This window comes from Muntiacus reevesi, chromosome 18 (genome assembly GCF_963930625.1).
Source record: "Muntiacus reevesi chromosome 18, mMunRee1.1, whole genome shotgun sequence".
Taxonomy (NCBI): Eukaryota; Metazoa; Chordata; class Mammalia; order Artiodactyla; family Cervidae; genus Muntiacus; species Muntiacus reevesi.
Window position 1 is genome coordinate 7,832,154 of NC_089266.1, and position 68,070 is coordinate 7,900,223.

The window sequence follows — 68,070 nt, forward strand, 5'->3', positions numbered from 1 at the left end:
AGCCCAGCTTCCAGTCTGCAACTCTGTGATCCCCACCGAACCACCAGGGGGACCCGCACCACCGTCCTGAGCCCCAGTCAGAGGGGCCGGCGACCAGCCAAGGCTGAGACGCAGGTAAGGGGGACCTTGGTGGGGAGGTCACCTTCCAAGAAAAATGCCCCAGTCTTGAACTCAGGCTGGGGAGACAGAGGCGAGGGGCAGATGGCAGGAAAAGACCAAATGAGCGTGCACAGAGACAGGAAGAACAAGTCTGTTTAATGACACGGCTGGATCTGGTTACAAACGTCAGAAACTACAAAAGGAGGACAGGCAGTTACACGAACGGCTGCACGAAGACGGGACGGGAGGAGGCAGGCACAGTAACCACAGTAGCAAGACATCCTTGAGGACGACACACGCGACCCAGGGGTACACATGGGTGGGGGGAATCCCCAGCAACGCTGACCTAGATGGATGGACAGGACTGACCGCCAGCCAGCAGCAGGGGAGGGAAGGCGAGACAGAGGCATCTGGTCCCATCACCACTGCCCTGCCTGGCGGACAAGCAGCCTGGATTCCCTCCCGCTGTCTTAGCGGCAAAGGCAGATGGAGCCTGGCATTCCAGGTTTCTTGACCACGGCTCCTCCCCTGCTGGCCGCAGTCACCCGATTCAGAACTTCCGGCCCTCTCTGCCTGCCCTGGCCCATCTGGGGGCAAGTCAGGAAGCCACCTCCTTTTGTAGGGGGCAGAGGTAGGGCGCACCAAAACCTTTCTGCCTCGAGTGGAGAGCGGGATGTGGGGAGCCGGTCAGAGAGAAGGGTCTGGGCTTTGCTGGCGAGCTGCGTCGCCCCCGCCCTGCCACATGATCTTCTCTGTGCCTCTGTGGGACCCCCATCGTCTCCTCCAGAACACTCTGATCTCTGCCCAGAAGCTGCCAGGACCCCTCGGTGGGCAGAACCGAAGCCTCATACGTGCCTCTGGGCTCCACTGTACACATTATAAGATATGTATGTATATATATATATATATTTATATAGAGATTGTATATAGAATATATTTGTATATGCGATAGACGTGTGCGTGGTACTCTAGATAAGTGATGCGGAGACCAGACCCGCGTGTGGCCAGGCAGATAGAAATAGGCCTCTTCGTTCCTCGAGTGACTCACAGACCTGTCCCTGATCCCCGCTGGTCTCTAACAGTGAGTAGAAAAGCTAAGAAGGGTGTGCCCGGCTCTTCAAGGAGGGAGGGTCCCCCATCCCCACAGGCCACCCGCTTTGGCGCCCTTGGAGTCGGCATCCGGGTAGCCAGCGTCACCTCCTGGTGGCTCCAGGGGGGACTTGTGGCCCAGGCGGAGGCAGCCTCTTTCCAGGAAGATGACTCAGGGATTCTTCCAGCTTCCTTGGCACCCGGAGATGGAAGGTCAAGGAGGGTCTTCAGAGCTCGGCCTTCTGCTCAAGGTGCTGCCAGGGATGGGGGAGAAGAAGGGGGTCCTATGGCCCCGAAGAGGGCAGCGTGGCCGGCGGGCTGTGGATGAGACAGAAGGAGGTGACAGGTTACTAGGGCCTCGGCGTGGGGTCAGGGGACCTTCGTGGAGGGGCCAGGGGTCAGGGACTGGTGAGACAGACAATACCCTCTCGGAATCTCACGCGGACCCCTGAAAGGAGCCCACTACACCCAGCTTCTAAGGCCCTCTTCTGCCAGGAACCTGCGGTACGACCTCCGCCAGCGCCCTGAACCTCACATCTTTTCCTCTAAATCCTGAGTCCTGCCTGCAGTGCCCACCTCTGTGAGAACGGAGTGCTAGAACTGCCTGAACGTGTTTCACAAACTGCAAAGAACCGTACAAACATGAGCGCCTGTCCTCAGTTCTGAGCCGTGCACACCCCCGGGTTGCCCTGTGGCACCCTCTCGGGCCACCCACGGGTGTCCCCTCTGCACTCACCACCCCCACCCCCACTGCCACCTCCTGACTACCCCCCATCAAACACACACACACCCACACACGCTCACACACCCACACACACCCTGAAGCAGAGACAGTTCAATAAACAGTGGCGTCTGGCCCACTATGGAGTCTCTGATAAGAGAGGCTGGATGGAGGCCTTCTAGAACTCTGCCCTGGAACTCCATCCCGCCCTCTGAACCCGTTTGGACCTAGCAGGAGCTGGGTCTGCAGGCCCTGGGCCCAGGGAGACACACCCTCTTGGGGGCTGCATCTGTGCCCCGCGGAGACCACAGGCGGCACTCGAGTGTGGAAGGGGATGAGGGGATTCCCTCAGAAACGTGGGGTGCTGGGGCCCAGGGGGGCGCAGGGCCCTGACCAGTCCTCATAGTGGCCCTTCTCCATGGAGCCCACGGGAGCCGAAAGGGGGGAGGCGGGAGATTTCGGCGGTTTCTTAATGTTTAGGGTTTGGCAAGATTTCGGTCCCAGGGGTCCGGCTGAGGCAAGAGAGGGGAGGCGACGGGGCTTCGTGTCGGGAAATGTTGTCCATGTGGTTCTGATTCACTCGCACCGGCCAGCTCTCTCTCCCTGGCCCTCCAGGCCCCTATAAAAAAGCCCTTTTCTCTAGAAGCAGGAAGTCTCCTCTCTTGGCTGTAAACAAGCTCATCTTTGGCGGCAGAGCCTGCCTGGGGAGAGGCGTGGGAGGGCAAGCCCCCTTCCCCCTTCTGACCCTTTCCCGGCCCCTCCGGCTGCTTCCGGAAGCTTTGCAGGCCCTGCCAGCACCTCCTGGGCAGGTAAAAAACCGCCTGCCGGCTTCCTGTCCACCCGCTCCGAGGTCTGGGGCCGGCCAGGGCCCAGCTGCAAACATCTGGAGCGGCCCCCTGCGGTTGCCAGCAATCCCTGAGGGCTCCGCTCCCTTGAGTGGTCCTGAGGCAGGGAAGAAGAGGGGGGGCCAGGGTGGTCAGTGGCAGGAAAGCCGGGAGGCAGGGCCTCGCCAGGCTGCCCTCAGAGGACCTGAGCTGCGCGGGGACGTCTGCGGGTAGAGGTCCGGCCGGCCCCGTGGCCAGCTCCCAGCCTGGAGCCCCGGGGGTGGGGGTGGGGACACCACCTCTTCCCTGGGAAACTGCTGGGACTGTTTCTCTCCAACGCGTGTCCTGAGCCTCTGGCTGACCCCTGCTTCCCATTCCCTTCCCGCCCCCGCGCCTCTCCCCACCTCCTGCCTCCAGCCCAGCCTGGCCTCCGCCCCTCCATTGAGCTCCCAGAGCCCCAGCCCCATGGGGGCCCAGGGAGGCTGGAGTGTTCCCAGCCGCCACGTCTGGGGGCCAGCCCTTCCCGCGTGCTCCAAGTCAGTTGGAGTCACTGGGAGGCCGCTGGCCACCCTCTTGGAGCCCGTCCCCGGGGCCGTCACCCCAGAACTGGGAACGTGGATTCTGGAGTCAGCCAGGAAGCAACCCCCCCTACACCCGCCCTGCTGGTGTGCGTGGAAGGGACACCCACACTGGCCCGGGTGGGCTCGGCACGTGCGTGCATCCCCGTGATTCTCCTGGCTCCGGCCTGCTTGGAGGCCAAGGCGGGAGGGAGCGCTGGTCAGCACGAGATGAAAAACAGCCCCATGTGATGGGTACCCAGGGAGGAAGTGGCCAGAGCTGGCCTGGACCGCCTCTGGGTCTGATGAGCCAGCCTCGCCAGGAACCTTTCGAGCCTCTCTGCTGGGGCAGCCTAGGTCTTGGGGTGCTCTGCATGCCCCCCAGTTCTAGGGGAGGGGGAGGCTCTGCCCGAGGAGAATCTGTCTGGGGCCCTTGGCATGAGTGGGCCTTTTCCTATTGTGCCTGTTCTTCTCTGTGTCCACCCCAGAGCCACCCGCCCTGGGAGGGTCCCTGCCCTGGGGGGCGGTCAGCCCCTGGGCACCAGGAGAGGTGGGAGGCCGGGGGACAGGGGAGGACACGGCAGGGAGCGCTGCCTCCTCACGTGGTGGCGTTGGGGACCTGCTGTACCCAGCCCACTTCCTTGTAGGCAGCGGTCACGTGGCTGTAGATGAGGCCGCGAAGTTTGGCCCAGGCTCTCTGCGTCTCGGGGGGGAAGTCATTGGCAAATTCCTCGGCGATCACCTCCAGGATGACTCCAGAGAGGATCTGAAAATGAAGAGAAGGAAGGGGGGAGTGAACCCCGGGGTCCCCCCCGTGCCCCCTGCAGCCCCCAGAATCCTGTGGTTGGCTGAGGGCATCATTCAGTACACAAGTGCCTGGCAGCTTTGGGAACCAGACACCCTCAGGACCCAGCCCCATCCTGCTGCCCCTCCCAGGGACAGCCACGCCGGGGGACGAGGCTGGGTGGCCCCCCTGGCTGTCGCTGGCTGTGGGGCTTGGGAGCTAAATGGGGTTCGGTGTTGGGTGGCAGCACCCACCCAGGGACCCACCTTGAAGTACACGGGCTCCACCTTGTGCTTGAGGGCATGGGCTTTGCCCACCAGGGCAAGCACAGAGGACACCTTCTCAGGGTCATGCAGATTCTCCACCACCGTGTTGAGGGCCCCCATGACCCGGCAGGCGTGCTTCCGCAGCTGCGGGCTCCGCTCCATTTCCAGGGGCTCCTCCATGTGCTTGAACTGGCTGAAGTACTGCTTGGCCGATGGGAAGTTCACAAAAAACCTGCAGGAGGTAGCAGGTGGGCGCTGAGCAGGGGGGCGGCCTTGGGCCCCCCCCCCCGAAGTGCCCGGATGATGGGGAGGGGAGCCTGGTCCACAGGTGGAAGAGGGTGATGGGGGAGAGGCAGGACCCACTCCCACGCCACCGCGTGCAGCCGTCCCTCAAACACCAGTGCTTCGGTTGACATGAAGCCCCTCCCTGGGTCCCGGCCTTTTGCCTCAGTCAGATCTGCACGTCCTCTCCCGGGTCTCTGCCTTCCTTGCTCCCTGCCTGTTGCCTTCTTCCAAAATGCCACACGCTCTTAAGGCCTGCTCCAGTCGCAGCCGAGAAGGTAAGAGCCTGCCTTCTGGGAATCACGGGCTGGTGTTGATCTGGGGGCAGTTAACTTTTCTGAGCCTCAGTTTCCTCATCAATGAAATGGGCATCACTGCTCCTTTCTTGAGAGTCCTTGTGGGATGTTGGGAGGAGGCAATGAGAGAGCTCGCCGGCGCAGTGTGGATGTAGGGTGCTCGGTAAAGGCCTTTGTTATGATAAGGTCAGAGCTCTCTTCCTAAACAAGGAAAGGCCCCAACTATGACTTAACTCCAGTCACGGAAGGGAAGGGAAGAAATGAGACTCAGTCCTCCTCCCAGTGCTGTCCTTTCCCTCTTCACCACCCCGCCACCCTCCTCAGCCTGCAGTAAACAGTCATCGGTTGATTTAATTAAAGATATGGCTTGATGTCACCTGCCTGGTGTGGTTCTGTAAGTCCTTCCTGTCTGTCTGTACATTTGTCCTCTCCAGCCAGCCTGGGCATGCCCTGGGGCAGACCCTAGGGTGATCTACCCCTTCCCTCTCGGGTTTATCTGCAATTGTCTAATTCCCCCCAAATATCACATTCACTATGCAAGAGACCTGGGTTCGATCCTTGAGTGGGGAAGATCCCCTGGAGGAGGGCAGTCCTCCACTCCAGAATACCGCACTCCAGTATTCTTGCCTGGAGAATCCCTAGGGACAGAGGAACCTGGCGGGCTACAGTCCAGGGGGTACAAAGAGTTGGACATGGCTAAGCACACAGCTCGTCACGTTCACTGGGTCGCTCTCCAGCTCAGAAACATTCCATTACTCACCATTGTTCTACCGGACACAGTCAAAATTCCTTAAGATTCCAGGCCTCTTAGAAACTGTCCCACACCTGCTTCTCCAACATGGGGTCCGCATTCTGCCCCATGCTCCAGCCCAACAGCATCACTTAGCATCAGTAAAAGATTCCTCGGGTGAGCTGGCCTGTCCTTCCACACAGAGGACCGCCTCCCTCCCTCCTTCCCCATGTCAGTCGGGCTCTTCCGGAGCATACGGCCCGGCCCAGGGTGACTGTTTTCCTTCCAAGGCCACCAGTGGGTTCCCTGCCACCTTTCACGGCTTTTCCCCTTTCTACCCGTCTGGGTCCCACAGCCCCAGAGCAGAGCCCGGGTCTCACGCACCCTCTGACCCTTCACCCTGGCACAGGGCCCTGCAGTTTGCAGGATGGTGGTGATGACATTTGCGCTCCATCTCCCAGTCGGGACAGGGAGGTACGTGGCCAGACTCGATCAGAACTTACGTAACTTAACTGAAGCCTCAGAAAAAGGATGGACTGTCTTGGACCTGTTTTTTTTTTTTTTTTCATGTTGTTTTCACACCTTTGGAGTGTCCCCCTTTGTGATCAGAGAGAATTGGTAATTTGCTAAAATGACCCTTGGGGCAGGTCTCAGATCTGAGAGCTGGAGTAGATGCAGGGAGAGCATCTGGCCCCTGCCACCCTTTCAGGCGACGAGACGGAGGCTGGCGGGGGAGTGACCGGGACACAGTCCACATGGAGAGCTGGGAGGGCCCCTCTCAGAGGCCCAGTGTGACCTTGGGCAAATCGCTTCACAACCTTCTGTCTGCACAAGTGTCAGAGCCGTCCCCGCACCCCTGCTCGCTACTTCACAGATACACTGGTGAGGACAAATGAGGTGACGGGTCTGAAAACACATTGGAAAAAAGCATCACAGTGAAGGACAGCTATGAAAAACGCAATCTGGCTTTAAATGGGGAATCTCTGACTTTGGAGGTCTTACACGGCAATAAGAATACTAATTTCGACTTGGCGGGTGAATAACAACATGCAGAGCATGTCCACTTGTTATTTCCTTTAATGCCACAACCAAGTGGGCATTATGTCCATTTTACTGATGAGGAGGTAGCAGGGACTATTTATTGGGCACTTACTATAAGATCTCATTAATCCTTGGGATACTGTCCTGAGGTTGGCACTGTTTTTATCCCCATATCCTTAATGAGGAACTGCTGCCCAAGGTTGCCCAGTGGAGTGGGTAGCAGGACCAGGAACAGCCGGAGCAGCCCCCACATTGAAGACTTCCCCAGTCCACCTCAGAGGCTGCTCTGCCGGGGATGGTGGCCTGAGACCCAGTGGGTCTGTTGCTCAACACACCCAGTGCCATGTTATGGCCCTGAGGAAGGACAGTCCTGCCGGGTCCCTCTTCTGAGCCATGACAGTCTAAGGGCCTGAGCTCTGCTCCTTTATCCTGGGGTCTCTCCCAGGCCCCCTGTGTTTACTCCTGACCCTCTCAGTCCCGGCCTGCGCTGCTGCTGGGAGAAGCCTCAGCGGCCAGCCTTGGGGAGTTTCTCAGCTTCTAGAGGCATCTGGGCTTCCAAGAGAGCCTGAAATAGGCCTGTTTGCACGTGAGGGGGAAGGCGGCAGTTACAACTGGGAGGGGAGCCTTCCTTGAGCATGGGTGCTCCCTCTTGGTCTCCTCCGGCAGGGAGAGGGGGTGTGGGGTCTGGGTGGCCCCTCTGCTACCTTCCTTACATCTGCTGCCTCCTCAGGGGATGAGACTGGCCCCAAGGCTACTGTCTTGGGCTCCACCTGGCCTGTGGATGGCCCGTGAAGACAGGGCAAAACTGGGGGAATGCAGGATCTGGGGAGGGGCCTTATCTGAGAAGCGTATCAGTCTTGCCCCCTAACACCGCCCATCCTGGGGCAGACAGCAGGTGCAGGAGTGAAAGAAAAGGGAGGCTGGTGGGATGTGGGCTGAGGGAGGGTCTGCTCCGCCAGCTTCTCTCCCAGGCTGGGCTGGGTTCCTGGCAACAGAGGTGGGGTCAGATGAAGTGTAGCCGGGGTTATCAGCAAGCCAGATCTAACTGCTATCTCGGTCTTCGGCCGCTCTTCGCTCTTCGTCTCGGGTTAACTGTGAGCCTGGGCACTTGGTAAACACCTCCCCAGCCCAACCCAGTCCCCTCTGAGGAACTAGCTCCCCCCAGGGAACACAGAGGGGCACACAGAGAGAAAGAAAACCTTGCCAAGAGCTCAGACTCTCCAGAAACACCTCGGGGTTCAGGTCCTTCCTCGGCAATCCTCCTGGGGAAGTTAGGTGGGCTTCCAGGAGCGGAATTGTGGACACATCTCCTGTGCTGTGCTTAATCGCTCAGTTGTGTCTGACTCTTTGCGACCCCATGGACTGCAGCCCGCCAGGCTCCTGTCTATGGGATTCTCCAGGCAAGAACACTGGAGTGGGTGGCCAAGTCCTCCTCTACATGTTCTTATTGGCAAATGGCAGGGTGTCGGGACAAAAAATAGCCATGGTCCTGTTAACCTCGCCTCATTTCCTCCTGGTGACCCGTGTGAGTATCCGCATGCATCCTGAGGCCTGAGTGCTGAAAGCTGCCCCCCTGGGATGCAGTCTGGCACATCTGTGACTCTGCGACCCACCGTGTGGGTGCACGATTGTGCAGAGATGCACCTCCCATGTCTGATGGCTTAGGAACCTGAAATCCCCTCTTACCTTCCCCACCACCCCAGCTGTTTCTGAGCCTGGGAGCTGCCCAAATAGCTGTCTCTTCCTTAGGCGCCTTCTTGGAACTCCTCAAGAGTGCTGTTTGCTCTTTTTTTCCTCCAAAATCTGTTTCTAAGTTGGAATCAGGGCACATCATTATGGAGCTGGGTAGGTCCCAGGCTTGGGGGAGGCAGAAGGGAGAGAGTGTGGGAGAAAAAGAGGAGCCAGAGATGGGGCCAAGCCTGAGAGACAGGCATGCACTTCAACTGTCCTTTCCAATGGGAGGTTTCACCCCATCTTTAAACCAAAAGACTGCCCTGATCTGTCCTAGATTTGACAGCTTCCCTCTGCCAAGGACAGAGGGTTGGGGGTGAGTGTGGGTCTGGCCCTCTCTGCCTGCACCCGCCAGGGACCAGCATGTGTGGGAAGAGAGCAGTGATCTGGAGCTGTAGTCAGGTACTAGCGTGTGCGCTCTGTGGGAATGGCGTGCATGTGCACTGGTGTGTAGGAGTGTGAATAACAGTATCACTCTGTGTGTGCATCCCTTGGGGGCATGTGGTTCCTGAATGACCCCTGAGCCCAAGACCCACGACCTCTCCTCCCCAGACCTGGGGTTCTGTCTCTGAAGGATGAGATGGGGCCCTGTCTCTGAAGCTTCTCCCTTTCCCTCCATCAAACTCAGCAGGGACTGTATCCGAGGGGACTGTTTACTTCTCCACTCACCTGCATCTCACCTGGGAGCTCCCTGCTGCCCTGGCCCCAGGGGCAGGAAGGGACCAGCTGGAAAAACGGGACCGTGGGGTCCACTTCTTCTGACCTCTATTCTTTTGCCCTTTGCGCAGCCCTTCCAAGTCTTTGAATACGGAAAGGGGCTGGCTGAGCTGGAGAAAAGGGTTTGCTCCTCTTTGTCCTCCTTGGCTGATCCTCAGTTTTCTTGCCTCTAGAATGGGGAGCCTCCAGGACCCCCATTGGAAAGGCCGTAAAATGTGTGTCCAAAACAGCTGCGGGTGGCTGGGGTCGCGGCGAGGAAGGCAAGGCTGGCTGAACCAGGAGTTCTGAGGCCCGGGAGAGGAGGGGGAAGGAGGTGCCTTCCTTCTGTATCTGGTTCCTAGTTCCTGGTGAGCCCCTCGCCCAGAGCTCAGAAGGGCTCGGCCAGGGCTTCGCCCACCCCAAGCCGCCCCAGGCTACCCGCAATCCCCCGACCGGCCCGGCCCCAGTCGCAGTTGGGAAGGTGGTGCCCGAGCTCGGACCCGGGCCGAGCCCGCCTCTGCCCGGAGCCGCTGCCGCCGTCCCTCCCCCGGGCCCGGCCGGGCCGGGGCGACACCTACCTCACCAGGATGGCCACCCCCACGTCCTCGCAGTTGGCATAGAGCCGGGCCCACGTCGCCTGCACCGCCTTCCTCTCCGCCTCGGACAGCTCCTCGCTCCGCTCCCTGCGCTCAATCTCCATCTCGCCCGGCACTTTCTCCATGAGCAGCTTCAAGCCCAGCCCGGCTTCGCTCGGCGGCGGCGGGGCGCGGGGCGCGGGGCGCGGGGAGCCGGGGCCGGCTGCGTGCGCGGCGGGCGGGCGAGTGGTAGAGCGCGCCGGAGGGAGGGAGCGTGTCTGTCTGTGCGCGCCGGGTGTGTGTGTGTGTGTGTGTGTGTGTGTGTGCGCGCGTGTGTGTAGGGTATATGTGCAGGGGGCGGGGGACCGCGAGCGGGGGGCGGGGATGTGGTCTGCTGGAAAAAATGTGGAAAAAAAAAATAAATCCGCTCCAAACCCCCAAACTCGTGTCCGTGAGCCAATTCCGGCAAGGTGAAGGCTGGATGGGGTGGGGGCGACGCGGCCGGGGCCTGCCCGCCCTCCAGACCGGAGTTTGATGGCCGGGCGGGGCTGGGGCGTAGGTGTGGCGGGGGTACTGGGGGTCTCGGGAGGAGGTGGCTGGCAGACAGCCGGCGCGGGGTCGCGCGGGCCGCACAGGAGTGCGCCGCGGCGGGTGCGGGTCTGGGGGCGTGTGTGCACCCTTCCCGCCAAGGGAAACTGACTCTGAGTCAAACACTCCTGGGTGTTTGCGGCGTGGCCGCGAGCCCGAGGGGGCGGACGCGAGCCCCTCCGGCAGCGCCGCGGTGGGAGCTGAGCTCTGGCTAGACCCCCGCCTTCCCCGAGCCAGCCGCGGGGCCCTGGCGCCACCCCCAGCGCTCCGGACCCCAGACTCCGAAGGGTTTGGGACTGGGGTCATCTGCCTGCTCCAACACCTTAGAGGAAAACCCCGGTGCAGAGACAGGAGGGCGGCTGTCGAACTTGAGTGGCCAAGAGGCCTGAGCCCCTCTTTCCTTTCCCGCCAGCACCCCTCCCCCTAGGTGCACGCACGTGGCCTCAGAAAGAAGGCCCTGGAGGCCCTGGGTGACTTACCAACTACACAGGCAGGCCAAAACCTGGCGCTCCCTTAATGCTGGCCCTGGAGGAACGAAGTTTGAAGGAGAGGCAGCCGACTGGGCAAAGAGGCCCTGGGTGGGGATGGTGGGATATCAAGAAGTCCTGGGGAGGGCCAGGAAGCTGGAGCCATCTCAGCTTCCAGGGTCTGGGTTAGGGAGGGGTTCTGTGGGTGAAGAAGACAAGTTTTTGTCCTGGTGGGATTCTCAGGGAGGCGCGATTGGACCAGAGGTGGGGACGGTACCTCTGAGAGCCACCTGTATGGTGGGGGTCCTGCCTCTGACTCCCAGTTGAAGCCAGAGGCTGCAAGCATCTGAAAGCTGCGAGGGCACTCGTCGGGTGTGTCCAGTTCTCCCTAAGGCTTCCTGGTGACCCTGCCTATCCAACTCTGTCTACTGCTCAAGTTTAGCAAGAGGCGTAGCTTGGCTCTTCAGCTTTGGTTGATGTGCTTCTTTAAAAAATCGTGTTTCCAAGTAGAGCGCCCTGGCACAGCCCCAGGTCTGGGCCTTGATGGAGTCCAGGGTCCAGGTACCTTGCTGGAACCCTGGGCAGGAGGTCTCTTGCCAACAGGTCTCAGCTGAGGGAGGGCAGCGCCAGTGCCCTCCTCTGGGAGTCTTGGAGAGGGATGGAGGAGAATGGGTGGGCTCAGCTTCTTGGGCCACTCTAGACCCATGTCCTCGCTTTTGATCTGTGCTCCGCATGCTGCCTGGATCAAGGCAGAGCACGCTGTGCTGGACCATCTCAGAAACTTCTCTGAGAGCTTCCCACGGCCAGTGCAGTGGCCTTCCAAATGGCGGCCCAAGAGATTCCCCTGGGATGTGGACAGAAAGTAGGAGAAAATTACTTTTATCTCAACCTTTACAGGCTTTATGTATGCCTCTGGTGGCAGGACTGTATTTGCACAGTAATATGGTGTATAGTTTATGAGTGGATGCATATGATTCCTTTATGAGTGCACCCATATGTGTCTTTCATGAGTGCACACTTAAATTCTGCTTTTTACTGACGAGGATATGTAATCGGAAGCACTGGGCGAGGACTGTCCAGAGGTTAGAAGTGAACCATTTAGCCAGCCCAGCCCTTCACTCCCTGGCCTCCCTTGTCTTTCTGGCTTCATCATCTATATTCTTCCTCTCTCTTCCTCCCCTCCTGATACGTCCCCTGTGACATCATAGTTGCTGGAACACGCCTTGAGTTTTCACGCCTGCAGCCCTGGCAGAATCTTCTGTCTGGGGGCCCACTCTTCCCTGAGCCCCTGCAAATTCAGCCAAGATGAGAGAGCCCAACTTCTCTCTGAAGTGTCTCCTGATGCTTGTAATTCCCAGAGAGTTCTGTAGGCGTCTTTAATCGCCTGAGTCTCTCCGCGGTGGGTGGTGGCCATTTGTTTAACTTGCCAGGGAGTTTGTTTTAGACTCTAAGCCCCTAGAGGGCCAGGCCCAGGGCTTAGTCATATCTACATCCACAACAGGCAGAGGGCGGTTTACCCGGCCACTGGGAGGACAACCTGGGCCCAGTGAGGTTAATCAGGCTTCACAAGGTCGGGTCTGCTGACCCCACTAATCAGCTTGAGCCTCCTAATCCATCGCCAGCAGGAACTTCAGGACGGAGGGCAGGGGCTCGGGAGAGCTGGCGGGGGCCATCTTGGCCTTCTCCTACAGACTCGGTCCGGAGGGGATGGGGCAGCTGAGACATGTGCACCACCCTCTTCCTGCTCAGCACCTTGGCCATGCTCTGGCGCCGCCGATTCGCCAACCGGGTCCAACCGTGAGAAACTCACTGGGCCACGGGCTGGGGGTGGGGGTGGGGGAGGGGAAACAATTGGGCTGAAGGCAGGCAGGGGCTGCCTGGACTCAGCAGGGAGGCTGGGAGGGACTTGCTGGGGAGCCCTGAGAGGCTTTCCCTTGGAGTAGGGGGCACTGGGAGTTCTTCGGAGATGCTGGCTGCAGCCTCTGGCCCCCAGAACCCGGTATGGCTTAGGTCTTGCAGAGAAGCGGGAGAGGGGCCTGGGGTCCAGGGTCTGGGGTCTGGGATCCAGGTGTTGCCCACAGCTCTGCCAACCTCTTTTCCCTCCTGCAGAGAGCCCAGTGGAGTCGATGGGGCAGTGACGGGCAGCAGCTTGGAAACAGACCTCCAGTCCTCAGGCAGGTAAGGCAGAAGAGCCTGGAGTGGAGCAGGGAGGGCGTCAGGCGTCACTAAGGAGGCTGCCACTGTCCCTAGTCCCTGCCCAGGCCCTGGGGTGTGCGTGTGTGTGTGTGTGTGTGTGTGTGTGTGTGCGTGTGTGTGTGTGTGTGTGTGTGTGTGTGCGCTCCAGGCTGGCCCCTCACCCCAGCTCGCCTGTTCCGTGTGCCTATGGTAGGCTGAATGTATGTTTTCTCCAGCTGGGTATGGGAGTCCCAGCCTCCCCTTGTGGACCCAAACTGTTCTGTCTTGCGTGTCCGAGTGTGGGGTGGTCCCCAGGGCCCCCCTGTTGGGAGGCGCAGGGGGAGTGGAGAGAGGGAGGAGGCAGCAGCAGCTCTGTGATGCTCGGCCTGCCTTCCCTTCCCCCTCCCTCTCCCGGCCCCCGCCCAGTCTCGGCAGCTCCGCTGCCTGAGCCTCCAGCAGGATTCGCTGTCCGGTCCCCAATAGAAGGCGCGGGAGGCGCATGACATCACCGCCACCGAGTGCCATTGGCTGGGCAGCCCCTGCGGGCAGGACGCTGTCTCCAGTGGCCAGAAAGTTAACTCTTCCCTCTTCTGAAGCCATGTGGCCTTTAGAAGGGGTGAAGCTAGGGTCGGGGGGGAATGTCTGGACTTCTCCTTCCCCAGGTGACTAATGTCCTTTGATGAGAGGGGTGCTATGCCCAACAATACACTGAAAAATTGAACAATGTTTGTTAGGGACACACTGTGGGAGATGTGGGTCTGTGCCTGCGGGCCCACCTGGCGTGGAGGCCTAGCTGAAGAGGGATGTTCTCTCCTGTAACAGCTTCTTTGGAGCCCCTGGCGCTGCTTCTCTTACTCCCCGTGAGAGACAGAGTGTGATGGCCTTGGGCCGCGGGGACCCTGGGAGGAGGCTGTCTCCCCACAGGGCTCAGACGGTAGAGACAGGCAGCATTTGCACGCACGCTTGTCTGGGTGCCCCATGTCTCGTCCAGGGTGTGGGGGACGTGCCTGCGGTGTGACCCCCAGATAGGTCGAGATGGGCAACAGAACGTGAGTCTTTCTTGATGTCTCTGCCCTGACTTCTCAGTCTTTGGATTCCTCTAGGTTTGGAATGTCAGAACCACGTCCCCTGGCTCCCTGCCCACCCCCAACTCCATCTCCCCTACCTCCCCTGGGTCCCCAGGAAGCCCAGGGCCTGTGCAGGAAGCAGAGTCATTTCTGCGATGCCCTTCCTCTTAGTTCCCTGACTGGGGATCCAACCCCGAAGGCGGTGTCTTAACCACTGCTCCTCCAGGAAAGCCCCCTGGTCCTCACTGTTGGGTTTGGGTCTAGAGTGGGGCAGGCATGCGTGCTCAGTTGCTCAGTCGTGTCCGATACTGGGCAACCCCATGGACTGCAGCTCACCAGGCTCTTCTGTCCACAGGATTTCTTAGGCAATCACAGTGGGTTGCCGTTTCCCCTGCCTGGTAACCTTCCCGATGCAGGGATCGAACCCATGTCTCCTTCATTGGCAGGTGGATTCCTTACCACTGAACCACCAGGGAAGCCTGGAGTGGGGCAGCCTGAGTTTAAACCCCACCTCCCCTCTTACTGAGAGCCTGTGGGCGAATTATGTAATCTTTTTATTTATATGTAAACTGAGATTAATAACAGAGTGGTTACACGGTTTCTGTGAGGTTTGAGTGAGATAACCATTATAATGCACTGGGCACAGAGTAACTGCTCAATTAACACCAGGTTCTCTCTTGCTGTTTTAAGATCAGCGCTTTATTCTTCCCTGGGGGCTCTCTTCCTCAGGGGATCTCACTCAGAAGATCCCCTGGCCCCAGAGGTCTGGCACTTCAAGTGTTTCTGGGTCTTGTCAAGGTTGCAGGAAACTGAGGGAGAGGGAGATGGAAATGACTTGCTTGAGGCCGTCCGTGAAGTTTGTGGTTGATGTGGGACTGGCAGGTCTCTAACTTCAGAGTCCATCTCCTCCACATGAAATGCCCCTGGAGCTTCTGTCAGGAGAGAAAAGGCCAAATCTGGGACCATCTGGCCGGGCCTGGTCTGCCATGGCCTTGCCAGGACTGTTGACTCTTGGGGACTCAGTTAGCTGGAGAAACAGGTCTCCCATCTCCCCTCCTGCTGATGGCAGCTCCATGGAGGGCTGGCCTGGGGGCGAGGAGTGGGGGGGGGGGTGCGTGGAAGATGGGGGGGTGCTCTCCATTCCACTGTCGTTAATTCCAGCTGGCTTCTGGGGGGCTCCTGCTCCTCTGTTGTAGGGTGAATCACTAGGTGCAGGGGTGGGAGAAAGGGGAAGACTGGAAACACGGGCAGGTCTATCCCTCAAGTTCTCTGACTCCGTGTTCTTTCCTGTTTAGGGAGAAAGAGCCTCTGAAGTAAGCCCTGGTCTCTTGAGGCGGAGCTCAGCCCCAGGGCCTGGGATCAGCTGGCACGGCAGGTAGGGCAGGGTCTGCAGCCTCGAGGGCTGAGAGCAGGGCTGGGGACACGGTGGGAAGGACACAGAGTCCACGAGGCCTGGCCGCGTGGGAGCGGAGCAGGCTGTGGTCACCACGGAGGTTGAGGGTAGGAGGGTGGACTCCTTCTGGCGGCTCCTGCCTGGACCCTGTTGTGTTCCAGGTCACAACATAAGGGTTAGTTTTTAAGAGAACAAGGGGTCATCTCAGTAGCATTTTCTAGGCCTGGGGATGAGGTGGCGGTCCTGCTGGGGGCCTGAGGGCTGTCTAGAGGACTTCTCAGGGAGAGGCAGTGCTCTGGGATTCCACTCTGAAATACAAGCCCCTGCTCTGGGATGGGACAGCCAGCCCATCAGCTGGGTTTTCTCTTTCAGCTCAAGTCCCGGTGTGCCCCCCACCCCGGAAGGACAATGTGCTGGAAGCAGCAGCTGCAGGAGGGGGACCAGGGAAAGCAGTTGTCGAGAAGGTAGACTCCCCTTTCAGCCCGGACCGCTGGTCTGCACTGCCCCAGGCCCTGGTATGAGGCTCCTGGAGAAGCGGGCCTGGCCGGGCAGGCGGGAAGGGCGGAGGAGCTTGAGCTCTGGGACAGGCTCCCTTCCTCGGAGGCCATCCAGAGAGAGGGACTCAGTAGGGTGCCCCAGCCCTGTTAACTCTGGGGCAACAGGAGGGAACAGTAAGGAGTGAGGAGACTCCAGAAGTGAGGGACAGCGGTGGCTCACGTTCCCCAAGGAGGGGCTGCCTGTCGTCCTCTGCTGAACCCTCACAATAACCCATGGAGGCTGGTCACGCGATCATCCACGGTTTAGAAATGAGGAAACTCGCAGAGAGGTTCGCCGACTTACCCAGCGTCACCCAGCCAGAAAGTGGGGGACCCCAGGCTCATAAGGGGGAGGGGGTGCAAGCCTCCTGAAACCACCTGGAATCTGCGACTGCTCAGGGGAAGAAGCGGTTTCGCTGGCCTGGCCACCCATCGCTGGCAGCTCAGCCCGTCCAGGGCTGCGTGGTGTCACTTGGCGGCGGTGGCACTCACATCCTGTGACATTTGCCTCTCCCCAGTCCCCAGAGCTCACCCTGCTGGCGGCTCTGCTGAAAAGAGCTCTAGGAAGGGCCGGCTGGGTCTGTGAGGTGTCTGCCTGCAGCTGGATGGAAGCAACCCACAGCTTGTCCTCGCAGAGTGCGTGCGTGTGTGTGCACGCGCGTGCATGCAAGTCTGTGTTCCAACTGGGCAGCAGCGTGTGGGAAGGGAGAAGCGTGACACTTGTTTTTGTCAGTCTGCTGACTGCTCAGTAGCAGCGGCGGTGGCCTCCTTTGCCCCCAGCTGCCCTGCCATTTCTGTCTTTACGATCCTGCCTGATCCTAAGGGGAGATAAAAGGAGATTTCCGCTTCTGCTCCGAGATGCAGGCACAGACCCGGCAGGCAGCTGCTGCCCACTGCCTCTCGGCCATTCATCTTCCCAAGCCCCCCTCCTCCCACATGCATCTCTCCTCCCCCTCCAGCCCCCACTGCTCACCCCCTGCTAGGAGCGAGGCCTCTGTCTGGCCAGCCCCCACCGCCCCCCGCCCTTGACTTTCGGAGCTGGAGGAGCTCTGTAGACAACAGCGAAGGCTGAGATGCCGCAGACTCGGGGAACCCACTCTCAAGGGACAGGGAGGAGGCACAGCGTGCTGCAGGGAGCGTGGCAGTTCTGTGGGAGCCTCAAAAAGTAGGGCAGGGCGGAGGCAGGGGAAGGGTCGCACCAGGGAAAGAAGCTCCGTGTTGGAATGGAGTCAGAGCCCCACTGCCCGTCTGACATGGGCCACAAGTTCGTGACCACCTGTCTCAGCTCCCGTCAGCCTGTCTTTCTCCGGGAGGCATCACCGTCCTGGTGACAGGACTCACAGGCTGAGGGCCAGAGGGCACTGTTCCCAGGACCTGGCCTGTGTTCCCTGATCCTATCTTTGCATTCATTCTCTAATCTCTTTGCCATATTCCTGTCACTTCATCCTGGCTGCTGCTCTCCGCCTGTCTCCTTCCACTGGGCTGAGGAACTGTCAGAGCAAGGTCGGCTCGCTGCACCGGGGCTGGCTCACCGCCCAGACACACATCCACAGAGTGACACCCCTTTGCAGCCCTGTTCTCAGAGTCTGCCCAGGAGGTGAAGGCGCCCCTGGGGACCATTAGCCGGAAGAAGGGAGGGAAAGCGAGAGGAAGGGGCTGCTGGGGTGGGGGGAGGTGTCTGCTGGGCTTGGAGGCCGCCCAGGCCCTGGCAGCCGGGGTGCCATGTGGGCTGGGCGGGAGGGGCTCTCTCCCCCAGGGAGCAGGCTGGCTTTGGTGGGAGCAGATTGTGTTTACACCTTCCCCACACGCCTGGCCCACGCTCGCCTCTTATTCTCAGGGCTCTCCCACCCCTGGGCTCTGCACAGTCTGCATGCTGGCAGCTCTTATTGCAGAGTTGCCACCCTCAGCCGAGAACTCCTCTTCAGGAGGCTGCCCGGGGCTGAGGCGCCCCTTCCTCGGCCCACTATCTCCCATCCCAGCAGCTGGGCTGAAGCCCATGCAGGGGGTGGACCCAGTGTTCCCAAGAGACTGAGTCCCTCTCCCTCCCATTTCCTTAGAAAGAGCTGCTGCTTGGAAATGAGAGCAGAAAAGTTCAGGAGCTTGGTAGATCAGCTATAACAAGAAGGAGGGGATTAAGGGCGACGAGAGAGAGAGAGAGAGAGAGAGAGAGAGAGAGGTGGGTCCCTCCTGGACCAGGGTGTGGGCTGTTAGGAAATAATGATCAGGGATTTGAGAGCGAGAGCCCAGGGTCAGAGCACCAGGTTGAAATCTTGACTCCACCTCCACTTCATACCTCTGTGGCCTTGGGTACGTTACTGAATGTCCTGTGCCTGTTTCCTCATCTATACCATGGAGATAATAAAGTTAGTTTCCTGTCTCACAGGACTGATGCTCAATTAGAGCACACATTTGTGTGGCGTGTTTACCACGTTACCAAGTGTTCAATATATGTGAGCTAGTGGGATTGTGTTTGTAAACTGTCACTTACTGAACAATTACAGAATAATCAGTAGGTAAATCTAACAGCTAGAGTCCCTCCCCTCTGTCCCACGGCCCCTCCTGGCCTGTCTTTCCACATGGAGGGCCGCCAGGCACTGGGCAACTCTGAAACACGCGAGGACAGCAGAGTGTGGCGCTGCTGGGTGGGGCCACCGAGTAAGACCTAGCGCCCAGTGAGACGGTACAAGCGCTGGCTGCTGTGGCTTCTGGGCACCTAGCACCCCGTTCCAACCTCCAGGGGGTGGGGACGCTTCTGGCCTGGACACCTGCCCCCCCGAGGCTCCGCTTCTCAGCTCCAGAGAAGACAGGCGCCGTTGCCCTGATGCTCTTCCACCCTCCGTCTGAATGCTAATCTCCCTGCCGTGGGAGCCTGAGTGACAGGGAAAAGGTTGCTCAGAGCTGCAGGGCGGCCGAGGGCAGCAGCCGGAGGCAGGAAGGTGCTGTCTTCTGCGACTTCTGCGGCTGAGGCTCAGGGCCGCTGCCAGTCTCTCCTGGAGCCTGGGAGACTGGGACACGACCAGAGAGCTGACAGCGTGGCGGGGGTGGGGTGGGCGAGCAAGGGAGGCAGCCGCATTGGCGCCCGGCGTGGCCGGGGAGGGTACCGGCCCATCCTAAACGCGTCTACAGACAGGACGGTCCTGGGCAGGGGCAGAGAGCAGAGGCCTGGTTCTAGACTGGTGGGGAACAGCCCCACCTGAGGCAGCCATGATGACATGACACGACAGCAGGGGCCCAGCTGACCCCATGGCTCCTGGGACCCCCTCTGCAGGCACCCCCTGCTGGAGAAGCCCAAGACCTTGAGATAGAGCCTCAACAGTAGGAGGGCCAAAAGGCTAATACCGAGGTTTACTTTGATGATAATGATACTACTACTCTTATTAATAATGGCTAATAGGTCTGTGCCAGGCGCTGTGCCAAGAGCTTTATTTATAAGCACTGTCTCATTTATGAGGCAGGAACTGCTGTTAACCTCATTGACCCAATAAGGAAAGTGAGGTTCACAGAACTCACTCAAGGTCACTCACAGCTGGTGGCAAAGCCAGGACCTGCGCCCGGGCAACGTGATGCCGGAGCTCGTGAGCTGGCAGGGCAGGAAGGGCCTGAGTCTCGAGGAAAGCCAGGGTGACCCGGTCTCCAGGCATAAGGAACCAGTCGTGGCCCCACCTGGGCGGTGCCTCTGCAGGCATGCCAGGAGGGCTCTGCCAGGGTTATCTCTGTGCTCTCTCTTCTGGAACCCACGGTTCAAGGGTAGACACTTGGTCCTGAAACAGCCAGTCCTTGCCTGCCAGCTGACAGGAGAGAGAAGAGCGAGCTCTGCAGGATCTGTCATCCTCTCGGGGAGGAGGCAGTGGCCACCGGCAGGGGTGACAGACAGAGGCCAGCACTCAGAGCCACTGCCATTCTGCTGTCCCCTTCAACCAGGGCAGAAAGAGAGAGGACACAGCCAGCAGCCTGGCTGGAGGGGGAGCTGGAGGAGGCGGAGGGCTTTGAGCAGGTGGCTTCAAGAGGGAGCCCCTGACTTAAACTGGAAACGAGTCCTGGTACATAAGGACTACAGACCCTCTCTGTGGGATGCACATGCCCCCTAGTGGGGACTAAGCCTAGAGGGTGGACAGAAAATTAAAACAGAAGTAACCGATGACCATGACCTGTAAGCCTGGGTGGGAAGGGCCAGTCGCATCCTTTGGTGAACACACACACGTCCATTTAATGTCACATGCAGAAGCCAGCTGAATTAAGCATTAAAGGAGACTATTAATGTATTCACTTGCTTGTTTATTTGACAAGCACATATTGGGAGCCCACAACATACAAATCTTATATTAGGTGTTGGGAGTGAGACAGCGAAGAAAGACAGTGCCTGCCCTGCCAGTTAGAATACGACCAAGACCTCGGCCTGGGAGAGCCAGTTCTGCCAGTCCAGACACTGCCTGGCCATGTGACCGTTCCTTCTCTGGACCTCCATCTCCCCATTTAACAGGCGTGTGTTGAACTCAGGTGGGCTGGCGCTGGCGATGTAAAGGACTAATGACCGTTCTCAGGGAAAGAACTGTCTACTAAGATGAAGGGGATCAATCAGATGACCTCTGGGGGCCCCAGAACTTCTCCCAATCAAAAGAGACTCTGATGGACTGTCTCTGGAGGTGCTAACAAGGACTCGCTCTCTCAGCAGACATGGAGTGTCTGTGCGCCAGGCACTGTGGATGCCGAAATGAATTAAGACTTCCTGCCACAAACAACTAGAAAACTGAGCAAAATATAAGAAACAGACACTTGACAAGAGGCAGCACACAGGATGGTGACCTCATGACTTCCTGGGCATCTGCCTCACAGTTCCCTGCCTGCGGCGTGGGGCTGGTGGTGGCGCAGAACATGCAGACCACGCTGGTCTCACTAGGGTGAGGAGGCATGATCAGAGTTCAAGACAGTGTGGCGGGGGGTGGGCAGAGGAGGCAGTTCCAAAGGACATACACACGGATCGATGGGATCCAAAGACAGAACAGAGGTGCTTCACCAGAGAAAGGAAAATCTTGACAACAGAAAACAGAAAGCACTAACCATAAAAACAAAATGGATAAACTGCACTAAATCAGAACTGGAAAGACTAGGAGAAAATATCTCCCAAGCAAATGTCTGAGAAAGGACTTGTGTCCAGAATACATAAAGAGCTTTCACAACTCAGTAACATGATAGGCCAAAAAAAAAAAGGGAGGGTTTTAATAGACTTGTCACAAAGAAGTACACATAGGGCCAATATACACAGAAAGATGCTCAACATCACAGTCAACAGGGAGATGCATGTTAAAACCACAGTGAGGTACTATGACATACCCACAAGAATGGCTAACATTAAGACTGACCATAGTAGGTCCTGGTGAGGGTGTGGAACCAGCGTAACTCTGAAACATGTTGCTTGGGGGGATGTAAGCATCGCAAACCACTGGGGATACCAGTTTGGCAGTTTCCCTTGCAGTTATCCAAGAGGAATGAAAACTTATGTCCACAAACAGATCTGTATAAGAATGTTCATTGCAGCTTTATTAATCATAGTTCTAACAGCCCAAATGTCCATCAACATGTGCATGGATAAAAAGATTGTGGTATATTCATCTGACAGAATAATACTCAGTAATTAAAAAGGAAATGAACGACTGTTACATGCCACAGCATGGGTAACTGAGGGAAGCCAGACACAAGAGAGTACCTGCTGTAGGATTCCATTTATAGGAGATTCTAGAATGGTCAAGACTAAGCTATAGTGACACAAAGCAGGTCAGTGGTTGTCTGGGGCCAGGGTTGGATGGAGACTGACTGTAAAAGGGTGTGACGGGGATCTCTGGGGGAAGAACATGTTCTAAACCGTGATGGGGTTGTGGTTGCATAGGTGTATACACTTATTGGACTACTGCACTGTACATTTTTAAGTGGATGCATTTTATTTTATGTAAATTATGCCTCAATAAAGATGACTTAAAGAGTTTAAAAAAAAAAAACAACCAAGAATAAAGCTTTGACTCTTGTCTTGCTTACGGTCTAGTGGAAAAGCCAGACATGAAAACAAATTATCATAAAATACTGGGTATTAAAAGAAGGATCTTCACATAATAAGAGTTCCACTTACTGTGTGCTTCCCTGTGCTTTGCACGCACAGTCCTAAAACAGTCCTACCAGGTTCGTGAGGGCCTCCACCTCCTCCTGCTGCAGATAAGGAGCCTCAGAGAGATGAAGTCATCCGCCAGGGGTTACTTAGCTCAGATCAGCAGAGCTGGGACCCGACTCCAGGTCCGCTTGGTTGCAGAGCATGTGTTACATGAGCCAGCCGTAGGAACATTGGAAAGAGCTAGGGGACTGTCTGAGCATCTCAGGTAAGACTTTGCAGAGGAGATGCTGAAGCATGAGTCGGGATTTGCTATGCATAAAGGGAAGGAAATGTCCAGGCAAAGGAAACAAACAGCATGAGAGCAGGTGCTGCAGCAGTTATGAGAAGGGGGTTTCTGGGAAGGGGAGTCACGTCCAGAAAACAGGAGGAAAGGTCAATGGCATATATTATGTACCCTTCAAATTCACTTATTTTTAAAAAGCCTATTAAGTAATAATTTCATGAGAGGCAACAGATCTGCAGAGCAGGCAAATGAAATGTGTGTTATTGGTCACCACAGGAAGGAATCCACTGCAACCCAAGGTTATCCATTCTCAATAAACAGGGTACACGTCCTGTTTCTTCTCCTCCAGAAAGTTAAAAGCTCTGTGCAATGGTCCCAGATTTCTGATGAATGGGATTTGTGACCTTCTTTCACAGTCCTGAGAAACTGAAGTGGAAAATATCCTCTATGCTTTGAGAATGTGCTTTCTAGCCGGATGAATTGAAATCACTGGAGTTAGCAAAACATGATCCACTGTTATGGTGTATCTTCCCAGGAAATCCAGCACAATGGTCAAGACCACAGGTTTGAGGCTCAAGGAGTTCTCAGCGCCTTCACACACTAATGACTCATTTTTCTGCTCCTGAGTTGAAACACGGAAGGATAACGACAGGGCTGTTGTGAGAGTCAAATGAGACAGCAAACTGAAGGTGCTTAGGGTCAGCATGTTTTATACATTAAATTTGGGCAGCTTTTTGTATGTCACTCAGATCTCAATTAAAGAGGTTTTTAAAACTATGTATACTCTTCTATTTATTTATCTTTGGTTGTGCTGTGTCTTCATTGGTGGATACGGGCTGTTTCTAGGTGCTGTGAGCAGGGGGCTACTCTTTGTTGTGGCTCAGTTGACCTGCGGCATGTGCAGACTTCCTAGACATGGGATCAAACCTGTGTCTACTACATTGGCAGGCAGATCCTTAACCAGTGAACCACTAGAGAGGTCCAGTATGTAAAGTGGGTTTTTTAAAAAATGCACTTAAAACAGTGCCTAGCATGGAGTCAACACTATACACCAGCTATTATTTTTTTCAGGGTGGTAATTTGATTGTGTCAGTTTATCTTCTTTATTTTGCCATGACCCATTCTTCCCGAGAATAATCATCAACAAAAAAGAGAGAATGACTTGGGATATGTCAATCCTATCATTTACAGTCATATCTTTCTAATGAAACACCTAGCTTAAGATGGCTTAAACAATAAGGAGGTTTCTTTTTTAAAATCTCCCACTCTGTATTTCACTCAAACTAAGATGCCAGTGCTCACAGGATGCTCCCACATTCAGAAATATTGACATGTAAAAATATGTGTGTCTGAATCAAACTAAAGGTCTGAAGGCTGGGGACATTGGGACTGGCTTCTCCAGCAGCTCAAAAGCATCTTCAAGGTTGTTCTGTCCATCACTTCCGCTCTTCCTAGGAAACAGCCCTTCTGGACACAAGGTGGCTCCCATGGTCTCAGGCATCACTTCACGGGGTCTCAAAACCAGAAGGGAGGCTAATGTTTTTCAAACTTAGAAGACTTTCCCAAATGTGGCAGAACTGCACTGCAGACCATTTGTTAAACCAATTCCTGGCGAAGGGAAGAGATTTCTCATGGGCCTGGTTCAGACTATTCAAGATTCACTCCTCAGGGCAGGGCCGGGGCTTGCCTCCCAGCAGTTCTGTGGTGTTCGTGACATGGAGGAACGGCAGTGGTGGGGCTAAGAGTGCCTGCCACACAGGTGAACTTCCGGGAATATCACTGGTGCAACTGCTTCCCATGTAAGCAGCCAACTGCTTGGGAAATACTGCTCCTCCTTTGTGATCTTATTCATAAAATTAAACAGAACTTTCCAGTTAAGACATTAACCTCAATATTTAAAGACTCTTTTCTATTAATGTGGGTTTCAAATGTGTGTGCTCAGTTGCTCAGTCGTGTCCCACTCTTTGAGACCCCATGGACTGTAGCCCACCAGGCTCCTCTGTCCGTGGGAATTCCCAGGTAAGAATACTGAAGCAGGTTGCTATTTCCTTCTTCAGGGGACTCTTCTCCACCCAGGGATTGAATCCATGTCTCCAGGGTCTCCTGAAGGCAGATTGGCAGGCGGATTCTTTACCACTGAGCCACCTGGGAAGACACAGTTTTCGAATAATACCAAGTCTTAAATTTGGAAAACTCAGCAGTGGCCACAGGACTGGAAAAGATCAGTTTTCATTCCAATCCCAAAGAAAGGCAATGCCAAAGAATGCTCAAACTACTGCACAATTGCACTCATCTCACATGCTAGCAAAGTAATGCTCAAAATTCTCCAAGCCAGGCTTCAACAGCACATGAACTGTGAACTTCCAAATGTTAAAGCTGGTTTTCGAAAAGGCAGAGGAACCAGAGATCAAATTGCCAACATCCGCTGGATAATCAAAAAAGCAAGAGAGTTCCAGAAAAACATCTACTTCTGCTTTATTGACTATGCCAAAGCCTTTGATTGTGTGGATCACAACAAACTGTGGAAAATTCTTCAATAGATGGGAACACCAGACCACCTGACCTGTCTCCTGAGAAATCTGTATGCAAGTCAAGAAGCAACAGTTAGAACTGGACATGGAACAACAGACTGGCTCCAAATCAGGAGAGGAGTACATCAAGGCTGTATATTGTCACCCTGCCTATTTAAGTTATATGCAGAGTACATCACGAGAAACCCTGGGCTGGATGAAGCACAAGATGGACTCAAGATTGCTGGGAGAAATATCAATAATATCAGATATGCAGATGACACCACCCTTATGGCAGAAAGTGAAGAAAAACTAAAGAGCCTCTTGATGAGAGTGAAAGAAGAAGGTGAAAAAGTTGACTTAAAAGTCAACATTCAGAAAACTAAGATCATGGCATCTGGTCCCATCACTTTATGGCAAATATTTGGGGAAACAGTGGAAATAGTGACAGACCTTATTTTGGGGGGGCTCCAAAATCACTGCAGATGGTGACTGCAGCCATGAAATTAAGAGACCCTTCTCCTTGGAAGAAAAGTTACTACCAACCTAGACAGCATATTAAAAAGCAGAGATGTTACTTTGCCAACAAAGGTCCATCTACTCAAAGCTATGGTTTTTCCAGTAGCCATGTATGGATGTTGAGAGTTGGAATATAAAGAAAGCTGAGCATCAAAGAGTTGATGCTTTCAAACTGTGGTGTTGGAGAAGACTCTTGAGAGTCCCTTGGACTGCAAGGAGATTCAACCAGTCCATCCTAAAGGAGATCAGTCCTGACTATTCACTGGAAGGACTGATGCTGAAGCTGAAACTCCAATGCTTTGGCCACCTTATGTGAAGAATTGACCCATGTGAAAAGGCCCTGATTCTGGGAAAGATTGAAGGTGGGAGGAGAAGGGGACGACAGAGGATGAGATGGTTGGATGGCATCACCAACTTGATGGACATGAGTTTGAGTAAACTCTGGGAATTGGTGATGGACAGGGAAGCCTGGCGTGCTGCAGTCCGTGGGATCACAGAGTCAGACACGACTGAGCAACTGACCTGAACTGAAATCCTATCAGTGAATGGAACTTTGTGAGCTGACTGCCTGAGCGGAGCAGGTCAGCTGACTAGATTTCCCCTCTGCAATCAGAGCCAAGGTCCCTGCACAGCCCTGGGGACTCCTGCCTTGTAAAGCTTCTGATCTACTTTTGTCACTTATCGCTAGACTGTGTGACTCTCTCCATGTAACAAATACAGGTCTACACTGGCCTTGAATAATGTAAAATTCAGAATGTCCTAGACCTCACCAGCAAATGAAGTCACAACATCATTAGCATTTCCCTCTCAAGAGCTCTGAGCCCTTGGCCCCTCATTCAGGAACACTAGCGCATTTTGTGTTTCCCAGTTACTTCTGGACGGCCTGTGCAGTGCGCCTGACACGTACTCCGGCACAAGGCCTCACTGCATTTTGCTCAGTCACTTGGCCACAGCCCAGCAGCCCGTGACACCCCTATCCGCCGTGAGCCTGCCGCTGTTCTACCAAGGCCCTGTCAGGTGTGAAAGCTCCACTGTGTCCTCTGGCACAGGCGCCCTTCTCGAGCTGGGACAGACAGCCCTGACTGCACACTGGGTGGCAACTAGTCTGGGACCCAAGACAGCCCCCTGCCTGCAATGTAGGAGACCTGGATTCAATCCCTGGGTTAGGAAGATCCCCTGGAGAAGGTAATGGCAACCCACTCCAGTATTCTTGCCTGGGAAATCCCATGGACAGAAGAACCTGGCAGGCTACAGTCCACAGGGTTGCAAAGAGTCAACACAACTGAGTGACTAACACTTCCACTTTTCAAGACAGCCCCGCCAGAGCCCAGAGCCCTCAGTCTTTCACAGATCAGCTCCTACAGCCTCTCATCCTCATTCTTCCCGCCAGAAAATGGCTGGAAACAGTGGAACAGGTGCCCATCATCCACACCCCACTTCCCAGTTTCATCCCTAACCACTCATGGAAACACACAAAATCTGTTTTCCTTCCCCTTCCCCACAACCCAAAACCCTTCTATATAAGATCAATTTTTATGTATATACTCACAGTGCAGTATAACTTCATCATAAAAGTACAGACTCTACAGGCTAGGATCAAACCCCGATTCCACCAGTTACTAGTGTGTGAACTGGGGCAAGTTATGTAACATTTCAATGTTCCTCTTTCCCCATCTATAAAAACAGGAGTAGTGATAACGTACTTCACTGTGCAATGGTGAGGATGAAACGAATTAATATCCATAAAGTATTCAAGCAGTGAATGTCTCACAGTAAGTGCTACAAAGCGTTAGCTATCATTATTGTTTTGCCAGCAGATCACCTGCCTACACACAAGCAGCTTTTGGCAAATTCCACACTTAGAGACTGAAATAAATTTAGTCTGCAGGGAGAGACCTCATTCTTTCTTTTGGTGTTGTACAAAATAAATTGTCTTCAAGGGTAAAACAGAGAAACTTAGGGGCCAATTTCACACAATTGGAGCTATTGCTGAGTTAATGATTGTATTTGTGGAGTACTTACTGTGAGCAGAGGCAATGGAATACCAACTAGGTCTGTGAAGAATTTAAAAGGAAAAAACAAATTAGACTTCTGCCGTGAAGAGCTTACAATCAAATTAAGGAAGGCAAACGTTAACAAATGTGGTAACTTGAAAATAAGTCCCCGAAACATATTACTACACACAGAACAATTTAATCCAGACGTAAATGCCAGAGATCATTGCTAAAGGGCTGATGACAATGGGGAAAGGGTGATGCAGAAAAGGCTTCGTGGTCTTGCAGCTTTACTATTATTATTATTATTATTGGTCGCAGGACATGCAGCACGTGAGATCTTAGTTCCCCGACCAAGGATCGAACCACTGTTTCCTGCACTGGAAGCCCAGAGTCAACCACTGGATTGGCAGGGAAGTCCGCACATTTAATTTCCAAATAGGTATAAATTCTGGCTCTGACTCTAGTTGTTTTTTTTCCCTTTTACAATTTCAAAACTAAAGCAGGATGGCTGATTCATGTCAATGTATGACAAAAACCACTACAATATTGTAAAGTAATTAGCCTCTAACTAATAAAAATAAATGGAAAAAAAAAAACCCAAACAAACCCTAAAGCAGGGGTTACTGCCTGAAAAATAGTCCTCAGGAGTAGCAGACAGTGTTACACTACTGTTCTTTCGTAAAGTATAATTATTTTTGCGTGGCGCCCCGGGGGTTCAGGGGAATTTAGAGCCCGGCTCGGCCCGGCCCGACCCGTCGCTCTCGGACACCCTCTGCCGCCCCAACTAAGAGCAACGGAGCGGGACGTCGAACAACGAATTCCCCGGGAATCTCCGTTTCCTTCACTAACGCAACCACCCCCTCCATGACTCTAATAAAATCCGCCGAGCAATTAACTACAAAGTCGGACTTTGTAGTTCCCAGTTCCCTCAGTCGTTCCTCTAGAAGCCCCCTCGAACTTTTTGCGGCCTCCACCACCCAGCCAGTCTCGGCCAGGGACAGCCTGTTCATTCAACAGATAGCGACTTTGTGACCGAAACGACCGTCGGTCTTCGTTTTCTAACCGCCTGGGTTTCTATACAGAGCAAGCCTCCCGCCCTGGGATCTCTACTGTCCCCAGCGGCGGCCACCATCTTACCCGCGTTCCAGAGCCGCGGGCGCCCCTCAGCGGCCGTTGCTCACACTACATTTCCCAGCAGCCCTTTCTCAATAGCGCGAGAGTTCGGGCGAGACTTCCGTGAAGACTTGCGCGCAGGCGGAAGCCCGCTCTCTCTTCCGATGCGGGCTGCATGGCTGAAGTCATGGCTTCCTCGCTGTGGTTGCAGCAAGGCCCGCGACCTCGGGCCTTTGGCCGAGGGAAGGCTGCGGAGATGGGTAAACAAGCTTATTCCTTGATACGGCGTAAGCATATTTGGTCTCCCGCTGCTCGAAGGCGGAATAGTGACGCTAGGCTTGGTTCCCCCAACCCCCACCCCCATAGGTGCTTGGGAGGATTAACTTGAGATACTCGGGGAGAAAACGCTTTCCAAAGGGCGCGAGTTTTTGTTACTGAGGGGACAGAGAGCCCAGGCCCACCTTTGCACCGGGAGCGTCCCTCTTGGGGGAGAGCGGCTCTTCCATCCTGCGCAGCCCCCAGGCCTCACGGCCACCCAGGCGCTGAGCTTGCAGGCCCAGCGGCCCTACTGGTCCCCAGGTCCTCCCACGGGGCAAGCTCGCAATTAACATCCAGGGTATTAACGTCTAAATAATTTGGTTTCCTGCTGGAGTGCCTTGAGGACGGCCCCAATCAATTTTTATTTAATTCTACTGCTAATAATCAGTGGCGTGGTGGACTTTTGTTTGGAGGGCTGTAGTTTTATAGCGACCCTTAACATGCTTATGTCTTTATTCCCCACAGGCCTTTCTTCGGCATCTGCAGAGACGGTGAGCAGCAGACCTGCAGGTTGAAGCTTAGAAGTAACGAATGGAAATCTGAAATAGGTAAGAATGCATATAGGCAGGATCCTGGGTGGGCAACAGAAATGAGAAAGCTGAGATGGTGTTAAGGCCTGCCACACACCACAGCTCTGAATCCTGACTGACTCTGGACCAGTTGCGGGTCCTAACCAGAATCCAGAAATGAGATGGTCTCTGTGCTAGTGTAATTGGGGCCGCTAGGTGTCGCTGTTGGAAACCAAAGTGGATGCCACTGCATTCACGGGTAAAAGGGAGACTTGGAACTTGAGCTGTAAAGTTGATTGAGATTTAGAAATGTTGGTTACTGGTTGAGCTGAGGATGATTTAAAGTTATCCCTGTCTGAAAAGACTTCTGTTGTGAGGAATTCTAACTTGCTGAGGCTCAACGTTTTAAATAACTTCTTGGGAATGAATATCTTAAGTTTGTTCCTGTTAATGTGTTATCCATATTTCCCTTTTAAATTAAAGATGTAGGCTGTGGACTTTGAAAAAAAGTCACATGAAAACCATCATCCAGAGATGTAAGGATCCGTGTGATGAGATTTCTATAAATGGTAAGAGTTTTAACTTTCACAGAATTGCATAGATTATGGTTCCTTTAAGTGTTGGCTTGTTATATTTCAGAGATGTGTGGGTCTTACCACACATTAACAGCTATCTGAGAGATACTTGTATAGACCTTCTTGAATAGTTTTTGCTTTTAGTGCCCAGAGAAGAGAAATAGTTTGAACTCTTTCCTAGACCCCTTGCCAAGCACCCTCACAGTGGTTGTTACAACGTATGAGGTAGATGTTTTCCCTATGTTGCTCCCGAGTAAGGAAACTGAATTAGTGAGTTCATGTGCCCAAAGTTACACAACTAGGTTTTTTTTTTTTAAGAACCATGAAAATATAGCTATAAGTGATTTTGGAAGGGGGACATTATTAAGCTTTATTGAGATATAGTTGAACAACTGGTTATTGAGTTAGGCTAGTGGTTCTCAACTAGGGGTGGAGGGTGTTGCTGGGATCCAGGCGATGCCCCTAATTACCCTATAGTGCACATGACAGGTCCCCCACCACCCTGACAAAGAACTCCCCACCCAAAATGTAGAGTTAAAGTTGAAACCCAGCGTTAGACTGAGACTAAACACTAAACCCAGTGTTAGACTAACCGCTAACTGTGGTTACCAGGTAACCACACCAGAACATTGTTTCTTCATTTCTAAAAGACAGGAGTGGTGCTTTTCAGACCTGGCTCTGCACCTATAAAATGTTCCTGGACCCACCTCCAGCCATGCTAAGATGGGTGAGATGGCTCTAGAGTGTGGCCCAAGAATCACGAGTGGCCATTTAAGAGCAGATGTGGAGGAACAGTGAGATGATCTGATCTACTTTTAGCTCGGGGATTTTTATTACAGCAAGGTTATAGTACTGGCTATTTTTAAGTAGCTCTCAGGGCAGATCTATAATCCCTGTCTTAAAGAACTGAAAGCCACATGGTTGCTCTGCAGCATCATTTCGCACACAGAGGTGAGCAAAGGAGAAGTGACCTTGTTTGGTGTTGATTCTTCTTGGCATCAGGCACCCTTTGTTCAGCTGGCCTTCAGTGGTCTGGCTGAAAGGAGTAATCCACACTGTTTCAGGCATTTTTACTGACAGCCCAAAGATGCTGAAATATATACTTGGCTACTAGACACTTTGTGCTCAGGGAGACCTTGGCTTTAAAAGGACAGGAACTGTCACCGTGTCAGGTCTGGGATGCTGGGTACAGCTGGGCACTAGATATAAAGTTTTTGCCCTTGAGGGAAAGCACATTCTAATAAAGTAGATAAGATTGAATGAGTTCCCGGGAGAGGAAGGAAGTAAAGCTGAATTTGGTAAGGAAAACATAGTTTGCTTGTGCTATGGATTGGCAGCTGGGTGGGGAGCTGAGTCTATGATGATGTGAAGTTATCCCTGTCTGAAGGCCAAAAAAAGGCTTTTGAGTGTGGAATCTGGATATCTGAGACTCAGTTTCCCTTTAGAGAAGGGAAACTTTAGAGAAGATTGGGGCCTGGTTTATTTGGTTTGTTTAATGCCTGAATTAACAGTGAGCTATATGAGAGATACTTATGTGGACCTTCTTGAATAGGTTTTCCTTTGCAATTTCCCCTCTCCAGGTACAGCTTCAGTTTGAGGCCGAAAAGGATACTCCAGAAAAACACACTGGCTGCAGTGCTGTGGCGGCTGCCCTGGACCTGACGTGGAATTTCTCTCGTGTGTAATAGAGAAAACAGGCCTGGGTGGATGTTCTTTTTGTTTCCCCTGGCCCTTGGGTTGTGCTGAGTGGCAGGGAGACTTTGACATAGGTCTGTTTTCTTTGCTAGGTGTCTGCAGTGTATGAAATAGAACTGACCTGCTTTACCTAAAGCAAGTGAAACCGTTCATCTCCCATTGTTTGTAACGTAAGCTTTCTGTTTCAATTTTAGTATATGTGCTGCCGAAGTGAGCACAAGCTTTCTGTTTCTATCGTACGTGTCCGAAAGAATCCCCACAAGTCTGTGATGGTTAGTTATCCCTGTCTGAACATCTCGACTGAGGGAAAACAATCTGTTCTGAGGCTTAAGGGCTGGCCCTGGGCTCTTAAAAACAATTCAGGCTTTATAAGGGATCAGACGGAACGCACTCCAAAGGGAGTTGTGCTCACATACCCTGCCCAGACCCCAGTTCTGGTACCCCATCCCTTGGCCACTTGAAAACCAGTGGTGGGCTGCCCTGTCACCCTTTGGCTCTGAGGGCACAGGCTATAAGAGGTGGCAGAAATGGGCAAGTGGCCCAGATTTGGCTTATGCTCTTATTGTGGAATGAAAGAGTGCTTGTCACATAGTTCAAGAAAACGAATGCGCTCTTTGAGACAGACGGCAATGGAAGATGTATGCCGGCTGTGGCAGTGAGCACACTTCAGGACAATCTGATCTCTCTCTTGCCTTTGTACTATATCCTGAATGTCAGGAAAGAAGGGGTACCATGGCACTAGCATGGTTTCCAGGTGCCTTGTTTACGCAGGGCACTCTCCTGGGGTTAGCCCAGCTCTTGTCTAAATGGCATGGCTGGCTTGTGAGCAAGAGAGTAGCAGAGTGGCACTGGGCTCTGTTCCCATTGAAATGCCACGCTTGAAGTAGGGACAGATTGCCTTTCTTTTCTGCTAAAGTTGGGAGGTATGTGCAGCTCTTCATATGTAAGGTCACATATTTGTTTGGTCACCAAGGAAACTATATTTGGGGTGGGATTTAAAGAACTAGAAAACTGGTCCAAGCAGCCTACAGCCTAAAGCAAAACATAGTGAAAGGACGTGTTAACAAGTGGGAAGGTCTACCTGCTGGGTTAGAGTCTGCTTCTGAGTGGACTTGACAGTTCTGCGGGACCCAAGTGAACCTGAAGGGGTTTTTTGTGTTTTGTTTTTTAAGCTCTGCCGCACGTGAACCCCGGCCCTTGGCAGTGAGAGTGCCGAATCCTAACCATTGGATCACCAGGGGATTCCCCGAACCTGTATGTTTGACTTCAGAGGGCGTCTGAATATAAATGCTCCCAGCACTTGGTGGGTGCTCTTTACTGGACCTTTGCCAGATTCTGTTCTCTCAGATCACCGTCTCCTGGAAAGAGGCATTTGGGACCCACTAGCCTGCACTAGCAGCAGCAGCAGCAGCCTGCACTGTATCAGTCTGGTTGTGCCTTCCACACACACAAACACAGAGGCAAAATGATAGATTGTTTAGAATGAGTTCCTTCAGGATTGCCTCTTGGAAATTAAGGTATAACTAAGAACATTTGCAGTACCACGCACAGAGTTGAGGTGATCTTGGTGCCGTGGGGGGACTGCAGTGATTATACAGTGAAACTTACATGTACACGCTCTGTTGAAGACTAAGGGGAAACGTGTTCAGCCTAAAAAAACATTTCACAGTGGATTTCTACAGTGTGTCTTGGGTTTAACTTTAAAGCAAATTAAAACATTTAAAAGTTGACTTACAAGCATTTGTGGATTCCAGATTGAGACCCGTTGTAAGAGCAAGCAATGATTTCTTCTGTGAATCAGCACATTCTTTTATAAATGAAAGTTTAAAGTTTCTCACTAAATCGATCTTATACAATTGACTGGTTTTTGCCAACTACAGATGTGATGGGAATAGGGAAAAAATAAACACGGGGGGAAAGGCATCAGGAAGCCATGCTTTCTCAAGTAGCTGCTATAGTAGTTAAATCCTAAATTCCTTTCTCTTAATCACCCATCTTAAGTTTCTAAAGCAGCAGTGTTGTACGGAGAGGAATGACCCTTCAGAACCAGGGCCCAGAGGCCAGGTTCTGGGTGGGAGGCTCTTGCCAGCCAGCCCTGGGGAGACTTCCCCAACCCGCTCCCCTGCCTTACAGGGTGTGGCAAGACCACACGAGTCAAACCCAGGGTTTGTGTGCAGAGCTGTGTAGTGGTCATTCAGTTGATTTACACTTTGAAGCCTGTATAGTCTAAAAGAAAGCTGCCTGTATCCAGTCAAATGACTGAAGCCTTGATAGTCAATGTCCGGTGATGAGGGTTTGTTACCCAGTAATGTCCTTTTGGTGATGGGGTGGTATACATCTTCATTGGGCCTTTAATCAGAGGCCAGAACTTTTCCGGTGGTTCAGACTCCATGCTAAACACCATGCGTGATATACTACTATCCCCAAAACAAGCACAGACACAATGGTTATCCATCATTTATGCAATTAACTAACTTCAAATGACTTTCTGCCTTTTGTGCTCCCACTTTATCAGGGGGCAGAAGCCAGTCAGTTCCTTTTCTCAGAAATGCTGTTCCAACATGTCCTTGAGGTGAACTGCTTTGGAGTCTGAGGCTGGACATGCTAGTGGGAGGATTTGGGCTGGAAAGTCCTTTTGTTTCTACTGCTGCTTGAGAGGCCCTGAGCCACTCCACTGACCTAGTCGGTCCATGCCACTGCTGGCTTGGAAATGTTCAGCTCTGAAGGATGCCTGCATGCTTAGCGCTGGTCAGTCTCATCTTGAGAGTGTTCTTTCTCTTAAGTTTTAAAGATGAGCCCAGCAGAGCAGTCTTTTTCTTTGACCAGGGTTGGGTTGTCTGCCTGGGCCCAGAGGAGTCTCCTTGGATGAGCTAAGGACAAGGGAGGGTGTCCCGCAAAGAGCAATCTTCAGTGACATTGACACATCCACTCTGTCCTCTGTAGGGAAGGGGTTAGGTGGGTATCAAGGATAGAAGACACAAGAAGGTAGCTTTAGTTACTTGAGGGTCCCAGGGCCACAGGTCTGCAAAAATAAAGGTCTTGGATGCCTTTGGATCACCGCTGGTACAACCAAAGGATGCCAGCCTTGTGCAGGTCCCTCCAAAGGGTGGCTTCCAGGGACAGGTCGTGGTTTGCGTAGAATATCAGTGGCTTCTTCATTCGATCGAAATAGTGGTCAGAAAATTTCTGGTAGTTGCTTGTGATGAATCCATAGGCGCTAACCTGGACAAGGACAGTTAGCATTTGAGTTAGCATTTGAGCTGCTGTGTGTGAAGGGCTTCCCTGGCACTCAGATGGTAAAGAATGTGCCTGCAGTGCAGCCCCTGGAGGAGGGCATGGCAACCCACTCCAGTATTTCCCGGAGAATCCCCATGGACAGGTTCCTGGTGGGCTGCAGTCCATGGGGTTGCAAAGGGTCGGACACGACTGAGCGACTAAGCATAGTGTATAGAGTGACAGGAACTTACTGTGTGAAGGTGAGGTTAAACAACCGTTCTCACCCACATTTTCATACCTGCACTGTGCTCTTTCTGCACATTTTCTCATCCAACTTTAAATAATTGTAGAGACTGTCCCCATTTTACAAACGGGAAAATAGGCTCAGAAAGATAACCAAAACATGTGTCCCCAGTCACAAGCTAGTAAGTAGCTGGGCTGGGTTTTGAACTCCAGTCTGTGACACCAAAGCTGTGATCATTATGCTCAAGGTGGAGGCAGAAAGCCCCTTACCTCCCGCTTCCTGTTCTAACAGTGACTGCAGGCAGGAGAGTCCTGTTTGAAACGTGGAAAAGGGGACCAGAGTCCAGTGGTGCTTGGCCTCCAGCTTTTGTGCCTGGGTCACCACTACCTTTCCCTGAAAACTGCTTCTCAGCCTCTTTCTCTGCAGCTCATGTGGGTAGCACCCCAGCAAGAATTGGCTCGTGGAGTGATTTCAGAGACTCCACGTGTGGAAGGTTGCCCACCTCAGTTTGAGAGTGTCCTCCCAAAACACATGACCCTACCCACTCTGGTTGAGATTTTGCTTTCACAAGAGCACTTGGGTCGTATGTCCCTTAAACACCACGTGCAGTGGCTGCCCCGGGGCAGAGGGTAAAAGGACAAGCCCAGGGAAAGGTGGCCCTGGGGAGGAAGACAAGACTGGGACCAAGGCTGTCCCCTAAGGGACCGAGAGCACTTCCTCCACCCCATCCCCTAGACTAGATGGCTTGTGCAGCTGGGGAGCCTTCCGTCATGGGATGGAGGCCCAGAGTCCCAGGTCTGGGCTAGCAGGCCTCACGTAGAGGATCTCATAGATGGAATAAAGTTCCATTCACACTAGCTCTGCTGCTGTGGGCTCCTGAAAGAGCAGACCTCTTACCTGGTCACAGGTATGCAGAGCTGTCAGCAACATGAGGGCCCCAGTACTAGGCATATATAGGTCTCCAAATTTTGTGTTAATCAACTTTGATTTCAAAAACCTGGAAGCAAAAAGAAGCATCAAAACTCAAAAGACTTTGGAGGACTTCCTTGGTGGTCCAGTGATTAAGAATCTGCCTGCCAGTGCAGGGGACATGGGTTCAATCCCTGGTCCAGGAAGATCCCACATGCTGAGGAGCAGCTAAGCCTGTGTGCCTAGAGCCCGCACTCTTGGAGAGGCCACCAAAATGAGAAGCCTGCACCCCACAGCGAAGAGTAGACCTTGTTCACCACAACTAGAGAAAGCCATGCAGTAAAGAAAACCCAGTGCAGCCAAAAGTAAAGAAAAACAACCAAGACTTGCGGTCTTGCACACTAGCTTGAGGGTTGTGCCATTACACCTACTCAGGCAGGTTGGAAAATGGCAAAAATTTCTGGTCCTTCTATCCTCACCCATCTGTCATTTGGAAAAGGATGGATTATACACAAAAATCTTTGGTTGAAATAACACCTTAGGTAATAGAAGCAGTGAGGAGGAACAGGCCCTGCCGAAGAACCACAGGTGAGACTCTTCCCTCTCTCCCACTCTCTAGAAGCCTGAATCCAGCCTAACTTGCTTTTCCTCTCTGCAACACCCTCCCGCACCACAATGTCTAGGGCATAGTTGGTATAGTTATTTAACCTGACACCTAAATTTCTACCTCCAGACTGGCCAAGCAGGAGCCACACATGAAGACAGAGTACACGTAGGTCCTGTGATTGGGCCACTAGTGAGATGGTGCACACGTGTGCATGCACACGTACATGCTTTCAGACACCCAGATGGTCCAAAAGTGAGGCCACAGTATGGTGACCATGAGCCTTGACCTCAGCCCTGGGTTCTCATCTAGGCCTTGCCAGGCAAATCGCCTAGCCTCTCAGCCCGCTCTTCCTCTGTTGAGTGGTCTTCAGTTTGCCTCCCAGGCCCTCCTGCCACCCCTGGCCTGCTCTGGGTCTTGGGGTGCTCGCCTGGGGCTGCATGCAGTGGGTTTCCCAGCTGCAGCACTGTCACCACTTCCAGCCGGACAGGTGTGCATTGCAGGGGCTGCCCTGTGCGTTGTAGGTGGTTCAGCAGCATCCCCAGCCTCTGCCCGCTAGGGGCACGCAGGTCGCCTAGTGACAACCAAAACTCCCCAGACAGAACTGGGGACTAGCCTCCTTCTGAGAGCCACTGATGGAGGGTGGGGTGGGGGTGGAGATCTGCAGGCAGGGGTTCCCCAGGCTCCTCCCAGGCTCATCCTGTGTGGGCCTGAACAGTGGCTTCCACTAGTCCCCATACAGCCCCACACTTATGGTCCCTTTATGCCCGGCCTAAGCTTTGGTGAACATTTTTGGTAAGTAAGCCTGTTGGGTTTCCTATTTCCTGTCTACCTTGACTGATAGAACATCACCTCCATCAATGCATTTAACCTGGTGGCTCAGTGGTAAAGAATCCACCTGCCAATAACGGAAGACTTGGGTTCAATCTGGGTCCAGAAGATCCCCTGGAGAAGGAAACGGTAACCAACTCCAGTATTCTTTCTGGGAGATGCTACGGACAGAGAAGCCTGGTGGGCTACCATCCGTGGGGTCACAAAGAATGGGACAGGACTGAGGGACTAAACAAGTAAATGAAGCAGTATAAGTGTTGTGGGGGGCGGGGGGCGGCCAGGGTGGTCCTCGGCACATGGCCCAGCTTTGGGTTTCATCTTCCGGGGAAAAGGCCAGTGCTAGCGGGTAGGTGTGGGCTGAATGGTGGGGGTCCGAGGGGGGCGGGCAGTTGCTCCCAGCACCACCCCTGCCCGCACCTACCTCTCTGTCAGGTAGCTGATGAAGTCTGGATGGAGCAGCTTGAATTTGCTGACGGAGGAGTCCGGTCCAAAGTAGGTCTGGGGCCTAGGACCCGCGGTAGAAGTGAACAGAGCGGCCCGAGCCGTCGTAGGCCGGGGTGTGCAGCGACGAGAGGTGAAAGGAGCTGGGGCGGTGGCGGTGGGCGGGCCGGTAGGGGCGGGGCTGGGAGTAGTAGCGGGAGAAGGGGGTGTAGAAGGTGGCGGGCAGCACCGTGGGGGCCGCGTGCGGCTTCCCGCCCACCAGGACCTCGGTGGGCGGGGTATAGGAGAGGGAGGAGGGGGGCGTGAACAGGGCGGGCGGGGCCGGGTAGGAGCAGCTGACCCGGGGGAGGTGCGGAGGGGGCGGGAGGAGAGGCAAGTACAGCGAGTCGGGGGGCTTGCGCGGGCGGTCCCGGGCGCGGCAGGGGGAGGAGCAGGGGAAGCACTGGTTCTGCGGGAGGGGCGAGGTAGGAGGCTGGAAGTAGGGGGCCTCCTTCATGAAGCGGGGCACGTAGGGGGCGATGTACGACGGGATGCCCCGGATGGGCCCGAGCCCGATGTAGGAGGCTGAGGGCGCGGGGCTGTGGGCGGGGGACTTGGCGCCTGGCAGGGGGGGAGTTTGGGACGAGTTTCGGGAGAGGGATTTCAAGCCAGATTGAGAGGGAGATTTGGAGGCGGGTGGAGTGGCGTTTTGGGAAGACCCCCGAGGCTGGACATGAGGGCTGGGGGCCAGGGAGGAGGCCCGGGAAGAAGGCTGTGAGGCATTTGGGGTGGCGGGGTGAGAGGGGGGACGGGAAGACCCCCGGGTGGGGGACGGGGAAGGAGCGGAGCCGCCAGAGCTGGCGTAGGGCTGCTGGTTGGTGTGGTTGGATCTGGACTGGGAGGGGGACTGGGCAGGGGACGGATTAGGGGAGTGGGAGGGGGAGCTCATTGGTGTTGGGGAGGCTTAGTGTCCACCCGATGTCTTTGAGCCGGCCCCCCCCCAACCCCAGGAGCCAGTCCCGTCTGGGTCGCAAAGCGCACTCCCAGGAGCGGCTGCCAGGCGATTGTTGGGTCATCAGCAGGCGGGGGCGGGGCACAGGGCGGGGCTGGCGGGGCCGGCCTGGCCCTCGAGGGCTTAACCCCCAAGGATGCCTCAGAAGGTGCTCCTTGAGGGTGGGTGACACGTCCGGGGGCCAGCGAGGCAGGAGGGCCGCTCCTTGCGGCTACAGGGATTGGTGCAGATTTGTGAGGACCCGACTCAGGGACAAAAAATTGTCTTCGGCACCACAGGGAGAAGGTTCAGATGAGGCCCGGACATGGTTCAAAAGAGCCGGACACAGGCCTGCTGCCCAGGAAGGTGGGGGAGGACGAACAGAGGGCCCTTTGTTCCCACTCCGCAGGACACTGGGCCCACGTAGCCTGCTCTCCCGTTTCATGGGCAGTCTTGGGAGGGTGCCTGCCAAGGAGTGGCATGGGCCTGGCCCCCACTCTTGGTGTCCAGACACAATGCACTCCGCAGGAGAGCAGGGCCAGCTGCGGACAGGCCAGCTGGGGGGCTGGGCGGGCTATGGGGACCGCAGCTGAAGCCGAGGGGCCAGGCCCCGGCCCCCTTCCAAAAGGAGCCCCTTGAGCCTGCAGCCCACCTGGTCAGGAGGGTCCCTGGGGACCAGCAGCGTTACTTGGGCTTTCCCGAGGGTAGGATAAAAAGAAGAGTTTACTCTTCTAATGCTCTGGTGGATTCTTGGGGCCTTTCTGGCCGCCTTCAGTCACCTTTCCCATCCGACAGTGGACCCGGGAGCAAGTACCAGGCCCTATTTCCCTGCTTGCCTGCTCACCTGTCTCCTTTATCGGTGCCCTCGGGGACAGGCACACCCAGGATGGTGGATCTCAGCATCACGTAGTCACGGATGTCCGAGGGGATGAAGATATAGTGCAGGTTCTGTCGGGGGTGGGGACAAGATCACGGGGGCTTCCTGCTCCGAGTGGACCGCCCTCCACCCAGTCCGGCCCCCTGCCCTGGCAGGAGCGTTTCCCTTCTGAGTCTGTAATTTCCACTTTCAGGTGCCCTGTTCTTTCAGGTTCCACTGAGGGTTTCAGCACTCAATCCCGCTGATACTCTTCCTTTCAAGGAGCTGTGCTTAACTGCCATTCCCTTGAGTGTGGGCTGGACTGAGGGACTAAGAATTTTTCTAATGGATAAGAAAAAGTGGGAGTAAGGAAGGGTGTGTGACCCCCCCTTGGAGAGGGGGTCATAAAAGACACTGGAGCGTCCTTGCTCTCTGGGATCACTCACTCTGGGTCAAGTTAGCTACCCCATCGGGGAGGCAGTGTATTAGCCTGCAGAGGGGCCCGTGTGGTGAGGGCTGTGAGGGAGCCATCTTCACCCTGGCCCCAGGCGGGCCTTCTGCTGACCGGCGGCCCCTGTCAAGCCTGACTGTGACTAGTGGGAGACCCTGAGCCAAAACCACTCCGATGAGGGACTTCCCTGGTCCACTGGTTAAAACTCCACCTTCCAACACAGGGCCGCAGGTGGGTTCAGTCCCTCATCAGCAAACTAGGGTCCCACATGCTGGTGGTGTTTGTATGCTTAGTCACTCAGTCGTGTCCAACTCTTTGCAACCCCATGGACTGTAGCCCGCCAGGCTCCTCTGGCCATGGGATTTCCCAGGCAAGAATGCTGGAGTGGGTTGCCATTTCTTTCTCCAGGGGCTCTTCCCAACCCAGGGATTGAACCTGCATCTCCTGTGTCTCCTCAATTGCAAGTAGATTCTTTACCTGCTTTGTCATCTGGGAAGGGCTTCCCTGATGGCTCAGACAGTAAAGAATCGGCCTGCAATGAGGGAGACCCGGGTTGGACTCTGGGTTGGGAAGATCCCTTGGAGAAGGGAAAGGCTACCCTCTGCAGTATTCTTGCCTGGAGAATTCCAAGGACAGAGGAGCCTGGCGGGGTACACTCCATGGGGTCGCAGAGAGTTGGACCACACGACTGAGTGACTAGCACTTCCATGCTGCCAGAGGAGGCTAAAAAAAATAATAAAGTGGACAAAATCACTCTACTGAGCAGCTCCCGAATTCCTGACCCATGAAAACTGCAAGGTAGGCAGTGTTTGTTGTTTACAGCTATGAGGTTTGGGGGTCACTTGTCATGCAGCTGTGGAGAACTCATACAGGTTCTTCCCAGGTAGCACCATTGGTAAAGAATTCACCTGCCAATGCAGGAGACATAAGAGACGTGAGTTTGATCTCTGGGTCAGGAAGATCCCCTGGAGGCAGCATGGCAACCCATTCTAGTATTCTTGCCTGGAGAATCCCATGGACAGAGGAGCCTGGAGGGCTACAGTCCATAGGGTCACACAGAGTTAGACACAACTGAATCGACTTAGCACACACGCATGTAGGTTCTGTGGCTACACCAGAAATGAAACTGTGCCATCTTGTTTCATCATGAGCTAAAAAAGGCCTCGGAGCACGGATGCTGTGGCTAGGACACCCCTGACTTCCCTGGTCAGAGGAGGAAGCTGCTGGAAACTCAAACCAGCCCTATTGAGCACCACAGCACCCTTATCAGCACCCTTATCCTAGGACCTCCCCGCTGCATGTGGTAGCCAGCCTGCTCTAGAAGGGGAAAGAAAGTAAAAATCGCTTAGTTGTGTCCACCTCTTTGCAACCCCATAGACTATATGGTCATGGAATTCTTGAATTCTCCAGGCCAGAATACTGGAGTGGGTAGCCTTTCCTTTCTCCAGTGGAGCTTCCTGACCTGGGAATCGAGGTGGGGTCTCCTGCATCACAGGTGGATTCTTTACCATCTGAGCTATCAGGGAAGCCCTCTAGAAGGGGAAGCATGGCATTAGAGCAGTTGGGTGTGGTTGAAAGAGCCTGGAAGCAGCAGACAGACTCAGGTTCCAGTTCTCAGGGGCTGCTGTGGTGAGTGTGTCTGGGGTGGGCATGGAGGAGACACTCAGTAAATACCCTCTGGCTGGCTGTGTGCTGCTGAGCTCTGGGTCAGGGGTTAGTTTGGGTTTGAGTCCGGCTCTACTGCCGCTCTGCTGAACGAAGGGTCCGCGAGCCTTAGTGCCCTTACTAGTAAGAGGGGGCTGACCTCTGTAAAGTTCCCAGCATTCCATAAGCCTTCAGTAAATATTAGTCATTCATGCTCCACTCCAGAGCTTTCCTGGTCCTGAGCCACAGGGCACCCCATCACACAGGCCCTAGATCCTGGCACACGACCTGCCCATCCACTGGGCTGGGGCTTGGGAGCCCCGTGGCCCGCCCCATGCTGGGATGGGAGGGGGGTGGACAGGAAACAACGGCGGCGACTGTCAGGGACCATGGTGCCCATTGGGGCCTCACCTGTCCCTGCGGCACAGAGGTGAAGCCCACATTCGAGTAGGAGATGAGGGAGTTCTTCATTGTGTTCACGGTGAAACCGTAGAAGGAGATCTTGGTGCCCACGTCATTCTCGAAGCCTTTGATCACCGCACCATTGAGTCTGGTCCAGACAGAGGCTCATCAGCCTGCTTGTGGCTACGCGGTGCTGCATGTTGACTTCCATCCCCAGGCTTCTGCCCCTCCCTCTACCCACGCCAGCCCCAGTGCCTGGTCGCCAGCCCCATCCTGACTGCCGGGCACCTGAAGGGATGCCCTGTGAAGTGGGCGAAGCCAGCCCTGGCAGCTCCTTCCTCCCGGGTCCCCTGGGTTGACCACAGCCTCGCGCGTCTTCAGGGCCTATCTGCCTAACACCCTTGTCCACGCCTGTCCGCCCATCACAACTGCTGAACTGCCCGAGGCTGCTGCTGCTCCATTAGCCCACGCCCTCATCCACGATGCTCCCCCCGGGGGGCTGGCTGGGGACCAGTTCTCCACCCAGCTCCTCTCCTACTTCCTTCCCTGGCCCCTGGCCCACATACCTGAACACATAGTCATGGGCATCGATGTTCTGACCCTGGCGGGAGCCATTCAGAATACCTCCATTACCCACCACGGCACACCGGATGCAGCCAGGAAGCAGCTCCCTGGGGACGGCGAACAGCCTGGCGCTCTCTGAGCCATTCAGGAGGCTGAGGGTGGAGGCGATGGCTGTGGGACAAGGTGGGGCACCGTGAGGGGCACTGGGGCCTTCCCGAGACTCTTCCTGGCACCCCGCACCTGCCTGAGGCCTGACACCAGCCCCCTCTCGAGAGGCACAGAGGGTGGAGGACAGTGAAATGTCCGTGGGAGCAGGACACCTGCAAAGAGGGTGGTGGGGCCGGAGGGTTGGCCGTGGCCCCAGTCATCTCGAGAACTCAGATAACCAGTCCTCCCAAGACTTTGCTTATTCCAAAAGGAAATAATTTGGGGCTGTGGGGATGGGGTGGAGGCTTAAAGTGGAGGGGGCTCTGGGTGGTCTCTTCCAGCAGTAGCCATCAGTAGGCTGTTTGAGGGCTCACAACTGCCATCCTCGGCCACCTTTGGACACTGGCCATCTTTCATGCCAGGGAGGCCCCAGGAGGGCAAGAGCCGCTGGTGGCGGGGGTGGGGCGGTAGCCAGGCCCCTCTCCTTGAGCCTGGTAGAGGGTGTTTGTAGAGGCAGAGAGTCTCCCAGCTGTGGCGTCGAGCCCTGAAGCCTGGCTGGGAGGAAGGGAGGAGAGAGGGGCACCGTGGCCCAGATGCAGGAGGAATGGACTAGTTGGGGCCAGAGGGCTGAAGGTTACCTTGGTGGGAGAGCCCCTGCCAGCCATAGGGGGCTTTGTGCTGGCTCAGGCTGTCCCAGAGCTGCTGGGTGAAGACGTCCCCTGACAGCAGCACTGGAGTGGAGAGGTTAAACAGATTCCGGAAGCGAGGGTCCCGCTGAACGGCGAGAGAAAGTGGGTGTCGGCAGAGCAGGTTCTGTGGGTGACAAGATAAGAGCACTGTTTCTTTTTTAAATTTACTTATTTATTTAGCCGCCTTGGGTCTTAGTTGCGTCATGTAGGATCTTCGTGGTCAGGCCTCTAGGTGTGGCATGCGAGCTCTCCAGTTGCACCGTGGGCCTAGCTGCTCTGAGGTATGTGGGATCCCCCTTCCCCAGCCAGGGATGGAACCCACATGCCCTGCACTGCGCGGCAGATTCTTCACCACTGGACCCGCAGTGTTAGTCGCTCAGTCGTGTCCGACTCTTTGTGACCCCACGGACTGTAGCCCGCCAGGCTCCTCTGTCCATGGGATTCTCCAGGCAAGAATACTGGAGTGGGTTGCCATTTCCTACTACTAGGTCGGATCTCCCCCGATCCAGGGATCAAACCCACCAGGGAAGCCCAAGGACCCCCAGGGAAGTCCCCAAGGGCTGTTTCTGGAAGGTGGGGTGGGTGGGAGCCTTCCAGGGAGCCCGCACACTCCACAAGAGGGCTGGGAGAGAAGCGCTGCCCTTCCCCCTCCAGACTTGGGCCACCCCCTAGATGTGCCAGCCAAGCTGGCCTGTAGTGCAGCGGCCTGGTGGGGGTCAGAGAGCTTTCTGGATTTACCCTGCCGAGCCCTTCTCCCTGGATGCCATGTCTCTGGGGCCTGACGGCTCTGGCCTACTACTTCACCTCACACTTGAGGGGAACTTGAGGGCACTTTCCCACAAATGGGTAAGATCTGCCTGCCATGTGTTGGAGGAGTTCCACCCCAGGCCTTGGAATCCATCAGCCTGGTCCAAATCCTAGCCCTGGCCATCCTTGCTGCTGTAGGGTTCACGTGGAAAGGGCTGCTGGGAAGATTTGTGATGTCTTTGACCAGCCGGTGCCTATCTTGAGTTGAATAGTGTCCCCTCTCCCAATTCATGTCCGCCCCAAACCTCAGAACATGAGCTTATTTGGAAAGAGGATCTTTGCAGATGTAATTGGTAAGGTGAGGTTATATCATAAGGTGGCTCAGCGGTAAAGGATCCACCTGCAATGTAAGAAGGTGAAGGAGACACGGGTCAATCCTTGTGTTGGGAAGGTCCCCTGGGGGAGGGCTAGGCAACACTCTCCAGCCTGGAGAATCCCATGGACAGAGGCGCCTGGTTGGCTACAGTCCATAGAGTTGCAAAGAGTCAGACACGACTGAAGTGACTGAGCCACACACATAGATGGAGTATAACTTATAATGTACTAAGGTGGGCCCTACATTCAATGACTGGTATCCTTATAAGAAGGCATGTGCTAGGCTTCCCGTGGTGGCTCAGGGGTAAAGAATCCACCTGCCAGTGCAGGAGACATGGGTTCGATCCCTGATCCCGGAAGATCACACATGCCATGGAGCAATGAAGTCTGTGCTCCACAACTATTGAGCCTGTGCTCTAGAGCCCGGCAGCCGCAACTATGGAGCCCATGGGCCACAACGACTGAAGTGTGTATGCCCTAGAGCCTGTGTTCTGCCTCAAAAGAAGCCACAGCAATGAGAAGCCCGTGCACCACAGCTAGAGAGTAGCCCCCACTCTCCACCACTAGAGGAAGGCCCACGCAGCAATGAAGATGCCTCATGGCCAAAAATAAACAAAAATAAAATCAGACAAAGAAGGCACGTGCTGATGGCGGGGTGTGGGGGCAGAGAGTGAGTGATGCAGCTCCAAGGCGGGGGGATACCTGGGGTCCCCAGAAGCTGGAAGAGGCCAGGAGAGATTCTTCCCTAGAGCCTTCAGCTGGCCCTGCTGACACATGACTTTGGACTTCTGGCCTCTAGAACTGTGAGAGACTCCATTTCTCTTGTTTCAGTGATGCATAAAATGAAGATAGAAGCAGTTTTACACCCATTCACTGGTTAAGAAACATCTAGAAAAGTGAAAATGTTAGTCGCTCCGTTGTGTCCCACTCTTTGCAACCCCATGGACTACAGCCTGCCAGGCTCCTCTGTCCATGGGATTCTCCAGGCAAGAACACTGGAGTGGGTAGCCATTCCCTTCTCCAGGGGATCTTCTCAACCCAGGGATCAAACCCAGGTCTCCTGCATTGCAGTCAGATTCTTTACTGTCTGAGTAACCAGGGAAGCCCAAGAAATATATAAGTAGTTCTCAAAATATGTCACTGACCTTGGAAAAGAACTGACATTTGCTCGGGGATGTGGGCTTCGGAAGGGTGGCTGTTTGGGAGTTATCGTGAAGTGGTGGGAAGCCGGTTATACAACATGTGATGAAGCAGATGGCTGTCTGAAGTGTGCACGTGCATGCCTTTTGGGTATTCCTACATGATTCCCTTCGGTGGAGTCTGGTTTTCTGCATTTACCAGTGTTCTGGCTGACAAAATCACTGATAAACACACACGAAATTTGGGTTCCGCTCAACTTGTTTTACTCCCATAGCAATCTTTATGGACCAAATTCATGCTTTAAAAGCAAGCATTAAGCTGAACTGACTGCATCAGTTTCACTACTCTTCAGTTCATCGTAGGGATGTTTTCCAGGGCCTTCTTTACAAGGCTCCAAGAGAAAAATCTTCAGGTCTCCGTATCCAGAAAGGCTGCACTTGGCTTGGGCAGCTGGCTTGCTTTTATCACTGTCTAACTTTCTTACCTTTATTTTTCCTTTACCTACTTCTTCATTTTATTCTTTTTTTTCTCCCACGTCATATATATCCAAAAGACAAAAGCTGAAATCCTTTTGTTTTTAAACCAGGTGAGGAAATAAATATGTCAATTAGCATCAAGTAGCTCAAGGCAAAAAGGACTTTAGGAAAAGTAAAGATGACCTGGCCAAGTGTTTTAAGACACTTGAGGCCTTTCTTCAGCCAGCCAGCCAGGTGTCCACCTGACCTCTGTTCTTGGGGTGGTGGGGGTGGGGTCTCCATCACCTGCTGGGGGGCAGCTCGCTCTGCCGCTGTCAGCTCTGCAGTCAATCTTGCATGTGGTGAGATCTGGCCCCCGTGAGACCTCAGTTAACAAGTTCCAGTGTCTTGGGCATGAAAAACAACTCTTAAACCGGGATCAGGCTAGAACTACACAGTCATCATCCCACTCGACTGTAGCCCACAGAGAGGGTGAGGGCGCCTTGCTCGGGAGTTCAGAGCCAGCCCCGGGGTCCGACCAGAGGCTTGAATCCCTGTGCCACCTCTTCCCCACGGGTAACCTGAGCGGGGTATCTCTGTGCCTCATTTTACTGTAAAAGCTGCCTCCCAGCCGTGCCGACAGGTCTAAGTGAGAGAACGCAGGTAAGATGCTTGAGATGGCCTGTCGGGCCACGGTCAGTGTGCTCTGTTAGAGCGGGGGAGCTCCCTGGGCTTCGTGTTTACTTCATGGTAAACAGTTTAAAGGGTTTCTCAGGTGGTGCTAGTGGTAAAGAGCCCTCCTGCCAGTGCAGGAGATGTAAGAGATGCAGGTTCGATCCCTGGGTCTGGAAGATCCCTGGAGGAGGGCATGGCAACCCACTCCAGTATTCTTGCCTGGAGAATCCCATGGGCAGAGGGCTACAGTCTATAGTGTTGCAAAGAATCAGATATGACTGAAGTGACTTAGCATGCACACACGCAAACAGTTTACATGTGAGTTTTACAATAAAAAGACACTTTGAGGAGTAGAATGTAAAAGAGAACTTTTAAAGATAAATCAAGATTTGCAAGAACTTTTCTGCTGGCTATACCCCAAGGAGTAAAGATGGAGTCATGTTTCTCTGCTACTGGGGTGCAGGGACCTCAGTGGTCAGGTCTGAAGAGTGCTGACTGGCTGGCCCCTCAGTTCTGCGCTCCATTCTCTGGGTGGGGAGGGGGATGCAAGGGGGTGAGGGGAGAAGAGGAGGGGTTTCCAGAGGGCTCCCACCAGCCGGCTCACAAGAATGTTCTCATTCCCATTTTTCTTTCCCCTCCTACCCTGCCACAGGGTAGCCCGCCACTGTACCTTTCTCGTCCTAGAATTCGATGCCTTGGGTCCGAAGAAAGCTCGAGACGATGACGTGGTGTTCCTGGGGGAGAAGGTGGAAGTAAAGCCGGGGTCTGACCTGCCCGTGGGGCATGCTCCTCCGGTAACTCTGGAGCCTGACCGTCCATCAGGGTCTGATTTTTTATTTTTTCCCCTATGCTCTGATTCTTGCTCATCTCTCTCTCTTTGGGCACAAATAATTATCACCTGTTCTGCCTAGCCCCTTGGCAAGTGGCTGAAATGTGGAATGTATGGGAACAGTGAGATGGTGGTTAAGAGATGAAAATACAAAATAGGAAAGATTGCCAGCGACCTGGGCTCGTGACCATCTGAGCGGTCTCCCTGTTAAGGCCCCAGAAACAGGTGTTAGATCCCAGGTGCCCTGGGCCCCCTTCACCTGGCAAAAGGGGTGGGGCCAAAGCCCGACTCCGTGGGTTTGGGTTCCAGGATCTCTGGAAGCCACTGAACTTCTTAGAAGCTCAGTGTCTGTGTCTGTCAGCAGGGATGATCGTGCAGGTACGAAGACGGTCAGATTGAGACAGGCTAGGGCCTGGGACCCTTTGCTGCAATGCTTGCACTTGGAGAAACATCTCCTCAAGCAACAAAATGCAAAATAAACAAGGGACTCAAAGTAGCTGAGTGCATGTGGCAGTTGGGGCAAATTATGAACAAAGAGATACAGAAAGACCAAAATCTGAGCAGAAGCAGGTATGCACATGCGCCCTGCACATGGCACCACTAAGGGGGTGGGCCACCTAAGCCACCTCTCTGGCCCGACCCCCCGGGCCCATCCCTATTGTCACCCTGTAGAAGGAACCAACTGACCGAGCCCTCCCCCGCAAACCCCAGGGAGCAAGCAAGAGAACCTGGTACTGGTTTTGCTTCCTGTTGCTGCGGCAGGGGCCCCAGTAAAGCCCTGCCTGCATTGTTGTTGGGAGCCTTCAAACAGAGTCTGTGTTATCTTCTGTAAGAAATGTCTTCTAAATATTAGCTATTGTTACCTAAAGGGCAAAGGGAAGGGACCCTGTGATAGCCGCAACAACCCTGACCCTTCTGGAGGGAGGGAAGGGTCTAGGTTACTGCCCCACCCCCACCTTCCAGGTGCTAGGTGGTCCCTGCACGTTTGTGTGTGTGTGTGTGTGTGTGTGTGTGTGTGTGTGTGTGCACGCGCTTAGTTGTGTCTGACTCTTTGTGACCCTATGGACTGTATGTAGCATGTCAGGTTCCTCTGTCAATGGGATTTTCCAGGCAAGTATACTGGAGTGGGTTGCCATTTCCTCCTCCAGGGGATCTTCCTGACCCAGGAATTAAACCCACAGCTCCTGCATTAGCAGTAACATTCTTTACCACTGAGCCACCTGGGCAGAGGGCAAACAGGAAGGAACAGGAGCCCGTATCCATTCAAGAGGGTGGTCAGGCTACTCCCAGACTCCTCCCGCCTCCCCTACAACCCCGAGGGAGCAGGTGGGGAGGATCTGAGATCAGCAGTTTCGAAGGAAACAAAGGCTTCCAGTGACTTGCTTCTAGGCACCAAGACCGTTTGAGCCACAAGGGCGCCTGGACCCCACCTGCCTTCAGGGTTGCGAAAGACTTTGGAAGAGCAGGCCAGAAAAAGCAGAGCGATCCCCTTTTCTCCACTCAACCCAAATCGGCCAACCACGAAACCCTGTAGCTCCTCTCGGAGGAGGAGCTGGGACCTTGATGTTCAGCCCAGGTGGCCTTCAGGAACCCCCAGGGAACTTTTGAAAAACACCAGAATTCTGATCGGATGGTTCTGGGTCTCCAGTGATTCAACCCCGCTTCCCCCACTGTCATCCCTTCCTCCCCAGTGATTCTAATGTGCAGCCAGGCTCGGAACCTGACAGAGGAACTGCTGAATGGGCGGAATAGAAACAGGAGGGAGCCCTGAATCGCTCGGGTCTCAGGAAGGCCAACTCCTCTCCAGAGCACCCCTTCTGCTCAACAGACTCCCCCGACACCCTCCCGGAGAAACCAAAGGCTTTTAGACACCACCCTGGGAATAAGGCTTCTCCAGTGGCTCAGTGGTAAAGAATCCGCCTGCAATGCAGGAGACAATGGGTTTGGTCAGGAAGATCCCCTGGAGGAGGAAATGGCAACCCACTCTAAAACAAGTCTGGAAATCCAAAGCCCGGGAACTACTGATTGGACCGATTCCACCCACTAACCAGTAAGGAGAGCCTCATCTCCCATCTTCAGTGTGCCAGGCCTGGTCCCAGCACAGCGGCTTCCCCTGGACTGCCCACTGTAGCCCGGGAGGGCTGCTTTTGATCCCGAGGTGAGGGGGTCAAACAGCCTGCTCGCCCTGCTCAGATTTCCATCCCACCTGCCCCTCTGCTTGTCCAGCTCCTAATGAGGCTGAGTCTGGACCTGGCCCCTGGAGTTTAGCTAAAACGCAAACATCACCAAAACATCAAGGATATGGACAGGTCGTACTAGATTTTTAAAACATGAAAGGTCTTTTAAAAAAGCTTTGTTGAGGTATAATGGATGTTCAGTCAACCTCATATTTATAGTGGTATTAGTTACTTTTGAAGGATGTTCAAATAAATGTGTTTCAAAAAATCTTTACAGAAAACTGATACAGATCTCCTTTCTTAATGCCTTCAGTCCTTTTCAGTCCTTCTTATGCAATGCCTGACTCCAAGGAGGCAAAGTTAACTTCAGGTGTTGCCAGCTAGAGCACCTTTTGGTTCTAAATGGAGGGGACACATAATCAATGGCAAGTGTGTTTCATATTGTTTTGCAACACATATTGTTTTGGGTGCCCTTTGACTTTGTTTCCTGAGTGTTTTTGGTTTTGTGTTTTAGTCGCTAAGTCCTGTCTGAGTGTCTGACCCTTTTGTGACTCCGTGGACTATAGCCTGCCAGGCTCCTCTGTCCATGGGATTTCCCAGGCAAGGATACTGGAGTGGGTTGCCATTTCCTTCTCCAGGGGATCTTCCTGGCCCAGGGATCGAACCTGGGTCTCCTGCTTGGCAGGCAGATTCTTTACCACCGAGCCACCTGTAGAGCCCCATTCCTGAGAGCAGACACTAATTCTGACTTCATTCCCTTTAGTGAGGACTGTGTGTGTGGAAAAGCACTGGGAAGGGGAAGCCAGGGCCCAGAGGCCTCTGCACCAGGCTGTAGGTACCTGTGGGGCCTCACAAATCCAGATGCTGGGCACAGCTCGGTCCACCTTCCAGAAGTAAAGCTAAATCCCTTTTAAGGTTTCTTCAGTAACTGGAACCCTGACCTACCAAAGGCAGGCTCTCAGGTTTCTCCTCCTGGGGCACAAATGAAAGGAAGGTGCCCAGGGTCAGCCAGGGGGAGCGGAGCGCAGCAGGAGCAGCTCAGGGAGGGAAACTTGGATGGAGCCCAAGGCGGGCCCCTGTCCACCTCTTCACCGGATCGCGCCCAGACGGGGCTTATCAAAATAAACAACGAAACAGAGCGGGAGGACAGAAGCCAGCCGGGCGCGGGAAGGGCGGGGACCACAGCGAGCCGGAGAGGCGCGACCTGCAGCCGCCTGGCTGAGGAGCCGCGCGCAACGCTGGACCTGGCAGACTTGGGTCCCTGCCCCCAAAGCAGAATCTGAGAAATGTGACGTTAGCGAGGGACACTTCATGGAAATGCGGGACTGATTTTATCCGATTCCGATGTCCCAGCCAAAGTTGGACAAAGGGTTTCTAATCAGGGCCGGAGGGAAGTTAGCAGAAAGCTGTCGGGAGTGGATCTCCGGTGAGCAAGGGGCGAAGCTCCTCTTGGATACGGCAGCAGCTGTGGGACCCCCGGTAGCACGAGTTTAACGCCGGGGTGGAGGCTCTGGGTACAAAGGGCCGCGGCCCAAGTCCCTGCGGCAAGCCTCCCCAAAGGGCGGCCCGGCCCCGGGCTGGGCGCCCGGCGCGTCCCCTGCGCCCTCCGGACAGGTCCCGCGCGGCAGCTCCTACCTGGCTCTGGTGCGGGGCCCCAGGTGCAACTCCACCGCCGAGGAGTACAGGGCGACCAGGATCCCGGAGCAGACAGCAGCGAGCAGGATCAGCGGCCAGAAGAGCCGGCCACGCGGGAGCCCCATGCAGCCTCGGCCCGAGGGCGTCCCGTCGGCAGCCGACCCAGGCGGAGAGGAGAGGCCCGGGTGCGCCGGGCTGCACTCCCGGAGTCGGCCGTCCGGCCCCGCCCGGCCCCGCCGCGCCTCCCGCCCCGCCTCTCCCCCTCTGCCGGCTCCCGGGCTCCGGACGCCGCCGCACCCCTGGGGGCTGTGCGGCGGGTCCCGGAGGCGAGAGTGCCGCGCCGGCACCCGGAGCTGCCCGCGCCTCTCAGGCGCTACCCTCTGTCCTCCGAACTTGGACGGCCCAGCCCAGAGACGCCGGTGTTGGGCAGGGCGCTTCCCGGCACGGTCAAGGGCGGGCGCGCGCGCGGTCCGGGGGCTCCGTGGGGCCGCGGGGCGCAGGGAGACGCCGCCACCTGCCGCCTGGGCCGCGCACTGCGCCCTCGCCCACGCCTCCCCTTTCCCCGGCTCACGGCTTCCTGGCACCCGAGGCCCGTGGGAGGGGCGGGGAGCATGGAGGGTTAAACCCCGACCGCTCAGACCCCGGGTGGAGTTGGAGGGGGTGAGGCAGGGGGCCTGCCCGGGATGGGAAGGGCGGGAGAGCTGAGGTTGTCCGTCTCCCTCATTTGGTGACTGGCCAGAGCCTTCAGTCATAATGTGTCCCTGTTACAAACCCGGGGCAACCTGGAGATCTCAGCAACCCAGAGACACCTGAAAGGTGTAGCAGAGGCTCAGGTGTCACCAGGAAGGCCCGGGGGAGCCCGGGCGCCCGTGCCCTGGAAGCAGAGCCTTTCCAGGGGTGAGCAGTGGATGAGAAACTGGATTCTCTGGTGGACATCATCCTGGCCCCAGAAACCTGTGAAATACCCTAGACCCTGAACTGTCAGCAAATGCAAGGATGACAGGCACCTGCAACCCACCCACCCCCAACCGTGCCCCAATCCTCATGTAAAGGACAAGCCTGGGTGCAGCAACAGGTATCTGTCTAATTGCAAGGCTTTCGGGGAAAACTTGCTGGAGCCTCTGCTCTAGGGCAGGAGCAGGTCCTTCAGGTTCAGTTCACACTATTTAAAAAATGCCGCCCCTGGCTACCCTCCTGTCGGACCGACTTAAACTGATGATTTCAAGTCTTTTAATATTTATGGTTTTCCATCCCCCAAATCCCTGTCTCTGTTACTTATCGCTTGATCAGCACCTTCTCCCATTTCCTCAGGGGTTGATAAAACATCAGACCTCTCTCTAAGTCCCTAAGTCCCAAACCTACCCCCAACCACTTGTGGCTCAGACGGTAAAGAATTCTCCTGCAACACAGGAGACTGGGGTTTGATCCCCCGGTGGGGAAGGCATGCCCTGGAGGAGGGCATGACAACCCACTCCAGTACTTTTGCCAGGAGAATTCTATGGACAGAGGAGCCTGGAAAGTTACAGTCGATAGGGTCGTGAAGAGTCAGACACCACAGAAGTGACTTAACATGCACACAAGCACATCTGTATTAAGGATTCGGGTCCACCTCCAGTGACTAAAAGGCAAGTACCTCAGGACTTCCCTGGTGGTCCAGTGGCTAAGAACCTGAGCTTCCAATGTAGGGGGCCCAGGTTTGATCCCTGGTCAGGGAACTAGATCCCACATACCACAACTAAAGGTCCCCAGTGCCACAACTAAAAAGATTCCGTATGCTGCCACTAAGATCCTGCACAGCCAAATAAATAAATATATACATATATATTTAAAAATTTTTTTAATACATATATTTTTAAAAGGTAATACGCCACTAAGACCAGAGCTTCCTATCTACCACGTGGGGTTCTCTTTCCTGTCTGCAGCCTCCCGAGTCCTCGCCCCTCCACTGTCTCCCGGCACATCAGTTCTCTCCCTGAAGTTTTCTTTCCTTTCCAGCCAGGCCCCTGGGGGTCATAATCTGAGAGCTACTTTCATCGTAACCCAGATTCTCCTGTGTTCCTGGCTTTCCGCCCAGCGGAACTCCGACCTGGATTCACACTCTGATCGGCCTGTGCAGTGTCCCCTCCCCTACGCTGCCCGCTCCCTGGCCTGGCTGGGAGCTGCTGGCTGGAGACTGTTTCATTCCAGAGTAGAATGGTACCCACTGGCATCAGCTGGGCTCACCACACCAGCCATTTCCCCGTCCTTGGTTAGCTCCAGCTTCCATCCTGCCCAACAGGGATTCCAGGGTGTCACCTCAAGCCTCCTTTCTCCCTGCCATACCTCCAAGAGGGGAGCTTCAATTTCCCAGGCCCCCAATTACAAAGGTACCTCCTGGCCAGAACGTGATGGGTCTGAGGTTTACCCTGTGATCAGGCTAACAGGTCAACCTGCTACAGTTTTATGGATGCTGGCAGAAGACGTGAGACTCTGGGGTCAGAGATGAATGACTTGATTACTGGTGGCACAATGAGCAACGTGAACTTCATGATGGTGCCCCCTTGCTCCTCAGACCCCAAGAAGGTGAGGCAGAGGGACCCAAAAGGAGCCACACAGCGGGTTTGCTGCACATACAGTGGGTTTCCCCATGGCTGAGGAACCTTGAACAAGGGAAACCAGAATCTTTTACAATGGGCTGCAAGCAAACCTGCCATTTCCCTCGAGGCAAGCATTAAAAATTATACTGGAGGGACTTCCCTGGTGGTGAAGAGGTTAAGACTCTGATCTTCCAGTGCAGGGGATTCGAGTTCAATCTCTGGTCGGGGAATGAAGATCTCGTTACAGGACACTGCCAAAAGACTTTTTTTAAAGAGAAGAAAAAAAAAAAAAACTTAGCCTGTCGTCTGCTCCAGATGGGGATATTATCTTTATCTTCCAAGACAGCTTGCTGTATACCAACATTCTTGGAAAGAGAGTCTGGGACAAAAGGCAGCCAGCGCATCTGCTAATGTGTGCAGAAATGTGATTCACCCGGTGAGGGCTCCCAATGTGTTAATGTCCACGCCTCTTAACCTGCACCCGCCCAAGCTCTCCTCCTGTAAAAGCCGGCCTCTCTGCTGTGTGCTCCCACCGCTGGGTCGCCCTCTGGCAGTCGTCCCTTCCCGACCTACAGGGTCCTTGTCCTGGCCTGTGCGTGTGTGCTCAGCCGCTCAGCTGTGTCCGTCTCTTTTGTGACCCCATGGACTGTAGGCCTCAGGCTGCTCTAGCCTGCTCTGTCCGTGGGATTTTCCAGGCAAGAATACTGGAGTGGGTTGCCATTTCCTACTCCTGGGGATCGTCCCAACCCAGGGATCGAACCCTGGTCTCTTGTGTTTCCTGCATTGGCAGGTGGATTCTTTACCACTGTCGCCACCTAGGAAGCCCCTGGGCTATGAATATATCCCAAAGAGCTCATCCTAAAAAGCAAAACAAAGTCAAACAAAACCTCTGTTGAGTTGACACTCTTAACTACCCTTTCCTTTTCATCCTCGTTCTTGTTGGGACAACCACGCTGTTACCAATTCTCTCTGAAGCTGGTTTCTTTACCTACCTCCCCACTGAAACTGTCCCACAGAGGCCACCAGGGCCTGCGTCATTACCAGTGGAACAATGGAGCAGACATTTTCCAGTTCTAGTCCTGCTGCGACGGCCTCTGAATTTGAATTTTGGAAAAAAAAAATTTAAAAGTGTCATCTTCAGGACTCCTTTTAGGTGTTTGTTAAATCCAGCATCTGACCACGCCCACAAGGTAGTCTGCTGACTGCCTTTTTCCGGTTTAACAGTCATGCTTTCTTGTGTGGACCTGAAACAAACAGATGGCCAGCTATTTCAACAGTAAAACTGGTTTTATTTGAGCTACTGTATAGCACAAGGAACAGTTACTGCTCAGGGTTCCTGGCCTCTTTAATCAACAGAAATTGATCAGAAGCCAGATAAGAAATTCAGGCAAGGCTTTACTGGGGACCAGAAGGAACTCTTGCTTGCTTGATCCCCGAGGAGGGGCACGCTTGTTCCTTACATGGGGTCAGGGTACGGGTGTGTCCAGGGGTTGGGCCAGAGGGGTGGTGGCTTAAGTGGTTTGCCCACCCCTTGGGTGGTGGTTTGTGCAGGGCGTGTGCACCGTACCCTGCTTTTGTTCTCAGCATCCGGTCTTTAAAAGTGGCACTTGGGTTTTTTGGTCTGTTTGTGTCGTCTGGGTACAGAACTGGCCCCAGCTGTGTACACACGCAATTATTTTTATTTTTTTAATTTATTTTTTAATCGGAGGAAAATTGCTTTACGATGTTGTGCTAGTTTCTGCCATATAACCATGTGAATCAGTCATAATTATATGTATGCATTCTCTCCCTTTTGAGCCTCCCTCCCCTTCCCGTGTCTCAGCCCTCTAGCTCATCACAGGGCACCAGGCTGGGCTCCTGTGTTACACAGTAACTTATCACTGGGTGTGTATTTTACACATGTGCTTAGTCGCCCAGGAGTGTCTGACTCGCGACCTCGTGGACTGTAGCCTGCCCGGCTCCTCTGTCGGTGGAATTTCCTAGGCGGGAATACTGGAGTGGGTTGCCATTTCCTACTCGAGGGAATCTTCCCCATCTGGGGATCAAACCCTTGTCTCCTCCGCCTCCTGCAGTGGCAGGCGGGTTCCTTACCGCTGAACCACCGAAGAAGCCCTCCTTACATTTTACACTTCACGGTGTATACGTCACTGCTACTCTGTCAGTTAGTCCTTCCCCTGCTGTGTCTACAAGTCCATTCTCTACATCTGCATGCAGTTATTTTTAGTCCCGTAGATTCCTTGTTTGTATTTCGTAGCTGGAGGAAAGGTGTGTCCAGATACGAGTTATATATAAATATATTTAGTCTCCCCTGGTGGCCCAGTGGTTAGAACTCTGTTCTTCAACTGCAGAGGGACCAGGTTTGACCCCTGGTCAGGAAACTAACATCCCCGCAAGCCACTTGGCATGGCCAAAAAAAATACAAAACATTGGGCTCAGCAGAGAATCAGAATTCTGGATCTATAACTAAGGACCATGTGTGGGTCCCCCAGGGCAAGGGAAGGAAGTGGCTTTTACAGAGGAAACGGGATCTGGGAGGGCTACCGTAAACAAAGATTCCAAGGCTTTTCACTTGAGTCCTTGCCAGAAGGAAAGAGGTCTCTTTCTTCTTCTTGTTGGGCTCTGCTGTCCTCGCTGGACATGAAAGCTTCCCCCTTTTGTCTCTTGACTCTATTTAACTGAGGTTTCTGTTTATTAGTTTTTTACGCCTGCTTATTTGCGTGTCTCATCTATTTTTGTTGGAAACTGGACATTTTCATTAGAGTTGTAGCAACTCTGGGTGCTGGTCCCCTGCTCTCACTCCCCCCCAGGCTTGTTGTAACCCCCTTGTTTGTTTATGACTGGCTGGCTTATTTTAATGAAGCCACCCTCCTCACCTACTGCCTTCTCCCCACTTTGCAGATGAAGAAGCTGAGAAGTAACCCGAGGTCACAGGACCTTGGGAGATGTCACCTTTCTTTATTTTATTTATTTTGAGATGCTACATTTCACTTGGTCTTTTACCATTTTCTTTTTGTCCTCCTTTTATCCCTTCAGGTCTCACTGCCCACAAAGTCCATGAACGCTGTTCTCAGAAAAGTCAGTTTACGGGTGAGATCAGGCCTGGGGATCAAGAAACGGATGTCCACTCTTCTCATTAGCTAGGACCTACTAGATGGGTTATACTCCACACTTGCTTGGCCCACAGCCACCCTGCAGGACATCCATCCACAGAGACAGGGCCTCCTAAGCCCTCCCAGATGACCTGGCCGGGGAAAGTCCCCCTCCATGACCCCTTGGGTTTTTCCCCCAAGAACCTTCCACCCTCTCAGCCAGCGAAAGCAGGATCTTCTCACCCACCACTACCCACCGCTAGAATGTGTCTGTTCACATCTCCTCCTCCTTCTCACACTTCTGAAGACTTTTTTCTTTCCCACTGATCTTTGTGGTCCCTGAAGTGTTAACCTCTGATGCACAGGAAGTGCCGTTTGGGGTCTGCCCACTGTCACCCTGGTCAGCCTTGACTTGAGCTAGATCCTCTTCATCTCTTCACCTGACCACATGCAAATGTCAAGATGCATTAATTGCCAGTTGATCTGTTGCTTTCAACAATGCCCTGGCACATAAATTGCTCTATAGACTCGGGCTCCTTTGAAGGAACAGCTCCTGAGGTTACTGTCTCCTGTTTCTCTCCCTGATTCTTTCCTGCAAACTAGCTGACTTACGCATTAGCCTAATCTTCATGGAATCTACACTCTCCTTCCAGTTGCCTTTCAACACAGCCTTCTGTTTTTTTTTTTTCTTTAATATATATATATATATTTACTTATTTATTATTTGTCCACACCAGGTCTTAGTTGGGGCATGTGGGATCTAGTTCCCTGACCAGGGATCGAACCTGGGCCCCCTGCATTGGGAGTGTGGAGTCTTAGCCACTGGACCATCAGGGAAGTCCCAACAGTTATCTTTTTATACTTTTCACCAGTTCCACTGCAGAGTGGGCCTGTGGAATTTCTTGGGCTGTCATAGTGGAAATTGATCCCCTGCAATGATTTTTAACTTAATGTTGGTTTTTCTGTTGGTTTGTTATTCTTTAATTTTATTGTTTGGATCAGGGAAATTTGAATACGAACTGGATATTTGGTGAATCTAAGAAATTCTTAACTCTTTTAGGTGTAATAATAATATTATTTTAAAGAGTTCTTACCTCTTAGTAATGCATCCTGAAATGTCTGCAGATGAAACAATAATGATGCATGAGATTTGCCTAAATTAGTTGAGTGTGGGCCCTCGTGGGAAGGGGATAAGGACTACAGATGAAACAGGATTGGCTAAGAGTTGACAATTTTTCTATTCTGTTGTATTAGTACTTGTATTAACTGTTATTAATATGAGCTGCATGGTAGGAGTTCACTAGTCTCCTTTCTACTTTTGTATATGTTTGAAATTTTCCATAATAAAACGTTAATTTTTTCTATTGTCTACATGTGAAATATACTTCATTAGCTATCTTAGAAATATGTCATTTAGTTGAATTAAAATCTTGAAGAGTATATATACATACTTTTCACCTAAGATTATGTTCTACAGAACTGAGAGATCAAACTTCGAGCGCTCTTCATTCTGAAACAACTTTTATAAGCTTCTTTGTAAAAAAATTTTTTAACTAAAAATTAATTTATTCAGTATCTGAAATGGCATGAATTTCAAGCAAGTTCCTAATCAAAATTTATCAGATGTTCTAATTATGTATCAGAAAGTAGTTTTTGTTATTTCAATCAAAACCATTTTTAGATGATTAATTATTATTTTATGAAAAAAGCCATGATGAAAATTGTTCCAGTTTTAATTCAAGAAATTTTAAGAAGAGAAATTTATGCATTGAATTGAAGCTGAGTAGAAACTTAGCTTGCAAAAAGAAAATACAGTTAATGACAAAATTTTGAGTATCAGCTGGGATGTTCTGGGTCAGTCAGAACATGGATTAGCATTTGTGATTCAAACAATTAGTGCCTAATGCTTTTCAAGATGTAAAATGTTTCTTTTTTTATGTTTTTTTCTATAGACCTATTAATGGGAATTTTTTTTCCAATCCTTTGAAAAAGTGTCAGCTTCTTGAAAAAACAAATGTTATTTTGTCAGAAATGAGAACTAGTCTTAACAATAGATAATTTGTCTGTTTGTTATGACAGCGCAGTTGATAAAATTTTGCACAATTATAATTGGTCCTGGGAATAATAGGAAACAAAAATGTTAAAATTATAAAACTTAAAAGTGATTTCATCATTAATCTCAATTGTGCTGCCATACTGTATTTATTATAATGAATTAACTGTTCCAAAATAAATCAGTGATTTGCTATTTTTCTGTCTATGATGCTTAACACAGTTCACTATGGTTTTTTTTGTTGTTGTTAGTTTGGAATCCAAATTGAATCCATGTGCTATCTTGTTTTTAAGGGAGGAGAGCCTTGTTTTAAAAAATAAAGTGTTTTTTAGAGGTTTATTTATTTATATTTATTTATTTGTCTGTGCCAGGTCTTAGTTGTGGCATGTGGGATCTTTAGCTGTGGCTCACAAACTCTTAGTGGAACAGGTAACTCTTAGTTGCATTATGTGGAACCTAGTTCCCTGACCAGGGATGGAACCTGGGTCTGTTGCATTGGGAGCTGGGAGTCTTAATCCCTGGACCACCAGGGAAATCCCTCTATTTACTATCCATTTACTATCTGGATCCTAAATATTTTTCAAATCTGTGCTCATCTCCCCGCACCTACTATAAGTGGACGATATTAGGTTACAATTGTTTTCTAATCACCAGTCTGCCTTCCATCTTGTCCTCTCAAATTCAGCTTTTGCTCAGCTAGCTGCCAATGTGACTTAGATGGAGCTCTAAACATACCTCTCTTCTGCTTAAAAGATTTCAGAGTTTCCATATCATACGTGTGTGCTTAAGTTGCTTCAGTCACGTCTGACCCTTTGCAACCCTATGGACTGTAGTCCACCAGGGTCCTCTGTCCATGGGATTCCCCAGGCAAGAATACTGGAGTGGGTTTCCATGTCCTCCTCCAGGGGATCTTCCCCACCCAGGGATCAAACCCACGGCTCTTATGTCTCCTGCATTGGCAGGCTGGTTCTTTACCATGAGTGTCACCTGGAAAGCCAAGGTCCATACCACTGATAGTAATTTTTAAAGTGTGAGGATACTTTTCTACATATATATAGAAAAGCCCTGTCCTCTAGTTTGAGAAATACTGTGGTAGAAGTAAGTTAAAGTATGACATTTTAGGAGATTGGTAAATCATCATCAATATAAATGGGGCACTGAAACCATATGGCAAAACTTACCAGTGTCCAGATGACCAGGAAGGCTTCTCTTAAACTTTTAAAAGAAAACAGTAAAATGAAAACCACTAGACTAAACATTTCTCATAGGCTTCTGGATAAGGCTGATAGGCTGAACACGTGCATTTACTTTTATTCCCTCTTAAAAAACCACTACGATAGATAATAAAGGGATTTTTGAAAGCATAAACCCACAGAGTTGAGGGAGAGAGGATTAGAGATCATAGCAACACACTTCTGCAAATTGAAATCAGAAGGATAAGAAGTAACTGATTTAACATCTCCAGATAGCCGCAAATGAACTTTTAGTGGGGAGGCAACAAACAAACTAATTTATGCTATAGAAGCTTCAAAGGGGTTAGGAATTTTTGGCATTTTGTACTTCTAGAAATAGGATAAGGAGTGTGAACTATAATGAGGCTTGATAGAAATACGTTTAAGGAAATTCCTTTCCACACACTCTTCAACCACGTGCTGTCCCTCATTCTTGGCAAAAGACCAGAGGGTTGTTTTCTTCTAAGAGTTAAATAGAGTCTTGGTCTGGAGGATACCAGGCACAGTGGAAGATATGGTACATTGGTGAAGCCAAGCAGATTCCCAAGTGGCACTAATGGCAAAGAACTCACCTGCAAAAGACATAGGAGACGTGGGTTCGATCCCTGGGTCAGGAAAATAGCCTGCAGGAAGATGGCAACCCACTCCAGTATTCTTGCCTGGAAAATCCCATGGACAGAGGAGCCTGGTGGGTTACAGTCTGTAGGGTCACAAAGAGTCAAACATGACTTAGCACACATGCATGCATATATTTTTAAAAATATTTATTTCACTGTGCAGGGTCTTAGTTGTGGCATGTGGAATATTTAATCTTCTTACTGCATGTGGTATCTTTTAGTTGCAGAACGCAATTTCCTACTTGTGACATGTGAACTACTTAATTACAGCATGTGGGATCTAGTTCCCCAACCAGGGATTGGATCAGACTTCCTCCTAAGCTCAGAGTCAGCTACTGTGGTCATAGATGTTGTTATTTAGTTGCTAAGTCATGTCTGACTCTTTTGTGCCACCATGGACTGTAGCCCTGCCAGGCTCCTCTGTCCATGGGATTTCCCAGGCAGCAATACTGGAGTGGGTTGCCATTTCCTTCTCCAGGGGATCTTCCAACCCAGGGATAGAACCTGCATCTTCTGCGTTGGCAGGCAGGTTCTTTACCACGAGCACCACCTGAGAAGCCCAGTTCTTCCCTGCTGCCCCTAATCCCCACATCCCCCACCCTTTTCTGCCTGCCTCGGTGTTATTTTTAGCAGTCTACTTTGATTTACCTATAAATCAAAATTTGGCCTTGCCAAGTGCCTGGTCCAATCTTAGTTCCTCAACCTGGGATCATCCCATGCTCCCTGTAGTAGAAGCGAGAAGTCCTAACCTCTGAACCACTGGGGAACTTCCTATCTATAGTGTTTCTGAGTATATCTCTTTGTGTATAGTTCCATTTATTTGAGTTCATTAATTTCTCAATAATGTTTCATAATTTTCAGTATAGATATGTGCACATTTTCCCTTAGGATTTTTTCCTAGGCGTTTCATGCCTTGAGGTGTTATTGTATATTATGCTGTTTTAAAATTTTTATTTCTTATTTGTTTGTGGCTAACATACAGAAACACAAAGGTCTGTTGAAGCGACTTTGTATCTAGAGATGTGGCTAAACTCACTATTAATTTCAGTAGTTTTTAGATTATTCTGGATTTTTTATATGTACAATCATGTTGCTAGACAATAATGACTTTCTAATCTTTATGCATTTTATGGCTTTTTCTTGCTTATTGATATGGTTAGGATATCCAGTTTAGTGTTGAATAGTAGTCATGACAGCTGGCATCTTTATCTTTTTCTTAGTCTCAGGAGGAAAGTTTTCAATATTTTGCCACTCAGAATGATATTTGTTACTGACTTTTTTTTTAGTAGTTGTATTTTATCAGGTTAAGGAAATTCCCTTCCATCCCCAGTTTGCTAAAAATATTAAAAATCATAAATGGGTGTTGAATTTTAAAGTTTTTCAAATGCATTATTGAGATAATTCTATTAGGTCTCTCTTTTCCCTCTGTTAGTATGAATTAGACTGATTGCTTTTGCCATACCATATTTTAAATTGAGGAATAACTTATATACATACATATATATATATATATATATACTGAAATACGTATTTTTAAAATTTTTGTTTATCTTTAGTTGGAGTGAAATACATAATTTTAGTATACAGTTCTGAAACTGCACATACTTATGCAACCGAAACCCCATCAAAATACAGGCATTTCCATTACCTTTCCAGTCAATCCACTGTTGCCTCTAGACACAACCACTATTGTTTTCTTTCAATAAAAATTAGCTTTGATTGTTCTCAAACTTCATAAATATGTGATCATGAAGCCTGTATTCTCTGTGATTATGTGCACTAGTAGCTTGTTCTCTTTTCTCGTATTTATTATTCCACTGTATGCATATACCACACATTTTTTATCCATTCTCTTATTGATGGACATTTAGGTTTCCAGTTTCTAGCTATTATGAACTATGAGTAAATATGCTATGAGCATTGTTGTACAAACCCCTTTGTGTATATATTTTTATTTCTCTTGGGTCAATATCTAGAGGTGGAATTGCTACATCATAAGGAAGGGAGAAAGAGCCTGATATTTCCAAAACAGGTTTGAATTTATCTATTTCTTTTTTCAGTTTTGTCAGTTCTTGTTTCATGTAGTTTGAAGCTCCGTTATTTGATGTATGTGCTTTTAGGATTGTTCTGTTTATTGATATATTGCCCATCTTATCATTATAAAATGTTCCTGTTTGTTTCTGATTATATTCCTTGTCCTTAGGTCTATTTTGTTTGGTATTCATATAGCCACTCTAGCTTTTTTATTATAAATGTTTACATGGTTAACTTTTTTCATTCTTAAATAATCTATGACTGGTCTTGTCTTTTTTTCATTCAGCTTGTCAGTCTCTGTCTTTCAGAGTATTTCGTATATTTACATATAATGTAATTATGGATATGATTGGGCTTATACCCACAAGATCACTGAATGTTTTCTATTAGTTTTGTCTGTTCATTGTTCTTTTTTTCTTCCATATTTTATTTCCTCTATTGGCTTATTGGTTGTATTTCTTCGGGTTATTTTGAAAATGGTTGTTCTAAGGTTTATAATATTCATCTTTAATTTATCATAATCTACTTTCAAATGACAGCATGCCATTTAACATATAATGTGGAAACTGTATACTTTCATTTCCCTTTCCCATCCTTTATATCAATATTATCAGACACTTTACTTCTACATGTGTTTAACACCCTACAGTTCATCACTATTTTCTTTTCTCTGAATAATCAATCATCTTTCAAAAACACTGAAAATGAAATCGGTGTTTTATCATTTCCAGAGTTCTTCCTTTTTTCTTGTAGGTCAGAGTACCCGCTGAGTATAATTTCCTTTTCTTTCAGGACTTCCTCTGACAGTTCTTCTAACACAGGTCTGCTGGCCGTGGCTTTTTGAGCTGTATGAGCTCTGGTTCATTCACCTCCCAGATTCTTGGGAGGTGTTCTTTTTCTGGTGGTTTTCCTTTGCTTGGCTTTGTGGACACTTGCCATATACTGGCTCTAATTAATATTCACCAATAGACTCAGCTAGTACCATGGGCAGAGGTATGCTTGAAATGGTGTGTGACTGTGGTATGAATGTACGTCTGCGTTTTGTTGTATATACACCAAGTGTATACTTCCTTTCTCTTTCTGTCTTATGATCTGTGTTTATTCTTTCCTATCTATCCAAATTGATATACAACTCAGAACAAAATATGTTCCCATTTATTTATACTCTAAATATCATAAAACAGCAACAAAATATCATAAAAACTAACCAAAATACCATAAAGAATTTATAGTAATAATTTATATTCATAATGGGGAGAAAGTCAAAGTCTTAATGTGCAGCCAAGTTCCAGGAGAAATGTCAATTGTGTTAAAGTTTCTTTATTATCTGTAAACTTTGCGGTACTCAGACTTGTTTACTTGCTGTTTAATGTTCAACACAAAGCAATGCACTAGAAAATTCTCACTTGGGTTGTAGATAGACTTCAATTTAGAGTTTATATTTCTGAATTGAAGAGATAAAGTCCCGTTCCCATAGGAGCAGGGGTGGGAAGAACTCACTTCCTTTCCTTTGGTTTTCTTTGAACACTAGCCAGCCCTTGCATGCGTGCTCAGTCATGTCCAACTCTTTGCGACCCCATGGACCGTAACCCATCAGATTTCTCTGTCCATGGGATTTTCCAGGCAAGAATACTGGAGTGGGGTTGCCATTTCCTCCTCCAGGGGATCTTCCTGACTCAGGGATCAAACCCATATCTCCTATGTCTCTTGCATTGGCAGAAATAGTCTTTACCACTGCACCACCTGGGAAGCACTTAATATCTGGTTGAATATTCCTGTGGCAGGTACTCAGGTTCACATGCAGGAACTGGTACTTTGTGAATTCACAATTGAAATCTGTTCATCTGTAGAAAACACAGTCTGGGTTAAAAGTGTCCTTTACGCTTTACATCAGCAAATCTGAAACCAATCTTCTGAATGTAAAAACAAATGTATTTCATCAACTGTAACCAATGTACTGCTCTGGTGGGGGAATGCTGATAATGGTGGAGGCTACACATGTGTTGGGGCAGCAGGTCTTTGGAAAATCTCTGTGCCTTTCTCTCAATGTTGCTGTGAGCCTAAAACTGCCATAAAAGGAAAGAAAGAAGGAAAGAAAAATACAGCCTTGATACTTGCCTGCCAACCCAGTGGTTAAGACTCTGAGCTTCCAATGCAAGGGACATGGGTTTGATTCCTGGTCGGGAAACTAAGATCCCACATGCCATACAGCACAGCCAAAAAATAAATAAATAAAATAATAAAGTGAAAGTGAAAGTCACTCAGTCGTGTCCGACTCTTTTCGACCCCATGCACTGTATAGTCCATGGAATTGTCCAGACCAGAATACTGGAGTGGGTAGCCTTTCCCTTCTCCAGGGCGTCTTCCTAACCCAGGGATCGAACCCAGGGTAAATAAAATAATAAAGCCTTGGCAATTCCTTGGTGGTCCAGCGGTTAGAACTTGGTGCTTTCACTGCCATGGGCCTAGATCAAAAAATAAATCAAAAAAAAAATCTTAAAACACACACACACATACACACAAACCAAATCTATTGGACTCGTACTGAGTGGAAGGACTTCCCTGGTGGTCCAGTGGCTAAGACTCCACACTCGCAGGGCAGGGGGCCCAGGTTCAATCTCTGGTGAGGCAACTAGATCCCACATGTTGCAACTGAATTTGCGTGTTGAAACTAAAGATCCTACATGCCGCCATGAAGACCCAGTGCGGCCAAATAAATAAATATTAAAAAAAATACTGGGTGGGGAAGCAACAAAGTTCATATGCAATGGAAATTTGCCATGTCTATCTAGAATCCAAACACATGATTATTTTTCAGTTGCCAAGTAAACAGAGAGAAGGATCTCCTTCCCACCATGGGAGCTGAAAGACAGTCAGCCCTCTCTCACTGGCAACCAGGCACAGCTGGAGGGGCTGCGGCTCCCTGTCGCTCTCCCTGGACGCTCTCCCTGGGCAGATTGGGAGATGCATGGATAAGTGGAGGTGTCTTATAAGTGATGAAGAAATTTACACCACGCATCTCCTGTACATGATCAAAGCCCAGTGGAGTTCTGGCAAATAGCTGGTGAGAGCGACACAGGGGTGTTGTCCCCAGCGGACGGTTCCAGGGGCAAGATCGAGCTTGAATACGGGCTCAGCTGCCTGGTCACATGAGCACCTATTTGGTTTCACTTCATACCTTATGAGAGCACTGAGCGCTGGGCTCAAAAAGAGGATGTAATTGAAAGCATGTGTGTGTGTGTGCACGCCTACACGTACATAGGGGTGTGTGTGAGGGCAGTGCGAACCAGTGGCCTTCAACTGGTGCCCAGAACTGCACAGACCGGCCCCACCCTCCATCTGCCCTGGCTCGATCCTCACGGGGAGCCCACGTGCCTGCACTTTCCTACACAGCTTTGCCTCCACAAGACCAGGCAAGTGCTCCTTGTCCCTGCCGGTCCCTGGCGACCGTCGCCCACTGCACCGAAGCAAATAAAGTCCTCACCTGCCTCATCCCCTAGGGAACTCTGGAGTTCAGATGTTCATGCCAAGCCCTGCCTGCTGGCCTCCACGGCTGCTGTCGTAGGGGAGAGAAGGGGGTAGGGCTGTGTGCTCCATCCACCATCGGCCTCAAAGCCCTGGGCTTGAGCCTCTGGGATGAGACAAGGAAGGAGAGAGGGATGTCAAGGTAGAAGGTACCTCTAGATACCTCTGCCTCAGAAGGCAGGAGAGTGGGTTGCCCGAGAGAGTAGATCACAATCCACAATTTCAGTGCCTTTTTTTTTTTTTTTTAACTTAGTTATTTACTTTTGGCTGTGCTGGGTCTTCATTGCTGCAGGGGCTTTTCTCTAGTTATGGGGACAACTCTCTAGTTGTGGTGGCAGGCCTCTCGTTGCAGTGGCTTCTCTTGTTGCAGCTCCTGGGGTCTAGAGCAGAGGTTCAATAGTTGCGGTGTGCACAGACTTAGTTGCCCCGCAGCCTGGAGGAGTTTCCAGGACCAGGGATCGAACCTGTGTCTCCCGCACTGGCAGGCGGATTCTTTACCTCTGGGCCACCAGGGAAAACCCTCAGCTCTACTGTTGACTGACTGTGAGCTGGGACAAATTCTTCAAGCTCATCTGTAACAACTTGATAAGAATTGCTACACTTACCAAGCTTTGAAACATACACATAACCATATGTAAAATTAGATAATCAGTGGAAATTTGCTATATGACCCAGGGAGCTCAAATCTGCTGCTCAGTGACAACCTAGAGGGGTGGAATGGGGTGGAAAATGGGAGGGAGGATGCGCAGGTACTTCTGGCTGATGCGTGTTGACGTATGGTGGAAACCAACACAATATGGTAAAACAATTATCCTCCAATTAAAAGTAAATAATTAAAAAAAAAAAAAAAGAATTGCTACACTTATCAAATGTGCATGCAACGGTTCTAGAAATGGAGGAAGCCCTGTACAGATGTTTTTAGTCTGATGCAGACTGAAAAGTGATGTGTCAGGGAGAGATGCTGGACCAGGAGAAAGACAGGGCCCTTGTGGGTGAAATGATGTGTCTGCCCACAGTGCCAGGCTTTGGATGGTGCGATAGGAGGCTACACATGAAGGCCTAGTGTCAGCAGGTGCGTTGCTGGCGGAGATGCTACAACAGGCCCTCCCATCTTCAACCTCCTCGAGTATGCACACTCCTCCCAACAGGAGGTCCAGTCTGTTACCCCATCCCTTAACTCTGGGCTGACCTTGGACTTTCTTTGGTCAATAGAATGTGGCCAAAACGACACCGTGTGCTTTCTGACAATCAGCCTCATTTGGCCTTGTAGCATCTTTTTTTTTTTTTTTTAATTATTTATTGGACTTTCCAGGTGGCACAGTGGATAAGAGTCTGTCTGACAATTCAGGGGACACAGGTCCAATCCCTGATCTGGGAAGATTCCATATGCCGTGGAGCAACCAAGCC

The 68,070-nt window shown here is 52.1% G+C and overlaps 4 protein-coding genes, 2 long non-coding RNA genes and 3 other non-coding genes across 13 annotated transcripts; 4 read left to right on the forward strand and 5 right to left on the reverse strand.

Moving 5' to 3' along the window:
* Window positions 1-236: 236 nt before the first annotated feature.
* CYGB (cytoglobin) lies at window positions 237-10,005 on the reverse strand. 2 transcript variants are annotated; one of them, XM_065910501.1, is made up of 4 exons: window positions 9,695-10,005; window positions 4,341-4,572; window positions 3,919-4,056; window positions 237-1,506 (listed from the first exon to the last, which is right to left on the reverse strand). In XM_065910501.1, exons 1-4 carry the CDS (start codon window positions 9,835-9,837, stop codon window positions 1,435-1,437), a joined length of 585 nt encoding a protein of 194 aa, XP_065766573.1. In that variant the 5' UTR covers window positions 9,838-10,005; the 3' UTR covers window positions 237-1,434. The 2 variants fall into 2 exon arrangements, with proteins under 2 accessions (XP_065766573.1, XP_065766574.1); XM_065910502.1 differs by having other exon boundaries at window positions 3,893-4,056; window positions 9,695-10,004.
* A 2,417-nt stretch (window positions 10,006-12,422) lies between these two features.
* On the forward strand, window positions 12,423-16,075 carry PRCD (photoreceptor disc component). Its single transcript, XM_065910721.1, has 4 exons — window positions 12,423-12,543; window positions 12,856-12,924; window positions 15,284-15,363; window positions 15,754-16,075. The coding sequence occupies exons 1-3, from the start codon at window positions 12,470-12,472 to the stop codon at window positions 15,303-15,305; spliced, it is 165 nt and encodes a 54-aa protein (XP_065766793.1). The 5' UTR covers window positions 12,423-12,469; the 3' UTR covers window positions 15,306-15,363; window positions 15,754-16,075.
* Window positions 14,631-28,501, reverse strand: LOC136149994 (uncharacterized). Its single transcript, XR_010659729.1, has 3 exons — window positions 28,464-28,501; window positions 27,352-27,383; window positions 14,631-14,920 (listed from the first exon to the last, which is right to left on the reverse strand). It is a non-coding gene; the product is annotated as an uncharacterized lncRNA (long non-coding RNA).
* A 69-nt stretch (window positions 28,502-28,570) lies between these two features.
* On the forward strand, window positions 28,571-33,266 carry LOC136149242 (uncharacterized). 4 transcript variants are annotated; one of them, XR_010659651.1, is made up of 5 exons: window positions 28,571-28,699; window positions 29,223-29,305; window positions 29,750-29,835; window positions 31,422-31,808; window positions 32,709-33,266. It is a non-coding gene; the product is annotated as an uncharacterized lncRNA (long non-coding RNA). The 4 variants fall into 4 exon arrangements; XR_010659649.1 differs by having other exon boundaries at window positions 31,422-31,518; window positions 31,629-33,266; XR_010659648.1 differs by having other exon boundaries at window positions 31,422-33,266.
* On the forward strand, window positions 29,590-29,667 carry LOC136150422 (small nucleolar RNA R38). Its single transcript, XR_010659847.1, has one exon. It is a non-coding gene; the product is annotated as a small nucleolar RNA R38 (small nucleolar RNA).
* On the forward strand, window positions 31,191-31,275 carry LOC136150423 (small nucleolar RNA R38). The gene has a single exon (XR_010659848.1). It is a non-coding gene; the product is annotated as a small nucleolar RNA R38 (small nucleolar RNA).
* An 84-nt stretch (window positions 33,267-33,350) lies between the features above and the next one.
* ST6GALNAC2 (ST6 N-acetylgalactosaminide alpha-2,6-sialyltransferase 2) lies at window positions 33,351-51,958 on the reverse strand. The gene is made up of 9 exons (XM_065909358.1): window positions 51,538-51,958; window positions 47,567-47,630; window positions 43,454-43,628; window positions 42,671-42,839; window positions 42,114-42,252; window positions 39,596-39,699; window positions 37,762-37,845; window positions 35,894-35,993; window positions 33,351-34,758 (listed from the first exon to the last, which is right to left on the reverse strand). The coding sequence occupies exons 1-9, from the start codon at window positions 51,660-51,662 to the stop codon at window positions 34,591-34,593; spliced, it is 1,128 nt and encodes a 375-aa protein (XP_065765430.1). The 5' UTR covers window positions 51,663-51,958; the 3' UTR covers window positions 33,351-34,590.
* LOC136149241 (uncharacterized) lies at window positions 37,846-39,587 on the reverse strand. The gene has a single exon (XM_065909359.1). The coding sequence runs from the start codon at window positions 38,707-38,709 to the stop codon at window positions 37,846-37,848; it is 864 nt and encodes a 287-aa protein (XP_065765431.1). The 5' UTR covers window positions 38,710-39,587.
* Window positions 51,959-57,966: 6,008 nt separating the features above from the next.
* Window positions 57,967-58,039, reverse strand: TRNAG-CCC (transfer RNA glycine (anticodon CCC)). Its single transcript has one exon. It is a non-coding gene; the product is annotated as a tRNA-Gly (tRNA).
* Between the last annotated feature and the right edge of the window lie 10,031 nt (window positions 58,040-68,070).

Bases quoted from the DNA above. Each gene is read 5' to 3' on its own strand.
- CYGB (XM_065910501.1), bottom strand. From the start codon at position 9,837: ATGGAGAAAGTGCCGGGCGAGATGGAGATTGAGCGCAGGGAGCGGAGC. The intron at 4,573-9,694 runs GTAGGTGTCGCC...TACCTCCTGCAG, and splicing joins GGGGTGGCCATCCTGGTGAG to GTTTTTTGTGAACTTCCCAT. The intron at 1,507-3,918 runs GTACAGCAGGTC...TCTCATCCACAG, and splicing joins CCTACAAGGAAGTGGGCTGG to CCCGCCGGCCACGCTGCCCT.
- PRCD (XM_065910721.1), top strand. From the start codon at position 12,470: ATGTGCACCACCCTCTTCCTGCTCAGCACCTTGGCCATGCTCTGGCGC. The intron at 12,544-12,855 runs GTGAGAAACTCA...TCCCTCCTGCAG, and splicing joins TTCGCCAACCGGGTCCAACC to AGAGCCCAGTGGAGTCGATG. The intron at 12,925-15,283 runs GTAAGGCAGAAG...TTTCCTGTTTAG, and splicing joins GACCTCCAGTCCTCAGGCAG to GGAGAAAGAGCCTCTGAAGT.
- LOC136149241 (XM_065909359.1), bottom strand. From the start codon at position 38,709: ATGAGCTCCCCCTCCCACTCCCCTAATCCGTCCCCTGCCCAGTCCCCC.
- ST6GALNAC2 (XM_065909358.1), bottom strand. From the start codon at position 51,662: ATGGGGCTCCCGCGTGGCCGGCTCTTCTGGCCGCTGATCCTGCTCGCT. The intron at 42,253-42,670 runs GTATGTGGGCCA...TGTCTGGACCAG, and splicing joins GCCCATGACTATGTGTTCAG to ACTCAATGGTGCGGTGATCA. The intron at 37,846-39,595 runs GTGAGCAGGCAA...CGCGGGTCCTAG, and splicing joins GGCACCGATAAAGGAGACAG to GCCCCAGACCTACTTTGGAC.